General features: G+C 35.3%; 1 long non-coding RNA gene across 1 annotated transcript; it reads right to left on the minus strand.

Moving 5' to 3' along the window:
• Positions 1-4,017: 4,017 nt before the first annotated feature.
• LOC128316227 (uncharacterized) lies at positions 4,018-15,336 on the minus strand. The gene is made up of 3 exons (XR_008299823.1): positions 15,057-15,336; positions 12,983-13,454; positions 4,018-4,783 (listed from the first exon to the last, which is right to left on the minus strand). It is a non-coding gene; the product is annotated as an uncharacterized LOC128316227 (long non-coding RNA).
• Between the last annotated feature and the right edge of the window lie 56,753 nt (positions 15,337-72,089).

The raw sequence follows: 72,089 nt of genomic DNA on the forward strand, positions 1-72,089 counted from the left end.
AGCCAGTATTCTCTGATACCAAAACCAGATAAAGACATTATAAGAAAAGAAAACCACAGACCAATATCTTTGTGAATGTGGAGTCAAAATTTCCTCAACATGTTAACAAACTGAATTTAGCAAACATATAAAAAGGATTGTACACTTTAATAAATGGGGTTTATTCCAGGAATGCAAAGCTGATTCAGCATATAAAAACCAATCAGTATAATAGACCATATTAATAAGATATACATAAGGACCTGTGATCACTTCAGAAGGTACAGAAAAAGCATTTGAAGAAAATCCAGTACCTCATCATATTAGAAATACAGGAAACTTCTTCAACCTTATAAAGGGTATCTATGAAAAATACAAGGCTAACATCTCAATTAGTGGTGAAAGACTGGTAATTTTACTCCTAAGGTTAGGAACAAGATAGAGATGTCCACTTTAATCACTTCTGTTCGCCATTGTACTGAAGGAACAAGCTAGGACAATTAGGTAAGAAAAAGAAATATAATTAATCTAGATTGGAAAGAAAGAAATAAAATCTGTATTCACAGATGACATAATGTTGTATATAGAAAATCCTAAGGAATGCACACACATACAAATTATCAGAATTTATTAATGAGTTCAGCAAGGCTGCAGTATAAATGATCAATATGAAAAACCATATCCTATATCTATCTGTTCATTTAGCAGTAAATAATTCAAAAATGAAATTAAGACAGGTTTATTTATTGTAACATAAACAAAATAAATATTTAGGGATAAATTTAACAAAATAAATGTGAGATTTTTACACTGAAAACTACAAAACATTGAAAAAATGAAAAAAGGCCTAAATAAATACAAATACAGCGATGGGAAGACTTAATATTGGTAAGATGGAAATCCTTTCTAAATTGATCAAGAGAGTCAGTACAATTCCTTTTAAAATCCAAAATGACTGTTCTTTTTTTTTTTGTGTTTTTTTTTGCTAGAATTGACAGGATGATTTTCAAATTCATATGGAAAGAAAAGGAACCCAGAATAGTCAAACAATGTTGAAAAAGAAATGGTTGGAGCAGAGATACTTCTTAATTTCAAAACTTACCTCAAGGTAATAGTTGTCAAAACAGTATGAGTGATGATGAAGTTTTGGAGTGGTGGTGGGGTTTGGAGCCAAAGGCCAAGAAAGAATTCTTGAAGAAGTCTTTGGCACAAAAAGATGATTTTATGAAAGCACAGGGACAGGACCTGTGCAGGGCAGAAAGAGCTGCACTGGGGCTGTGAAGAATGGTTATATACTATGGATTTGGGGGAGGTAAAGTCAAAAGGGAGGCCTCCAGGAGGACTTTGATATGCTAAAGAGGACTCCTAAAATACCTGAGGCCTTCCTATTGTCAAGCTAGGGTGGTTATTCCTCTAGTAAGGCATAAACATTAGGACAGTAGGAGGTTCCTGTAGAAATGTTATACCCTGTATTTGCCTCTGTATTTGCCTCAAGTCAATGGGCTGTAGGTTATAAGGAAATTTAATTTTACCTGCCATTTCCTTCTTGCCTCTGTTCCCCACATCACTATGTTAAGGCTCCAGGAAACTGAGTCTATAGGTTTCTGGAGATTAGGTTATTGATAAGATTGCCTTTTTCTTGTAATTTACTATGATATTTGTAAACTGATGGAGACTCATGTTCTGTATGACTGTGATTATCTATCCATTAACCATTTGTTTTCATTCCTTTCGTTTGTTCTTGGGCAGCCAGGAGTGCCTGAGGAATATCACACATATCCCATCTGGGGGGAGGGAGGTGGGTGTGCTACCTTGTGCTTTGCCCTCACTTTGTCTTATGCTCCCTCATCATGAGACTGTGTGAAGATTGATGTCGTAGAATTGAGAATCCAGAAGTGTGCTGGGACAAGTGGATATTTACATGTAAAAAATGAAGTTGGACCCCTACCTCACATTACATACAAAAATGTAACTCAAAATGTATCAAAGACCTAGATATAAGAGCTCAAACTCTGAAATTGTTAGAAGAAAACAGACATAAACCTTTGAAACCTCGGATTACATAATTGTTTCCTAGGTATGACACTAAAAGCACAGTGTAAAGGAAAAACATAAATTGGATTTCATCAAAATTTTACACTAATATTAATAGTAGCATTTCTTATAATAGTCAAAAGATAGACACAATCCAAATATTCATCACCTGACTCTTGGATAAATAAAATGTGTTAATATCCATACTATTGATGAGGGAGCATAGGCAAGCTGAGGGCAAAGTACAAGCTAGCGCACCTCCCTCCCCCCAGATGGGATAGGTGTGATACTCCTCAGGCACTCCTGGCTGCCCAAGAACAAACGAAAGGAATGAAAACAAATGGTTAATGGATAGATAATCACAGTCATACAGAACATGAGTCTCCATCAGTTTACAAATATAGTAAATTACAAGAAAAAGGCAATCTTATCAATAACCTAATCTCCAGAAACCTATAGACTCAGTTTCCTGGAGCCCTAACATAGTGATGTGGGGAACAGAGGCAAGAAGGAAATGGCAGGTAAAATTAAATTTCCTTATAACCTACAGCCCATTGACTTGAGGCAAATACAGAGGCAAATACAGGGTATAACATTTCTACAGGAACCTCCTACTGTCCCAATGTTTATGCCTTACTGGAGGAATAACCACCCTAGCTTGACAATAGGAAGGCGTCAGATATTTTAGGAGACCTCTTTAGCATATCAAAGTCCTGGAGGCCTCCCTTTTGACTTTACCTCCCCCAAATCCATAGTATATAACCATTCTTCACAGCCCCAGTGCAGCTCTTTCTGCCCAGCACAGGTCCTGTCCCTGTACTTTCATAAAATCACCTTTTTGCACCAAAGACGTCTTCAAGAATTCTTTCTTGGTCTTTGGCTCCGGACCCCCATTACTCCAAAATCTCATCACTATGGAAAAATATTTTGATAAAAAAAGGAATGAAGTACTGATCGTTCTATAACATGGATGAACCTTGAAAACATTACACTAAAGGAAAGAAACAGGTATAGCAGACCACATATTGTATGATTCCTTTTGTCAGAAATGTCCAAAACCTGCAAATCCATAGGAACAAAATGTAGGTTAGTGATTGCCAGAGGTTGGAGGAAGGGGAATGTGGAATGACTTCTAATTGGCACAGATTTTTGTGGTATAATAAAAAAATAAACATTTGGCGTTTTTCCTGAGTTCTTAGCATAGAGCTCCTAAAAGTCTTGGAATTTACTGTTGTCAAAAGAAAATTCACAGAACTTTACTTGATACAAATATTATATTGAGTGAGAAACAAACTCTTTGTGAACAGGGAGACTTCAAACCCAAATGTGATATCAAGCTTAGAGTCATAACATTACAGGATGGCTTGTAAAGTGAAAATAAGGAAGTTGTTTAACCTTTACAATAATTGTTTACTACAGTGGAGATTTCCAGATGGCAGAGGTTTGGTTAAAAGTGATTATCATGTACTGTTTTAGGAAGATGACTTTATTTATGATTATCGGAGGCATTTACGAGAAATAATATGTTAAATTTTGCTTGCATTCATGAAATAAACTAGATTAAATTTTGCTCCTGTGGTCTAACTGGTTTTGTCTGCTGCTTGAGGGAATCTTCACTCCTGGTCTACATTTTATTTTATTTTATTTTATTTGACACTGTCTTTTATATGGTAATGAAATGATTCATGAGGGAAGCCTAGATGGCTTTACAATGGGAGCTGGTTGCCAGAGGGTTAGAACTTTCAACCCCACCCACTGACTTTTCCAGGAGGGAGAGAGGGAGGGGAGAGGGGCTGGAGATGGAATTCAATCAACAACTGGCCAGTGATTTAGTTAGCAATGCCTACAATATGAAATCTCCATTAAAAACCCCTAAATGGATAGAGTTCGGAGAGTTTCCAGGTTCCTAAGCACATTAATGTTCTGAGTGTGGCATCCCTGAGAGTACTTTGAAGCTTTGTGCCAGCCCTCCTCCTCCATACCTTGTTCTATGCATTTCTTCCATTTGGCAGTTTCTGAATTGTATCCTTTATAATAAACCAGAAAATGTAATTTTTTTTTTATTTCTGTTAACCATTTTAGTGAATTATTGAATGTGATAGGTTGTGGGAACCTCTGAATTTGTAGTTGGCTAGAAAGAACTGTAGATAGGCTGAGCACCCAGTTTGCAGCCAGCATCTGACATAGAGATGGTCTTGTGCGACTGGGCTCATAACCTGTGGGGTCTGCACTAACTCCGAGGGTTTGTGTCAGAATTGAATTGATTGTTGGACACCCAGTTGGTGTTGGAGAATTTATTGTTGGTATGGAGAAAACTCCGCATAGTTGGTGTCAAAAATGTCAGGAGAAAACCACGCATTTCTTTTGGGGATGGTGAAAATGCTCTGGAATCACATAGAGGTGATAATTGTGTAACTTTTAGAATATACTAAAAGCCAATGAACTGTACACTTAAAAAAAAAATTACTCTGCCTTGTCATTCACAACACAGTCCATTGTGTACAGAGCAGTCACCAACCTGCTTATTCCCCTCATGTCCTCTTGTTTTAAGGACCTGTAAGGACCAGTTGACACCTAGCCCGGCTGTTCTCAGGCCCTGGGTTCTATGGCCAAGCCAGACAAATACTTCTAGCTCCTTGTGTGAGATGAGGTAGTGGTATAATTTCCCCCAGGTCCCAGGCTCTCCAGACACAGCTCTGTGGGAATAACCATCCTTTCCCCTTTCTTGACATCCAAAAAATTTTACTGCTTTGAGGATGCAGAAGACAACCTGAAAGAACCAATAGTCAAAGCTGGAATAATTTCAGCAATGAAATAAATAGCAATAGTATTGAATTATAACCCCCAAAATAAAATAGGTATCTGTGAGTCCATACTAACACAAATAAATAATTGAATAGATAAGTAAAATGGAGGACAAGAGATAAATCTCTTACAAATGAATTCCAAATAATAAATATAAAAATAATGAGGGAAATAGAAAATCATAGCACAGCACAACACAGTAATGATTCCTATAAGCAAATCTGATGAATGCTAAAGTTAAGGGGTAACACTTTAAGGAGAAGTAGGATATTTGCATTGCTGGAAAGTATCTGTTCCCAAAATTTATTAATTATTTTGATGACTTAACATCCCAGAGGTCTTGAGGTTCAGTTCCTGAGTTTGAGCCCTACATCTGGCTCTCTGCTGTTGGTGCAGATGGGCTTCTTCAGATACTCTGATCCCCTCTCTTTCTGCCCCTTACCTGCTTGAGTGAGGGTCTGTGTGGGTTCTCTCTCTCTCTCTCTCAAAAATAAATTAACATTAAAAAAAAAATCAAGCAAGCCTAAATAGAGGAATATTCTGAAAGTACCATACAAGTACTTTTCAAAAGTATCAACGTCATGAAAAACAAAGAAAGACTAAGGAATTCACAGATATTGGAGGAGACTAAGTAGACAACCATATTTGTTTGGTATCCTAGTTTGGATCCTGGAACAAAAAAAGAGCATTACTGGAAAACTGGTGAAATGGGAATTTTAGTTAATAGTGTTGCACCAATTTTTACTTCCTAGTTTTGATAGATTTATCATGCTTATATGTTAAGATTGGGAGGTTAAAGGAAGCTGTACCTTCTTTATAATATTTCTGTAATACAAAATTATTTCAAACTAAAGTTTTAAATATTACTATAATTTGCATGCTCTGAATTTCCTTATTCTTTATTGGGTAAATCTCTCATAAATAATCCTCTTAAGGGGCACTTGGGTGGCTCAGTTAGTTAAACAGCTATGTCTTAATCTCAACCCAGGTCTTGATCTCAGGGTTGTGAGGTCAAGCCCTGTGTTGGGCTCCATGCTGGGTGTGGAGCCTACTTTGGAGAAAAAAAAAAAAAAAAGAAAAAAAGAAGCCTTTTAAAAATAATATGTGAGTGATCCTGAATTCTATGGGCTATTTATTATTGTTATTTAAAAGAATAGTCTTTACAATCCTGATCAAACTAATTATTGTATTTTAAAACTTGTGACAAAATATTTTTGTTTCCATGATTCCCAAATATCATATTGGTTGAACAATTTGAATGTTAGAGTTCTTGATCCATGAGATAATTTGAACATATATTTAAATTCATGTGTGATATTTCAATTTATTTTAATTTAAAATATAATGTAGATTATTTTGCCTTTCAATAATGATAAAAATCAGATTAAACTAATGTTATACTATGCGAGTTAATGTTTATTTACATTTTGTATTCTACCAATTTCCAAAAGGTTCTTGAATTAGGTTACAGTAAAAACACACATATAGTTATTTAAAAGCCATGTTTTAAAAAAATATTTAAGGATGTAGAAAGGTAATTGTTACATTAAAAATAGTCACACAGTTTCTACAATATTTTCATAGTTTTGTTAGAATAAATATATAACCTGGAAGAACATATACCAAAATTTTAAGAGGAGTGATCCTCTTTGAGTTGTGGTATTTAAAATTTGTCTTTTCTCTTTTTTGCATTTTCAAAGTATGTACAATGTATGTAATTACTTTTGCAGTCAGTAAAACATAGTAAATATTAAAAACATGCATGCATACATATAATAGGATAGTTAAAGACCGATTTGAGCACAGAGGAAAGAAAGTAAATACATTATGTTTTCCTGAATAAATGAACCTAAAATTTACAATGTTTGTTTACTTCCTGGGTTTTGTAAAAACAGCTACAAATTGTTCATGCTTAGTGTTTTAATTTATATACATACATGTTCAAACACAGATACAAATCTCACAAATGTCTCCCTTAGCACAATAGAGTCATGCCATATATTTGAGGCAGTGAATTCTCAGTCCTCTAAGAAATTTTATTTTGAATATTTTAATATATGACTGGCTGTTATATTGTACAATCACACCCCATTTAGGCAGTATTTTAGAGATAATGTAGACTTTAAAAAATAACTGAAGCTTCAATATATAAGTATCAAAGCTTTTGTTTTAGTTTTTTAGAATGAGAATATTTGTACTATGCTTGATGGACTTCCCTGACTTAAATCCTATTTAAATCTCAAATATCAAACTAATCTGTGATGCATTGACACATTGTTGAGTATGTTGTGTTATCATTCATTAAAATTGAAAGGCTTCGGATTGTTTAGAAAAACCAAAAAGAAAATAAAATCTGGTCTACTCTTCTACTTCTCACTGGCTATTGTGTCCACATATAATACCATGATGTGGTTTACTTAATTGTTGGAGTCTATGTGTAATTCTTTTTATCTTGTCATATAAAGTTCATGAATTTCATGACAGGCTTTCAGACATTTTTTCTTAAGCCAACTTTTAGTACAAGATTAGAGATTATCAAAGGTCTGACCTAAGTAGAGGCATTATTGTGTTTTTATAGCTACTTTGTTCTTCTTTAAAAAAAAAAAAAAAACAATAACTTGAGACTAGTGCTTGTTTGTGATCTGGAAAAAATTATTTATATTTTACAAGTCTTTATTGCAGACACTTTAGTTGAAGTACATGTAGTGAAGCCTTTTATTTATTAGACATCATACTTGGCTTTTCCATGATAAGGTACTTACTTCTATTGTGGACATGGTAACTGCACCTATTCTATAAGGTTTAGAGAGGATTAAATTAATTGTAAATGTAAAGTGTTAAACACACCACCTTGGGCATAACAAGTGCACAAGGATTATTATGAGAGAGAGAAAGAGAATCTGAAAGGAAGTCAGTGTGGATGGAGAGTGAGACAGAATGCTATGCCATTGGAGGAGGAAAAGTAGACAAGGGCCAGCTCAGACTGTGTTAGAATTTTGGACTTTATTCTGGGCTAGGGTAGGAAACACTGAAGTGTTTTAAGCAGGTGTGACATAGTCACAGTTGCTTTTGAGAAGAATATACAGGCTGCTGTTTGGAGACTGGGAAACAGAGGAGCCAAGGTACATGGTCTTTCCCTTGGGCTGTATGTTTATGATTTAAACATCTTTGATTTAAACCAATGTTTTAAAATCCTTCCCGTGAATACACAGTTAGAATCTTAGGTTCTTAAGTTTTATTTTCACATATTCATAGCACACTTGCAAGCCATGCAACAACTTTGTTTTTCTTTTTCTTTTTTTTCTTTCTTTTTAAAATTTTAAGTAATTTTTACACCCAAGTGGAGCTCAAACCCACAACCCTGATATCAAGAGTTGCATGCTCCTGGGACACCTGGGTGGCTCAGTTGGTTAAGTGGTTAAGCATCTGACTCTTGATTCTGTTGAGGTCATGATCTCAAAGTTTGTGGGATTGAGCCCTGTGTAGGGTTCTGTGCTGACATCCTCTCTCTCCCCCTCTTTCTGCCCCTCGCGCCCCCCCCCAAAAGAAAGAAAGAAAGAAAGAAAGAAAGAAAGAAAGAAAGAAAGAAAGAAAGAAAGAAAAAGGAAGAAACTTGGAAAAAAAAAAAGAGTTGTGTGCTCCACCAATTGAGCCAGCCAGGAGCCCCTGTTGTTGGCATTTTTTGAACAAACTTGTCAGTGTAGGGCCACACACATTTGGTAAAGATACGCAGGATGCCAACAAGCAGACCGGTCTTTCATGTGGCTCTGCAGTATGATGCATGCTACTTTTGATTTCCTTTTTCTGGACCTCTTAGAGTCTCAGGTAATGCCTGCCTTTCACATGGAAGCTTTGTTTCCTCTCCATGTTTTATTACCGTAGCTCCCAGAAATGACAACACTGTAACATAGGTGCTGCCATTTGTCTATTCCCCACCCATATTGGATTTTTTTTTTCCTTCCTCGGATTGTCAGAGTCTTTATAAAAGCACTCTAGATAGCTATCAGATTGTTAGAATTAGCAACAGCATTGGGACCTACTAAGATTCTTGATTCAAACACTTGGTTCATTGCTGGCATCTATGTGATAGCATCTCACTACTGCCTTACTCTACATGCAAGTCCTAACTAACTGATCTGCATCTGACTGCAGCTGCTATAAACACCATCTTTGCTTTTACCATCTTTTGGTGTGCAGCCCTTGGCTTCTTGTAGCCTTGGTTTCTTGTCCTACTTCATGCCTGATCTGGTCCCTCCCATTCCCTCTTCACTTTATCTAATTTACCTCATTTTATTGTTGCCCACTTTCAGGGTGATCATATCCAGGTCATCCTGAATATCTTTCTTCAGGGGTAAAAATATAGGGAGAAATACTCATTGGTAAAATAATGTGGTGTCTGAGATTTGCCTTTATTTTTTTTAAGTTATTTATTTATACTGAAAGAAAGAGAGAGAGAGAGAGAGAGAGAATGAGTGGGGGAAGGGCAGAGAGGGGGGAGCTAGAACCCGAAGCAGGCTCCGTGCCGCCAATGCAGAGCCCAATTCAGGGCTCAAGCCCACGGACCATGAGATCATGACCTGAGCAGAAATCAAGAGTGTGAAGCCCAACCAACTGAGCCACCTATGTGCCCCTGAGATTTGCTTTTAAATACTCCATCAAAACCATTCAATAAGAGTGGTAGAATCAAGATGAAAGATGACAGAGTAAAAAATGACAGAATGTTGATACTTGTTAAAGTTGGGTGATGGCTATATTAAACTATTCTCTTTTGGGTATGTATGAGTTTTGCATATTAAAAAATGAAAAAGACACATGGAGGATTTGAACATATTGACTTTCAAAGAAGTAGAGATTCTGGACAGGTGTGACAGAAATATTGGAAGCAATTGCATGAAGGTGGAAAAGAAGGTGTTCTGTGTTTTGTCAACATAGGAGATAGACCAATCATATTGCCTTCTCATATATTGCTCTTTTCTGAGGTATTCTTTATGGAGATCACTGTCCTTTGTTCTACTTGGACCCACTATCCTGCTTATAGTTGACTGACCCAGGGATGAGGTCTTAAAAAAAAGCGTCTATGTAAATAGCAGCATGTGTCAACTTGGGCACTATTGACATTGTGAACAATATAATTTTTTATGTGGGTACTGTGCTCTACGGTAAGGATGTGTAGCAGCATTGAGTACCCACCGGATGCCAGTAGTATTGCCTCCCCTACCCCCAGTTGTGATATCCAAAAATGTCTCCAGATATTGCCAGATGTCCTGGAAGGGGAGGAGGAGGGCACAGAATCACCCCTTGTATATCAGTGAAATGTAGGGATATGAATTTTAGTTAGGTTCCATTCTTATAGGTTCGGGCTGACTTGATTTGGGTATTTAGATGTCATAATTTTTCCATGCTATATTAAAAGGCTGATTGTAAGTATTATAAATAAATAATAATTTAAAAATAGAAAACTTCAGGTCTTCCTACATTTGTTACAATTACAATAATATAACTTGTTTTAAGCTCAGGCCCCCTGATTTTTCATCTTTATCAAATGCAATCTTAATTTTTTTTGCATTTAATGTTCTTAAGATCATCATTTCCCCAACTTCTGCATATTTTACAAAATCGTTAATATATTATACTTTTCGTATTTTACAGAATACTGTATTTTCTTTTTTTGTTTTCAGATATAATTATGTAGTACTAATTTTTATTTTTAAAATTAATGTGAATTTTACAGTGTCTTTGGAAATGTAGCCTTCACATGGATGGGAGAGTGTGGAAATTTATTCGATAAATTTTGTGGTTCTGGGCACAGTGTAAATGAAACATTTTCAGGTGCTACAGTATATAAATAAATGAATGTTTTTCCTGGCACAATTTTATACCATAACTAGCCAACAATTCTTGTATTAACTTCTTCAACTGAATGGAAGTGTACTAGTATATACTTCTGATTTAATAAAATACTCAAAATAGGTTTTTGTGCTAATATATTTATAACATGCAGGTGTTTGACATAGAAACATAAATTACATGTACATAAAATTGGTTCAGGGAAATACTGAAATGTGCTAGGGAGGATATTAAAATATATATTTGAATGTTTATTTTATAATTCAGCTTGAACATTTTTCAGAACTGTTAGGGTTCATAGCTCTATTATATGATTCGTTTTTTTTTCTATTAAACATTTCTAATCGTGTATGGTTTTTATAATTTCTCTATTTTTCTTTAAGTGATTTTTATTTAGTCTGGTTGTTTAATTTGTTCTTTTCTTGGAGCACACACAGAGATCTGATTAGTGAAAAATTAGTAATTTATTCCCTAGAATCTTATTTATCAGCTTTTTTATTACGCTTTCCTGTAGAAACTTGTATAGTTTGTGGTTATCTTGCTCCACAAGAACTGCACACCTGCTGGTCTACTTAGAATGACAATAATACTTGTCTGTTATGCTAAAAAGTACTGGTCACATTTTTAAGTGATTTTAGGGAGACAATGCTATTAAATGCATTATTTTTAAGATACTATTGGGTGAAGGGTCATTTCTGAAATTTAAGCATGCTACTTTAATTTGCCTCTTAAAAGATACTTATTAAAAATGTGGTTTTTAACAAAAGTTTATTTATTTTGAGAGAGAGAGGGAGAAAGAGCGAGAGCAGGGGAGGGGCAGAGAGAGAGGGAAAGAATCCCAAGCAGGCTCCACCCTGTCAATGCAGAGCCCAATGCAGGGTTTGAACCCAGGAACTATGAGTTCATGACTTGAGCGGAAGTCAAGAGTTGGCCGCTTAACCAACTGAGCCACCCAGGCGCCCCTATTAAAAATGTGTTTATTGGGGCACCTGGGAGGCTCATTTGGTTAAGTAGCCAACTTCAGCTCTGTCATGATCTTGCAGTTTCTGGTTTGAAACCCTACATGGGGCTCTGTTCTGACAGTTGGGAGCCTGGAGCCTGCTTGGGATTCTGTGTCTCCCTCTCTCTCTGCCTCTCCCCTGCTCTCTCTCTCTCTCTCTCAAAATTAATAAGCATTAAAAAAATGTGCTTATTGAGTGCTTATTCAATAACGGTTTTCTTTTTGATCATTGTTTCACACCCATGACCTGAAATGGAGTTTTCAAGTAAAAAAGAGTAAGAAAATATTGATATGATTAAAAAGAGGATTAACAATTAGAGAATTAAGTAGAATAAATAAAAAATCAATAGCATATAAACTAAGAAAATTATTGAATATGCATTTATTTTTAGAATACTACCCACATAGCCAAGTTCCTTGCCTCTTTCAGGTTTTTATTAAACATTCTTTTCCGAGACAACTACTCCAACTGCCAAATTTGAAATTATAATTCTCATCCCCACCTGCCCTGTACTCCCAATCTTCTCCTAGTCCACTCTCTATTTTAATAGCACTAATCACTTGCTGAAATACCATATTTATAATGTTTATTATTAACTGTCTGTCTCCTGGCCCATCCCCCCAAATCCCACAAAATATAAGTTCTTGGGGAGTTTTGTCTGTTCAGTATGCTTTTCGTACAGATGCCTGCTACATTGTAGTAGTTTAGTACATTAGCAGGATGTTTAATTATCTGGAATTCTAGCAGTTAAGTCTGTGTTAAGTGCCATTTCTGCTATTTTTGTTTTATTATCCATTCAAACAGAACTCTGAAAGATCTTGAAGTATGACCTAAATGAGCAAAAAACACCCCAAACTCTGGAATAGATTTTAGGGTTTAGTATTTTAATAAAATTATTATTTCTTAAAAATGATAATAGTTACCAGTTTTGACCAAATGCCCATGCCATGTACTTTACATGTTCTTTGTGTTTGCCCTCTTACCATCTTTAACGAAGTGAACAGTATTACTCCTGGTGTTGCTCATAGATGAAGAAACAAACTCAGAGAGGTTAAGTTAATTCTAAATGGCAGATGTAGAAATTGAATTCAAGTCAGGTTGAATTCAAAATCAGTGTGTGTGTGTGTGTGTGTGTGTGTGTGTGTGTGTGTGTGTTTTAAGCTGCTTCTAATTGCAAGAAGACTTCTCTATTAATAGTATTCTTTAACCAAAAAAGTATTATTTTATTAATCAGAAATTCCACTCCGTAACCGTATTGAATAAAATATTTAGCAAAGTTTACAGTATAATTATTAGATAACACACTGTATACTTACTTATTTTACTCATTTATTAAAATGCTTGTGTACTACCATGTGCTAGGTGCTGGGTATGCCACAATGAGAAAAAAAGACACAGTTTCTGCCTTCAAGGACCTTGCAGTCTCCTGGAGAATACAGATGTATCACTCAAGAGTCAGAACTCTGTCCCCACTCTCCCTATACCCAATTTTATCATAAAAAGTAGAAAGTATTCTGATAACATCTAGATTTTATTCTGTGTTTGTTTAACATATGGCTAATTTTTGTTTTATCAAGAGGTATCATCAGGGTTGTATGGTCTGATAACCCTCCAAATCCTTTCTTCTCTCCTTCTTGAGTCTTCACACACCCTGGATCCATAAAAAAAAGTCCAAGCAATAGCAGTACTTTGTTTTCAATATTTTCTTCTATTCTATTTTGATGAGAGCAAAGTTGGTTGTATAATCTGTTTCTGAAAATATCCTGAATTCTGAAACACCATATTGAGCTAAAAACAGACATGTTGATCATTTTTAGGTCTTTCACACATTGATTTGTTCAACCTATTTGTGATAATTTATTAATAATTTGATTTTGAATGTGTTTAGTTTTATTTATTTTTAAAATTACCTTCATAAAACTTTTTCAAGGCCAATATTGTCATTTTTAGTAGATTTTGACTAAGTCTTATATATAGATGAATTCTGAGTAATAGGGAAAATTAATCATGAAATGCAGATATTAATAAAGAATTCTTGATTTTTCATTCCAATGTAGTATCTGAAGTTGCAGTGTACTAAATGGTATACTTATTCTTTTTTTAACGTTTATTTATTTTTGAGACAGAGAGAGACAGAGCATGAACGGGGGAGGGGCAGAGGGAGGGAGACACAGAATCCAAAACAGGCTCCAGGCTCTGAGCCATCAGCCCAGAGCCCGACGCGGGGCTCGAACTCACGGACCGCGAGATCGTGACCTGAGCTGAAGTCGGAGGCCCAACCGACTGAGCCACCCAGGCGCCCCTGGTATACTTATTCTTAAGATAACTTGGTGTTTCTTTATTTCACAAATATCCCACATGTTTACTTTTTCTATGAAACAAAGATAAATTGCAGGAAGAAAAACCAAGGCATTCATCGTCAGCTTTTGAATAACTGGTATCTTTGACCACTTCTCTCTTTCTCCTTGTGCTTGATGATCATAATCCTTTCAGAGTTTAATTTGCTTTAGAGATTATGGTTTTTAAAAGGACTTTTAAATAGTCTCTTCTTAATAGAATGTAGATCTTAAAACTAGAATATCCTGATCATTTGGACTTTGACATCCAATACACAATTCATACCAGATATTCTAACAGAGTATTTTATCTTTGTTCTATTAGTATGATTTAAGATTGGAAGCATGCCTACTTTAATGTTCCTTAAGAACCACATGAAATAGTAAGAGGAAACTGAAAGATTTCTTTGTACATGCATCACCAGGGTTTTCCAACCTGGGAAAGTCAAGGGTTAAGAGAAAATACAATTAAACATCTCAGTGGTTTTGAGAACTTGTATTAATTTGAATGCTTGGATACTGAATTCCTAAATGTCTAGTGCAGGGGTTAGAGAGAACTATAGGTGTGGATAATTTAAATAACAAATTGGTGTGTTGAATCTGGCCTACAGATATATTTTGTTTGGCCTTCATGGTGTTTTTTAGAAGTGTGAATTAATAGCAAGTGTTTAACATCTCAGAATTTTCACACAAAAATTCAGATTTCTAACCTCTGGGAAATTAGAATATCTGACAGTGATCTTGCTTTCCACATAGCAACAATTAGCTGTGTTGATTGAGGGCACCTTTTGGATCATTTTCCAGTTTGCCATATTTCCCATCACCCTCTGTTCTTGCACAGTGAACATGTAGTGTCAGTTACTAGTTACCATTGTGTATGCACTGTCACTTTTTCTTATATTTGATCTATAGTGATGAATTTGTATCTCCTACCATAGAAGGTATGTTCTTTCTAGAAAGTCTTTCCCAGAACCCTCTTCCTAATCTTCACTGTTAGGCCCTCTCTTCCCAGTGCCCCTATAGCACCTAGTTTATTCCTCCCGTTAGTACTTACCAATTTTGTGGTAAGTGTTCATTTGATAATTTTCCTTGCTCAGCATGACCATTTTAAAAGTAAGGATCTTATGTTGTTTCTTCATGGGATTCAGTAATATCTGACACTTAAGTAGAAGGTATGCTGAATTTATGTTTGTTGATAAATGAGGTGAACTTTGTTTCCTGAAAAAGATAGATTATAGGATGTACGTGCATCTCCAGGAATAGTTTCTTATGAGGCTGTAATATTCATTATTAAAACTAACAGAGGTCTTCTGATGGTTGTTGCAGAGCAAGGCCAGGACTATGGGAAAGCATGAGAGGCTCCTAGGATGAAAGTTTAAGAGATACTTCCTTTTAGGGTCAGGCGAGTGCCTCCTTAAATTTTAGGCCATAGGAGCCTCTTTTGCCTCCATACTCCCAGCGCTGTTTCTGAATTTTAGCTTCTAGCTTAAAAATAAAATATTTGTCCTGATTGCAAGGACTATAAAATTTTTTTTAATGTTTATTTATTTTTGAGAGAGAAAGAGTAGGAGCAGGAGAGGGGTGGGGGGGGGGGTGGGGGGAGACACAGAATCTGAAGCAGGATCCTGGCTCAGAGCTGTCAGCAGAGAACCAGACGTGGGGTCAAACCCACGAACCTGAGATCATGACCTGAGCTGAAGTCAGACGCTTATCCAACTGAGCCAGGCACTCCTGGAAGGACTAGAGAAATAGGAATCTAGATTGGTTTTAAATGAAGAGAAGACCACAAGAGAATATATTATATTATTATTTTTATTATTATTATATTTATTATTATTATTATTATTATTATTTTGAAAATTTATACTCTGCTTTAAAGATTATCTCTTTGTCATTGGTTTTAAGCAACTTGATTATGATGCTCTTGGGTGTAGTTTCTTCATGTTTCTTTTGCTTGGGTTTGTTGAACTTCTTAGATCTGTGAGTTTATAGTTTCCATCACATTTGTAAAAAATTCAGACTTTATTTCTTCAAATATGTTTTCTCTCCTTTCTCTTTTCTCTTTAGACATTCTAATTAGGCTTATATTGGGTTACTAGAAGTTAACTTACAGTTTACTGATGCTCTATTCATTTTTTTTTTCAGTCTTTTTTCTTTTTGTGTTTCCTTTTGGATGGTTTCTATTGATATGTATGTCTTCAGGTTCACTAATATTTTCATCTGAAGTATCTAGTCTGCCATTAGTCTAATCTGAAATATATTTCAGATATTTTTAGTTTTTACATCTAGAGTTTGATTTGGGTTTGGCATATCTTTTACATCTAAACATAACATGTGCAGTTTTCCTGTAGTTTATTTATATATGGGATATAGTAATGACAGCTGATTTAATGTCCTTATGTCTTAAATTTATCATCTGTGTCAGTTCTGGGCTATTTTTGATGATTAATTTTTCTCTGCTTTATGGTTTATACTCTCCTGCTTCTTTGTCTGTCTGGTAATTTTTGATTAGATGCCAGACATTGTAATTTTAGTTTATTGGGTATTGTATATTTTTGTACCTAAAATAGTCTTGAGCTTTGTCTATGACTCAGTTAAGTTTCTTATGGATAGTTTCATTTTTTCTGGGTGACATGGACATTTAAGATGGTGAACAGAAAGGAAGGAAATATCAGGGAATAAAGCTGTAAGGACAGAATTATCTTGGAAGCCAAAGGGATAATTTTAAGAGATAGAGGAAGCATACAGGTCACACGCTGTTTTTATTTGATGGAGAGAATATTCTGCAATCTTGTGAGTAAAAATAGGATTATAAAGGGTTGAGGAGTTAGTGAAGGGATGTAGTGGAGCAGAGAGTAGATGATGATGGTGATTCTTCTTCATCTTTTTCTCCTTCTCCTCTTCCTTCTTATCTCTTAGATTATTTTTCTTCTTATATTTTTCTCCATTCCTTTAACAAATAGATCAACAGCCTTAAGATGAAATATACTCTATTTTTAAAACATATACTTTAAAAATTCAGACATTATGCAGAGATTTAAATATTTTTACTTTAGGAAGTTGTTGGTAAGTACCAGCCTTTATTTAATTGAGTATATTTTTAGAGATTGGAAGTGTAGCTTTAGGTTTCAAAGTATAGAGGAAAATCCTAAGTAAGTTTCACATTGTTACTGTGTGCAGAATTTCTGGTCCAAAATAGCAGCTTCAGTTCCTTTCTATATAACATATTATTATAATTTCATATATAGCATCAGCCTTTACTGTTAGCAGTAAAATAGGAATTGGTGACAGCCATAGAAGACCAAAGAATTCCTTTATATATTTCTTCACTAAAAAAATTAAAAAAAATTTTTTTAAATAGATACACTAGAACAATAAGAGTGGAATTTAAAAAAAAATTAGGGGAATTTATCAGAGGGCATTTTCTTTTGATAAGGAAATAGTGAAGATTTGTGCATGGTCTTGAGCATGGCATAACCACATAATGGGTAGTTTATTGCAAATGTGTCTAGTAATAAATAGGTTGTGAAATTAGATCTAAGGAGATGGATTCACTAGTGTTAAAAATAGTTCTAAAAGTCTTATTAACAATTTTTGCTTCTGGCTTTTTCTATTACTAATATTATTAGCCTGTGATCTTAAGCAAGTTACTTAAATTCTCTAATCTTCACTTTTTTTACTTGTAAATTATAATAAACTTTGACCATGAAGTTACATAGGCTGGTTTCATGCAAAGCAAATGATAAACAAAAGTGTGACATATCTTGAACTAGTCATGCTATTTCATTGCTATTAAATATCCTCTGTTATGACTGAAACTAATTGGGTTATAATTGTTTTATTAACTTATTTTATCCTGAATAACATCCTGTTACTGATTTTCTCCCCTAAATGTACAGAACAGGGTTATTTTAAGATAACAATTCTACTTGAAGAGAATATAGGCAATGCAGAGCTGTTCCTGGAATGCGATACTATTGGGGAATAAATGGGTACATATTAGGGGCTTTGGCCACATTCTTGAGATCTTTGTGATAAGCCACTTTATAAAATAGAGTTATAATCTCATACCCTATTGAGAGTGAGTAAAGATAATTATTAGTGAAATAGAAATGTTGACTCTCTTTGTTTTACTGCCTGTGTACATTTTGTGAAGAAAGGAGAAATAGGACGTGGTGATATTAGAGTGCTTTACTGGCGAATAATTTGTTCTTGTGATTTATTTGGTAACAGAAGGATTTACTTTAATAATTTTCTATTTTATTTTGATGCTTCCTAAAGCCAATTCATTCCTAGTACTTTAAAGAATTACAAAAAATATTTACTAAAATTATAAATGATAAATTCATGCATTATAAGGAATTGAGAACTTAATGTTACAGAAAAGTAGGATCACAGAATTTTATGAGGAAATGTTTGATTAGAAATAACACTGGTATTACATAGAACAGACATTGTATATGTTAATTTATAGTAAATAAAAAAAGGTAGATGCTCTTATGGATCACATGAATAGTCTATTTTGTGTTTAAACCTTTTCTGGGAAAAATATTAGTAATCTTTCCCAAGAAACTGAAGTAATTTTGTTACTCTGCCCACAGAGTGTAATTCTCATTTTATTTTTTACATGATAAAGGCAAAATTGTCAGGAAAAATTTTACAAAGCTATCATGATACCTTGGAAGTCAGAAATATCAGAATTTCACAAGTCTAATAAGATAGACACTGTAATGTCAATATTTGCGTACTGATGAATGTGAGTTGTGAAACTTGGTTCCAGTTGCCAGATGCGTTAGAGCATTACAATTTAAAATTACATTAGTAATGAAAATTAATGAACTTAAAATTTCCACTTTTGAAAAACAGCCCTACCCAACTTGCACTTTTTTTGAGAAAAATAATTTTAGATAATTTTGGCAAGTGCTGATTAAATATTTGAATCTGATTTGGTTCACATAGGGCACAATTTATTCATTACATTAACTGCAATGTAAATAAATGAATACTACAGTCATTTACTTTGTTTAGTATAACTAAAAAATTAAGTATAAAGTGAAATACATTTGTAGAAATGGAAAGGTAATGAGGAATCCTATGCACAAAACACAACAGTCTTGTGTCTGACCTTCACATTTTTCTGAAATTTAATTACATTATCTGAATTTTATTTCTTGTGTAACTATATAAAATGTAATGTTTTAAATATAATTTTTGCTCATGGTTTCATTTCCTTAAAGTATTCATGTATTCCTTTAATTTCTAAGTCAAAACTTGTACTTTAATCACCTTTGTTGATAAGGATATTTTTAAAATAATATTGAGAGAAGCTGTAATTCTCTGTCAGTGACCACAATATCATTTTCCTTCTGACATAAAACTATTATAGATATTATTACAAATTTGACAGTAAATAGACTAAATCACAGTTTTAACTGTTACATGAAAATAATGTATTACCTGAGCTTTAATCAAGTGGCACTTATTTCACTGTTGTTTTCTCACTTTTCAATGTTTTTTATATCTTGTTGATGGGTATATATCAAAAAGAATGAGAAGTGTGTCTTTGATAGACATCTGGGCATAGATAGGTTCTTTTAGTCTTTCATTAAAACTTAAAAATTAGGATTTCAAATGACATTTTCAATGATAATTAAATTTCATATTTACTACCTTAAATACATTTATGTATATTTTTCACATACAATTGAAAATGTGTGGATGACACCAAAAGCACAAAATGTAAACTTTGATATATTGGACCCCACCAAAATTTAAAACTTCTACCCTATGAAAGACCCCGTTAAAAGGATTAAATTACAAATTACAAACTGGGAGAAAATATTACAAATTGCAAATTTAACAAATGACTTCTATTTAAACAAATAGCTCTCAAAACTCACATTAGAAAAAATCTAATTAGGGGAACCTGGGTGGCTCAGTCGGTTAAGTGTCCTAGTCTTGATTTTGATCTCATGGTCATGGGATCAAGACCTGCATCAGGCTCCATGCTGAGTGTGGGGCCTGCTTAGGATTCTCTCTCTCCCTCTCTCTGCCCTCCCCCACTCATGCGCTCATGCGCTCTTTCTTCTCTCTCAAAATAAATAAATGAACATTTAAAAAAACAGAAAAAGAAAAAATCCAATTAGAACATGGGCATAACATATAGAGACATCTTACTAGAAAAGACTTACAAATATCAAATAAGCACATAAGATGATCAACATTGACTTCATGTCTACTAGAGAAATGCATTTTAAAATCACAAGATACCACTACACAGATTTTAAAGGCTAAAATAAAAAAAAAATTCAAAATGGGAGGTGAGTTATTTGGAGGGAAGATTGATAGCTATAGTTACTGAATGCAAATAAAATAGATGATATAAAATTAAATAAATGACATACATCTAAAATTAAATTGATAACATACTAAAGAACTCTAAATAAGCATGCATATAATACTTTATATCTGTGTAGTAACCACAGATGATAAACTTTTCTTTAGGCCCATCTTGTAATGGAAAGACTTATCAGGATCTCGATGCTTAGAGAAAATGTTAAAATTAGACACATTTCCTTATATATTTTCACTGGTAGCCATTATTGGAATATAGCACAGTGCATGATATGTACCTTTCTTTTCTGCAGTAATTATGAAGAGCTATAGTTCAGTAGTCCTTTTTGTTTCAAATGTCTATAATACTTTTACTGAAGGGTGAAGTAAAAAACATCATCTTTGCTTTTCCTTTCAAGAGGAGAATTAGAAAATTTGGCCTGATATGAAATCAATGATCAGAATATTACTATGCTTTAAAATTTTCCCATAGAATGGAAATGGAAATTATTTAGTATGGAAAAGTTAAATTTGGAGTTGAGTTCTTAAGGCAAGAAAAAATTATTTGAAAAAGAGTTGAGGGGAATATCAGATCAAAATCATGGCAAGAAGCTATGTGCAGTTACATACATAGTTTCTATGTACAAATGTATGTCAAAAAGAGGTGTATTTACAGGTAAAATAATGAAGCTTAAACTTTAGGGCCTCACATTAAGGGCTTACATTAAGGCTGACGTCTTGGGAAAAAAGACTAAATTAGCCTTTTGTCTATAGAAAATGATATTTCAAATAATTAATATTTTAAGAAGTGGTCAGAGAGTATGCAGCCAAAAATGTAAGAAGAAAATGTATTACAGCAATTGTTAGATAATAAAATTATCTTGATATTTGTGAAGTCTTTGTTCTACCTTTCAGCCTTTTTTTTTTTCTTTTCTGAGAGGGAGAGAGAGAATCTCAGGAATCTCAAGCAGGCTCCAAACCCAGCATGAAGCCCCACACGAAGCCCCACATGGGACCTATATCTAATGACTGTGAGGTTATGACCTGAGCCGAAATCAAGAGTTAAGCACTTAACTGGCAGACCCACCCAGGCACCCTTATTTTTCAGCTTTTTAACATGTCTGACTTGTTTTTGCTTTCTTTTCTTTTCTTTTTTTTAATATTATTTTCTTTAATGTTTATTGATTTACTTTTGACAGAGAGAGAGAGAGAGAGAGAGAGAGAGAGAGAGCACGAGTGGGGGAGGGGCAGAGAGAGAGGAAGCACACAATCTGAAGCAAGCTCCAGGCTCTGAGCTGTCAGCACAGAGCCCGACGTGGGGCTCGAACTCACCGACTGCGAGATCATGACCCGAGAGGAAGTTGGACGCTCAACCAACTGAGCCACCCAGGCACCCTGGCTTTCTTTTCTTAAAGCTTATTTATTTATGTTGAGAGAGAGAGGAGGAGGGAGAGAGAATCCCAAGCTGTCTCAGTCTCAACTCAGGGCTCAAATTCAAGAACCTTGAGATCATGACCTGAGCCAAAACCAAGAGTCGGGTGCTTAACTGACTGCACCACCCAGGCGCCCCTCTTCTCATTTCTTTAAACAAAGTATTTATTGCCATTCTAAAGAACACTAGCATGGCACTGTAAAATCTTAGGACAGCTTGCTATGAGGGGGAAATCTCTGCAGTGTCCTGCAGAGATACCACTTTTCCTCCTTAGACTTTGGAGGCATTTCAGTGTAGTTGGGGCCTGCAGCCAGATTGCTGGGATTTAAATCCTGGCTTTGTCTCTCATTAGCTGGTGAATTTAGGCAGATCATTAACATGTCTGTGCTTCTCTTTTTTGTCTGTAAAATGCCAATAATAATCATACACTTAAGATTGGTGAATACATTAAAAAGTGCTTTTACAGAATGTGACATATAGTAAATACACAGTAGATGTGTTATTACTATAATGGTAGAAGAATAATAGATAATTTGGGGACCTTGGTTTCTCAACAGGGGATGTAGCAGGTCTTGTTTCTCTCCAGGAAGCTTCAGGTATTTTTGGAACATCATTTCACCTGTCTGCAGTCAGACAGACATAAGAGGATTTGATCATATTTATGGGGACCTTTAAAAGTATGATTTCCTCATGAAAATGATTTATTGAAGGTAGTTAACCTTATGGCAGTATTAAGTCTTCCAAGTTTGTGTGAAAGAAAATCATGGATAGGATTTGGATTGTGAACTTGATTGTGAGCACTAATTATTGACTAATTTTAAACAATTTCTACTCTGAAATGTTTTTTATAGAAATTTCTGTGTAGCATCTTATTGTTGTATAATTCTATATCTCTTCTAAATGTATTTCTGCTTAGTTATATCAGACATTTTAAGTGGAAAGTTGTTTTTAAACCCTATTATATGATTACACGTTGTTTGGCAGTAGGCAAAGATGAAGTGACTGAGTTGAGGGGAAGAAAGTATTTAGAGTCTACCAGGTAGGTTTGGAGGAGAGGATAGATGAGTTTGGAGGTAGAGCAATGATGGAATTTGGCTCAAGTGAATGGGTAAGTGCTTCTGAAGTGCTTGCTGATTTCAAGTTCAGGGTAGTAAGCAACCTTGGTGAGTGTCCAAAGAAAGTGGAAGAGCTGTTCTGAGACTTATTCAAGAAGAATTTCATTTCTTCTGTGGTGGTGCCACCGCATGTGGTAACTGCCTTTTGCAAAGGGGATGACAACGAGCCAGGATTGTGTGGTAAACCTGGTCAATTTGGATTCTATGACTAAATGAACAAAGGTAGTTTGTGTCATAAAGTTTCTCATGCACAGGTCAAAGAATCTTTGCATTCAAAACAAGTGACTGAGAATTTTGTAATATGGCTGAATCTCAAGATGCAAAGAAGATTGTAGTTTCCAGATCCTATCCTAAAGAATAGTTTAATACTCTGCTTGTGGAAAAACAAGAGGCCAACTAGAAACTTCTATTGGCAATTTTCCTTAATAGTTCATTAAAACCTCTCATTTTTCTATTTTGTGAAACATTTATATATATACTATGGTGATTTGGAGTAAAATAGGAAGCAAGAGTTATATCTCTAGTTATGACAGTCAGTGTGAGATGGCTGTCAGGTATGTGCTGATGATGAAAAATGATACATCATGCAAAGAAATTTTCTGTGTCATAGTATGTTTAGACCCCCGTTGCAAAATGCTCTACTAGTATGTATGTTTTGCAAGAGTCTTCTAAAGTGTAGAATCTATGCTAAGAACGTATAATATCCTATTCTGTTTTCATCCCTTTGCTTCAGGTTTGAGTTTGCATTCCTTATGATCTCTCATTTTAGGAACTAGCCTTAAGCAACCAGACCCTTGCTGCTGCCACTCTTGGAGAGAGGAAAAACAAAGGAAATAGAGTTATACAATTTAAAAAGGGAATTTAACAATACAACAGATTTCAAGCTATTTTAATTCCTCCCTCCCTTTCTTCCTTCCTTCCTTTCTTCCTTCCTTCCTTTCCTTCCTTCCTTTCCTTTTCCTTTCTTCTTCCCTTCCTTTCCTTCCTTCCTTTCTTCTTTCCTTTCCTTCCTTCCTTCCTTCCTTCCTTCCTTCCTTCCTTCCTTCCTTCCTTCCTTCCTTTCCTTCCTTCCTTCCTTCCTTCCTTCCTTCCTTCCTTCCTTCCTTTTTAAAGTCTGGAACCACTTAGGTTTATATGGAACCCTAACAGGAAGATGAGAAATGCTGCTTTGGTGGAAGCGTGAATGACGCAGTGCTTTATCTTCTTCCTAGTTGTGATTCTGGGGAAAATAATTTGAAAACAAATAATTTGATTAATTATATTTAAGAGTGAGATCTAGATGTTTAAACAGCTTGCTTCTGTTTCTGATTTTCACCCCTAGGATAATGTGAGTATGCTTAAAACTCTTTTGATAATGGGGAAGTTCTTGACATGGATTGCCAAATCTAGCCTTTGAAGTTTTAAATTTTCTTCTATTTCTCACTTGCTTTTGAACTATCTAAATATTATATTTGAAAATGGTAGCAAAATTATATGAGTCAGTTTTGTTACCCACTTTTATTTTTTTTAATTTTTTAAAAATATTCACTTTTGACAGAGAGAGACAGAGAGAGAGAGAGAGAGAGAGCGCGTGCGAGCATGAGTGGGGGAGGGGCGGAGAGAGAGGGAGACACAGAATCCAAAGCAGGCTCCAGGCTCTGAGCTGTCATCACAGAGCCTGACGCGGGGCTTGAACTCACAGATGGGGAGATCATGACCTGAGCCAAAGTCGGACGCTCAACAGACTGAACCACCCTGGTGCCTCTACCCACTTTTCTTTTAATTTAATTTAAGATCATATGTATTGTATATTCTCTTGCTGTAGTATGTGAGGGAAAAGTTGGTGGATTTAAATTGACAAATTTTAGAAAAACCAAAACCTTTTTATTTTCTAAGACAAACCTTTATTGCATAATTGGAGTACAAATACATTAGTTGAACGTTTATAAATTAACGTACCAGAAATGAAACAGTTTACCAAATTCTTAAGAAATCATAAATTTGTGAAAAAAAATTTAGTGCTTCTTATGCTAAAGCTATTTTCTGTTTCTTTTCTATGTTCTAAAGAACATAAACCTGAAATTAGCTTGGCAGTATGTCTATAGTAACATTACATTATCATGAAATAGTTGCCTACTCTAGAAAGCTCTTGTTCCTCTAGAGGGCAATACTTCACTTTTATATTACTAATCTAGGCAGAAATTTAAGAATAGCTTTCTTTCTTAAGAGACTGGAGATGGTTTATTCTGCTCATTCTCTCTCTTTAAAAATATATTGTATAGCTGAGAGATTTAACAAGACATGTTTTTAGCCAGAAAATATCCAAAATAATTAGAACTTCCATAAACTAATATTTAATTTGGAATTTTAGGGAAGATTTCTTTGGCTTTCCTTCTTTATTTTCTAAGAAAACATAGAGAGAACTTGACCTATGCTCTAAATTTAGTTATAATTCTCTTTTTCTGAAAGATAAACTTTCTTTCCCTCTTAAAAAACATTTGGATTTAGGCTCCCAGATTGGCCACTTGACTTGCTAAAAACCAGAATAAAACAAAAACAAAAACCCAAAATAAGAACCAAAACAACCCAAAGGCCAAAAGACCTTTCCTCTTTGTTCTACTTTTCTATTTGTGTTTTTCATGCTACTTTAAGTTTTAGACTATTTCTCTTTTGCAATAGGTTTCTTTTTTTGTGGTATTTCCACAAAACAAATGACTTTATTAAGAAAGCAAAAGCCATCTCCATTCAGTACAGCCTTTTTTCCTAATGATAATTTGAACATTAAATAATATTTGGGAGAGGGAGAGAGAGAGAGAGAGAGGGAGAGAGAGAGAGAGAATCCGAAGCAGGCTGTGCACTGTCAGTGCAGATCCCTGCATGGGGCTCTATTCCATGAATTGCAAGATAATGACCTGAGCCAAAATCAAGAGTCAGACACTTAACTGAGCCACCCAGGCACCCCACCTACAGCCTACTTTTATCCCATCTCTTTTAAAAGCAAAACCAAATATATTAGTGTGGTAGGCAGAACTCTAAGATGGTCCCTAAGATTTCTGGCCCCTGGTGTACATACATACCTCCACCCAATTGTTCAAACACTGCTATGAAGGCATTCTGCAGATGTAATTAAGATGCCAAGTAGTTAATACATCTTAAAATAGGGAAATTGTCTGGGTGAGTGAGATCTAATCACGTGAGTCCTTTAAACATGTATTTAGAGATCAGAGACAAGTGAGACAGATTTGAAATGTCTGAGGGATTCAGTGTGAGAGAGGTTCTCCTTTGGTGATTTTGAGAAGGAAAGGGCTGTGGTGCAAGGACCTGAGACTGGCCTCTAGTTACTGAGACTGATCTCCAGTTGATAGTCAGCAAGAAAACCAGGACTTCAGTCCTACAACCACAAGAAACTGAATTCTGAAAGTAGACCTGAGCTCAGTTGAGAATGAAGCCCAGGCAACATCTTGATTTTAACTTTGTAAGATCCTGAATAGAGGCCCAGTCAAGCTGTGCACAGACTTCTGACCGACAAAGGTGTAGGATAATAAATGAAAGTTGTTTAAAGCCTGTAAGTTTCAGTTTATTTGTTTTACAGCAGTAGAAAACTAACAAATTGAGACACCTAAGTGGCTCAGTCGGTTAAGCGTCTGACTCTTGATTTCGGCTCAGGTCAAGATCTCATGGTTGGTGAGTTTGAGCCCTGTGTCGGGCTCAATTCTGGAAGTACACCTGAGCTCATATGAGAATGAAGCCCAGGCAACACCTTGATTTCAACTTTGTAAGTGGGAGGAAATACAGTTCAGCCCATAACAGACATATTTACTTCAAGTTGTCTATGAACTTAGCCTCATACGGTGGCTTTAGGGATAGAAGGGGACAGATTAGCCAATAAAAATAAGAATCATTAAGATGAGTTATTTATATTGCAGGATAACATCTTTCAAAACTTTAAAAAAAGGAAAAAAAACTTTGTTCTGAACAGGAGGGTATATTTGAACCTGTTACTTTTGAAACGATGAAAGAATTCAAGTTGTTCCGTAGGTAAATGGTATTGGAGGCCTGCAGAAATGGATCTAGGACAGATTTAAACCGAGGGCCTCCTGTGGAATGTTATATCTTCATTTCTTCTAGTTTCACAGTGAACAGTCAGGAATGGGCTAGAGCTTTTAACATCAGTCACTAGCTTATATAGCAAATAAGCACAGTGAAGACTCATGTGAGGTAGTAATGAGGATGGCAAGACTGAACTACTCACCCTCTGTGGAACTCCTACTTGCACTATTTGTTTTTAGGGGGACTTGAGGGTGTGGGAAGCCTATTCCTTTATCTGGGGTTATGCTGTGTTATTTCTTGCTTTGTGTCACTCTTTCTGTAAGTTTCCATATTCTTTGGTGGTTTGCATTTTATATTTCTTATCTTTTTCTATTGGCATATTTTTAATCAATATCTCATAATCTCATGTGATAAATATGATAGGCTTGATGACAGGCCAGAATAGGAATCATTCATTCTAGCAAACAGTCACCCAGTGTCATATGGTACCTGTTCCAAGAATACTCTCTAGTAGGTAATAGTGCAAGAATGTGTGAGCTGTCAATGGAAATAAAAGAAAAAAAAAAAAAAGAAAATTTGGTTCCATGGGATGACTTCACTGAGAAGGGGTGTGAAATATCTCAGAAGATCTGTTTATAACAGCAGGGAAATATCTGGGGTTGTGGAGTGCCACCTAAACTTAGAGAGTAAAAATCATGAAATTCTGGCCAAAGAATAATTACAAAGAGGATCTGTCAAGAAGGATGTCATTGATGTCTTTAAGACAATACTTTCTTGTGTGGTGAAAATGGGGGTGATGGAGAGGATTGAAGTCAGTATGTGTTGAGATGGAGAGGTATTGTAATTAGTGAGAAGAGATTCAATTTTACCCCTCAAAAAATTTATCATAATCTTTTATAAGATGTTTAATGTCCTCATTTTTTATTTATAGCTTACCAAACATTTTGAATTATCCTTATATTTCAATAGGCTATAGATCATATTTCAAATGATATTTAATGACCAAATTATGATTAAACCAAAAATTGCAGTTGTGCTTTACATTGGTTACTTCAAAATCCAATGCTTGGGTAAGCGGAGAGAATATAGGAATTCTTCTTTAAAAATTCTGTTTTATTAAAAAGAATTCTTTTAACGTTTATTCAGAGAGAGACAGAGCATGAGTGGGGGATGGGCAGAGAGAGAGGGAGACACAGCATCCAAAGCAGGCTCCAGGCTCTGAGCTGTCAGCACACAGACCAATGTGGGGCTCAAATCCACAAACCGCAAGATCATGACCTGAGCTGAAGTTGGCACTTAACTGACTGAGCCACCCAGGTGCCCCAAGAACATAGAAATTCTTACAGTCTCAAACTGTGTCTAATTTTTTGGCTCTAAGCCTTATTCAAATCTGTTTCCAGGACTTTAAGGAGCTAAACATTTAATCCATGTTTATTTCCTTAAATAAGTAGCAGTATACATTTTATAGTAGAATCAGTTCAGATGCAAAGTACCAGAGCCCTGTATGGGATTTACTACCTCAAGAGTGGTGAACTAGGGCCAAGGTCTACAGGGTGGTGAGACCCAGGCAGTAAGACTTGGTCACCATGGAAAGCGCTTTCTCCAGCTGAGGGTGATGCCAGAGGGTCTGGTTGTATGGCACCCTTTCTTTAAAGAGAACAAAAGAACTCTTGGAGATTATTTTAAAAAGTAATATCTAATTCTGTTGTACTGTAAAGTGTTTTCAGTGGAATTATTTTCCTTTTAATTTTTACTTTTATATTTTAGTTATACATTTCACAATTTTTGTGGAATGTGCCAGGCACTGTTCTACATGTTTGTGAACAACTATGAAAATCTCTGCCATACTAGAGCCTACATTTCAGCAGGAGAGAAAAATGATAATAATATAATGATATTAATTTAATTATTTAAATTTTTATAGAGAGAGTTAGTAAGTAAATAGTGTAGTCTACTGGAAGGTGATAAGTGCTATTACCTTCTTTGGATACAAAAAGGTGCATTTTATTTTTCCAGATATAAGCTTTGGTTTTGAACACTATGTTGGCAAATAAAAAATCAGGTATAAACTTAAAACAGCCAAATTTATAAGCCTGAGCAATTGAAACCTGTGATTCTCTTCAGTGTTTATATTTAGTCCCTATATGCAATTGGTTTTCAAATTCAATAGCCTTCTTCCAAATAATGTAGCTTGCATCTATTAGTTTGTCTTTTAAAATACCAAGTCATTTGCCCAGCATTCTAGTTAACCTAAACCTCTGTTTCATGAGATCTTTGAACACTGAGGCCTGCTGGAAAGGTGCTTTTTATTTATTTATTTTTTTTAATTTTTTTTCCAACGTTTTTATTTATTTTTGGGACAGAGAGAGACAGAGCATGAACGGGGAAGGGGCAGAGAGAGAGGGAGACACAGAATTGGAAACAGGCTCTAGGCTCTGAGCCATCAGCCCAGAGCCTGACGCGGGGCTCGAACTCACGGACCGCGAGATCGTGACCTGGCTGAAGTCGGAGGCCCAACCGACTGCGCCACCCAGGCGCCCCAGGAAAGGTGCTTTTTAAATATTCACCAGGATATAATTCTCCCTTCACCTGATAAGAGATGAGGCAGATAAAGTGCCTTCTCCCCCCCCTCCCCCCCCCCCCCCGGAGTCATGGTACAGCAGAGCCTTTACTATTCTGCCCTAAGAGAAAATTGTTGCTTGTGCAAAAAAGAGAAGGAAAAAGAAACAAACATAGATAACTCTATGCAAGTCTTAAATTTTTCTCCTTCTCTCTCTGGAGTCTATGTATGTATGCTATTTGAAATATTTCTACTAAAAACAACAAAAACCCCACTTCCTAGTGTCCTAATTTCCTAATTGGGAAAATGAATGTATAATTCTCAATGCCTCAATTCGATAAAGCTGAAATCATTGGGTTCAGATGTATTTTAGAATACAGAATTTTTCATCATTTAGAAACTAATACAATGCCTATACTAGATACTTATTTTTTTCAGTGCTCTTTATTTAAAATTTCTAACTCCATTTCTTGATTTTAATACTATTTTGGGTGGTTTATAAATTTTATTTACTTAGGATTTACAATTCTTTAAATGCATCTTTTAGCAAATGCATTTAATATTTTATTACTCAGTCAAGAGTTTTTATACCTTCTAAACAAATAGTGGAACACAACTCTGCATTACTAGAATGTGTAAAACATTCGTATTTTTATATATAGAATATGTATATATAATGTATATATGTATGTATATATCTCAGTTTGTAAATATCCTGGAAGGCTTGGGTATTTTAGGTGTAACAAGTTCAGTAGGTAAAGTAGGGGAAACCAATGATTAAGTTTATTAAAGAATGCATGTTGTTTTGATGAAAAATCAAAAATGAGTATTTTTTTCCCCAGATTAAATTTTATTAAATAAAAGTCAGGGTACATTTATTCTTTTACTCCTTAGAGTTTGTGCAGTTAAGAGTAAAAAGTCATGTATTCAAGCAACTTTTGAGAACAGTAGTAATTTTTTAGATTAGAAGAGAAGAGGGATATGTTCTCATTTACTTAGGGTTTGGATCCTTGGCTTGGGCATCATACCTTGGCTTGGTAATTCTAACCACTGAATGTTTATGTTTGCTAATGAACTTTTAGCCTTTAAACTGAGACTAGTCTCTGATCTTCAGAGAAGTTTCCAGATGTTGCCTTATCATAAAAGTTGGTATCTAGGAATAGTTTTCAGAGAATTTATCTTCTCCACAAAGTCTTCTATTTTCTTTAAAGTAATTCAACCAAATAATATGCCCTATCAAATTGTTTTTTCTCTTAATTCAGGGACAAAAGAGAAATGCTGCTCTAGAGGACGCTAGCGTATATCAAGTATTTTCTCCTTTTTTGCCAAGTGTACAGTTCATTGTTCGGTCATCTGTGTCTGTCCATTTAGGGCATTTAAGGCAGTTCTCAGCAACCCCCATTTTTCTCTAAAACTTGCATGGAGGCTTCAAACATTGTCCGGCTCATTATTTCCTGAGGAAGGTTAAGCCCTTTACTGTCAGACCGGAACCCTTCACTAATTAGAGCCCTTGCTTTGGCACTGAATGTGTCATGTCTGTGAGCCTTCCCACTGTGATCAGGGGCACTTTGCTTGTTCACTAAGTGTCCAGCACTGGGAAGGACTGCCTGCTATTTTTTTTATGTGACAAATTTTCAACTTGCTAAAATTCTAACTTCTCTTTAACAAGCTCTAAATAGAATTGGATGAGATATTTACTAGTTCGCCAAGAGGATTTTGCTTAATACTGTCCTGTTTATCTTCTTCAGTTTTAGTAAAGTTGAGTCCACACTAGAATAATGAAAGAAATACTTTTAAATGTGGAAAAAAAATGGTAACATTTCCCACTCTTTTAAAAAGGAATATGTCAAAATATCATGTTAAGTTAATGCCCTACCCCCAAAACAAACCTTTGGCTCTTTTTGATTTAATTGGTAGGAATAACCCAAGATTCATTTAAACTATTAAAATGATCTCATAAAACTATATTACTTCCTTGATTTTATCTTTGCTTCAGGTAATATATAATTTATGGTTTCTTTTTCAGTTGATAGGGTTTTATCAGCTGCATGGATAGAAAGACTGATTCCACTGGCAGATCTCATGTCTTTGTCAGAGAATGCTTTTTGGTGTAAGTCAGGCTTCTCCATTTGTATTCATAGGAGTGCTTCCGTGTCTTCTGTTTGATCATTGCTTCTTTCTTCCATTTCCAGCTTTCTTTGTTCAGGGCAGGGAGCTAGTCTGAATGATACAAGTGTCTTGGTGTTTGATTTTGTTATGGGTTAGCTTCTTGAAGAAAATTCTTTACCATGGATACATGGATACAGACCATACTCATTTTGTTAATTGAGTCTCAGGTCAATTTTACACACGATTAGCTCTACAAGCTTAGTGCATTTTTCTTTTTGAAATAAAGTGCATTATAAAAGTTCTTAAAAAATTATAGTTCACTTATTCTTAGGGAAATATACTATGTAAGGTTATTCATGTTTAATGACTGCAATGAATGTATTGAGATTTCATTATACTTATTCTATAAATAGATTGACATTTTAATTTTGTAATATATGATATCTTTGGTTTTAGTAGTCCATTCCCTCATATAAAAATTAAGTGAAGGCAGAAAAAGCAGATATAGTTTTTAAATAATAAAAAAAAAGAAACAGTTATATCAAATGTCACAATTATTGAAGGAGAGAAATTTTTCTTCTCACCAAAATGGAGTTTTAGTATGCTAATTTTTGGGGGGATGGGAAGGTAGGGCTCGGCAGTTGTTTTCCTCCTGATTTTTAAAAGATAGGTGTTTGGGGCGCCTGGGTGGCTCAGTTGGTTGAGCGTCCGACTTTGGCTCAAGTCATGATCTCGAGGTCTGTGGGTTCGAGCCCTGCGTTGGGCTCTGTGCTGACAGCTCAGAGCCTGGAGCCTGCTTCAGATTCTGTGTCTCTCTCTCTGCCCCTCCCCTGCTCAGGCTCTGTCTCTCTCTCTGTCAAAAATAAATAAACATTAAAATTAAATAAAAGATAGATGTTCATTGTGGAAATTTTATAAAAAAAAAAAGGAGGGGAGAAATCTCACCAATAATCCAATATCCTGAGACAACCAGTAGATACTGATTAATTCTCAAATTTAGTTAGACATTTGTCTTTCATCTTTTATGGATAGTTGAATCATGTTTCTAACTCATTTTCCCATTAGGGTTTTAATGTTTAAAAAAATGTATTTATATGATATATATGTGTGTGTGTGTGTGTGTGTGTGTGTGTGTGTGTGTGTATAATTTACTTATATGGGCAGGTCTGTTCATATTTTAATTTTCTTTATTGATTTTTATGGTGACAAAGCCTATTCTATGATTTATATTCACTATTATGTTCTTTTTGACAATGATTACTTTTTAAATTTTTCATTGCTTTTGATTTATTTCAAATTACACTAGTAATACATGAATATAGTCTTGGAAAAGATTTAGATAGTACCTATGTACGTTCTCTTTTTTCATGCCAGTCCCCTACTGAATTTTAACCATGGTCACCAGATTTGCGTGTATATTTCCTGACATTTTTCTTTACATTAATGTATGTGTTAGGCTCTTGAATGTGGGACTTTTCCTGTTGCTCTGGACTAGGGCGCAAAACCAACAACATACCTGACATTCAGTATCTCATATTCTAAAGGGAGCAGAAGTGTGACAGTCCCTCCAGGGCTCAAACCAGACCTGCAATTTGCAACCATATAAAACACCCTCCTTTTGACTCTATGCCACCCTTCCCTCCAGGGTTTGTAAAAGAACTCTAGGGAGGGAGTACATATATATACATATATCTGAGGGGGGAAAGAATGAGAGAGAGAGAGAGAGGGAATGAGATATTTGGCTTCCAAGTGAATTGCTTATAGAGCATGGGAATTACTGCAAGAACAATTGATTTGCAGCTGAGGCTGATTTACTATGTCTATTTGAGCAAGAGAACTAGGGAGAGACAATGAACACAGACAAGAGGCTGTAGAAGTCAGCCTGTATTCCTGTGGTTTGGTGTGGCAGGGGTATGTGTGCATTCTGTGGGGCACCTGGACACCATAGTGGGTGGATGGGCTTAAGCCATCCTGCCATTACCTCCTCAGATGATGGTCTGCTCATTGAGGAGAGTGCTGTAACACTTAGCACTCAGGCAAAGGCTTGATACATGGCTTGATATACGTGCCCAGTACTACAGGGTGTGGGGCCAGAGAGGAGGGGGAGCTGGAAGAAGGTAAAGCCACCCTAGATCTCCTCAGGTCAGGACCTACCACCTTTAGTGAATTATCATCCCTCCCCACTATTTTTGAATCTTTATATCAAAGCTTTAAATATACGAAAACTGGGGCATCTGGGTGGTTCCAGTTGGCTAAGCTTCCAACTTAGGCTCAGGTCATGATCTTATGGTTCATGGGTTCGGACTCCATGTAGGGGTCTGTGCTGACAGTTGGAGCCTGGAGCCTGTTTCAATTCTGTCTCCCTCTCTCTCTGCCCCTTCCCCACTTGCGCTTTGTCTCTCTTTCAAAAATAAATAAACATAAAAAAATAAAAATAAATAAATATACTAAGATTAATATGCCATGTAATATTTAAATTTTATATTATTTAAAATATAGTATAATTAATATTTAAAGTATGCTAATAATCAGTTCCTCAGATTATTTTAAAATTTAGAACAATTTTAAGCTATACTTGCCCATTTAGTCTCCCAGATACATTTTGATTCCAAAACAAAATTCCTCAGGTTTCATTTAAGTTTTGGCATCTTCTGTATTTGTTACTTTTCATCGACAATGAGAAACTTGGCTCCCATTATAATTATTATAACTTTGTTCACTTTATTTGTTTGTTCAATTCTTCTGGACATAACCAACATCACTGCTTCCTATGTGGATGCCTTGCTCACCACATCCATGTTCCAACGCTGCAGGCCAGGTCTTAGCATCCAGTACTGAAGGGACCTGGCCAGCACCTCTCAACCTCCATGCTTAAGCAGCACCTCACATCCAGCTCCTTACTTGGTAGCCTCACCTCTCCCTGCTCAGGCTCAGAACTCCTGTGCCTTATTGCCACCCCTCTTGCCCTGCTCACTGGCTTAGCTGCTTTGATCTCTGATCTCTGCATTGTGCTACATATTGTGCTGCATAGATTCCCTCATCATAGGACTTGGGCTCAGCCTCTCTACAGGAATGCCCTCCTCACTTTGCCAGAGCTCTGATACTCCATGCCAGGACACCCTCCTTACCCTACCAGGACCCTGATAATCTGAGTTTGGTGGATGCTTCCTTTATTCTCTTTGGGTTCTGACTTTTCATACTGGGCTTCCACAACCCATGGACTCCTTCCTAACCCTGCTTTGACTCTGATATCCTACCTTGAATTGAACCTTCTGCAGGGACTCCTGTGTCACCACAGTTGGCTTCTGACCTCCTGTCCCTGGTTATCCACTTACCCCACTCAGGTAATGAGTAGTCCTCAGGAACCTTCTGAGCAGCCCTTCTACCTGGACACTTTCCTCACCCCACTTGATTTTGTACATAGATGCCTGTCTTGTTCTGCCCCATATAATAATTGTCTGAAATGTTCAGAAAAGAAAGAAGATGAAAGGAAAAAAGGAAAGAGCTATATTTGATTTTAATAACTTCTTTTCTTCCAAATACATTTATTAAATGCAGTTAAAAGGCAAATAAGATAAAGTTCCTTCCTTTCAGAGGTTTACATTCTGGAAGTGGGGATAAACATGTAAAGGTATTAGTACAGTATAGTATGATAACACAGAGCTTTTCCTAGGACGTTGTGGTGGCAGGTTGGAAGTACACCTATCCCGTCTAGCAGAGGCCTTTGGGAAGTTTTGATGAAAGGGCTTGGTTTTGAAGAAATAGAAGAATCTAAACAGGTAAAAAGGAGGCCAGAGTAGGTCGATTAACACTAACATTTACATCAAATTCTTTAGAAATTTAACTAAGTATTGTATTAAAAGACTTAAGATTACTAGGAAAACACAAGTAGATTTTATTGATTCAAAAAGCCTTTATTAATTATAAAAATCTCATTACATGAGCAGTTTGAACCTTCTCTGATTTTTTGCAAAATAAGAAAATTGGTTTCAAAATGAGTTTATGCTGCTTTTAGGGACTCAAAACTGCCTGAATATGAATTACTAGAATCACAAAAAAGAATTTTAAATGAAGCCTTAAATATTTTATAATGGGAATGCTTAATTTATGCTTGAAGTAAGCATAACAAATTGAATAAAAAGGAAAAGAAAATTATTTTTTGTGTATACAATGCCTTTCTTTTTCTTTTTAATTAAAAAAAAAATCAGTGAAGAATATTACTAAAGGGGGTTAGTTACTGTGGTGTCCTTTGGCTTGCCTCTATGACCATCGTATATGGCCAAAAGGTTTGACTTGAGAAGGACATCATTCAGTAGGTATGAGAATCATGGCTAGGTATGAAAATCAAGGTTAGATATGAGAGGTTTATGTGTTTGAGGGGAGACCTAAAAATGGAACTAGAGATTGTATCCCTAGAAGATTTTTGGAGGATACATGGTTAGTTCTTCTAACTTGCCTTTGCTATGCACCTGAATTAGGATGTTTTCCTGAAAGAAAACTTGGGCATAAAATAGTTTATTAAAATCAAAATTAAATGACTTATATAATGTTTTTCTAGCCTGAGAATACATAAATATTTCCTGTAGTGATTTTGCAAGGCTGAGCATAGCTGGTTTATAGAATGCATTCTGTGTTTTTATTTATTTTCAGAATACCATTGAAAGTGAAGTTTCACTGTGGGGTGAACAGGAAATTTAGGTGGTCCCAATCTGTTGGAAAAAGCTAAGTGGTGATCTTAGCTATCTATGGTGGTTGAAGCCCAGTGCTGCCATTCAAAAGCTTCATGATTTTGGGCTACTTAACATCTCTCAGTTGCAATTTCATCATGTGTATGATGTATAATGTGAATAATAATGTTGAGAAAAATATGTCCTTTCCCCATAGTATGTTATATTGTTTACAGATTATTAAACTGAATGAACTGCATGTCTGATCCCCTTTCTCCAGATACTTCTATGCCCAAATAACTTTATTTTTAAGTTTTAATTTTTTTAACATTTTTATTTATTTTTGAGAAACAGAGAGCAAGCAGGGAGGGGCAGAGAGAGAGGGAGACACAGGTTCTGAAGCCGGCTCCAGGCTCTGAGCTGTCAGCACAGAGCCTGACATGGGACTTGAACCCATTAACTGTGAGATCATGACGTGAGCCAAAGCTGGACGCTTAACTGGCTGAGCCACCCAGGTGCCCCCCTCCCCCAAATAATTTTATTTTTAAAGAAGTTTCTATTAATACACCTAGTTCTTTGTAGTGAGTAATTTCAAAAGTAAGAGGGTTTTACTTAAGCAAAATATAAAAAATGAAACCTCCTCCAAACTGACATACTAAAAAAACTGCAGACAAAACTTGCTAGTTTTACCTCCTCAGTATTTAGGATTCACAGGAGTAGAGATAATATTTTCACATATAATATAATGTCTGTTACATAGTAAAGAATAACCTTGTTGGTTGGTAATAGATTTGCCTGAAAATGATGCTTAAATTACATAATATTATTTTTAACTGCTCTTATAAACAATGACATTGCTCCTTCTTTGGGTCCTGCAATTACTTACATAATATAAGACATTACATTAAAGAGATAACTGGTTGTAAAAAACATGATTCTATTAAATCAACGGTTATGATATGTTCAAAGAAATATTGAGTCTAACCATCATTTTAGGGTCAAGGCCACAACACTTTTGGAAAAGTAATTTGCAAATGTAATAAATTAGGTCTCATTCCTATTACTTCAGGGAACAATTTTATTTTTACAAATATAGCTGCTTGTCTAGCTACTGGAAAATCTTTTGTTTAGGCAATTTTCTTTTAAAGTATTTCAGGTTGCAGTATATCATTTCAGTTTTCACGGCTGCTTTTATGGTAAGTGTTTCTGCTAAAATACTTTATCAAGTGAAAATGCTATCAGACTTTAACACTAAGTGAAAATAGGCACAAAACCTCTGCAGATTTAGTTTGATTTTTAAAAAACAAATGCCTACCTTTTAAAAATAGAGCATCTTACTAAGAAAGCATGCATTAAAACGTTTTTTTCTCTTTGAAATTATTTATTTTCTTTAGTCACAAAATAAATGACCAAATTCTGTGCTATCTATAAACCTGAGGAAAAAGGTAAACTAATTTAATATTTTAAAAAACATGCCATCCAAAACTGTATAAAAATATAGTAAACCTCCCAGAATACACAGTTTCAAAGATTGTCCCACTAAAAGATTTAGAAGAATTATCTTCCCTATATGGATTTCCATAAAGAGCTAAGGATACATAACTATAAAATATTTATTTATTTTTTTGGTCACAAGTAATTTTATGTTTGTGAGGAGAGGAATTAAATGCATGAAATTATAAGACAGACACATAGATTAGTACTCACCATTGTTAGCTCAATGTTTAGAGAAAGCATTAAGTATCTGTTGGATGAATGAATGAGTTTTAATGATTGATTATTGTGATAATATTTAAAGTTTGCTTTGTGAAAATATAAGTAATGTAAGCTTGATATACATCATTTGGTTTCAAAATTAATCACATCATTGATGCACAAAAGAAAAATAAGCTCACGTAAGACAATAAAGTCACACCTGGTGGCCATTTGATGTGAAGTTTTTTTCCAAAAGACTCTATACTGTGTACTACTGATTTGGGTTTTGTATTCTGGTGTGTGTAGTTGTAGGTGTTTACAGGCTTTCCAAGTTAAAAAAAACAACTGTGTTTATAATTATGTTCTTCTTGGAATATAAAATTTTGATAAGTCATTATTCTTTTAAAAATATTTTGGAATAAGAAAGTTTAATTGATAACATTTTAAGGAAAGAGGTTTAATGGTTGATTCTTTTGAAAGTTCTTTTTTTTCTTCTTTTTTTGGTTCTTAAGGAAAAACAAGAGGATCACAAACAAGGAAATTATTTTGGGCCTACAGTCTATGGATTTCCCAGCTTGATGAATCATTGTTTGTCAAATATATGTGGCTATTTTCTATGATTTTCAAAAATAGTGACAGTTATTTCTCAAGATATCATTTATTTTGCCTGATATATTTTTATTTTCTCCTAAAGCTTAACTTTTAGTACTTGGAGTGTTGCTGAGGTACTAATTTTGCATCATGTTATTTTAGCTTCTGTGCTGTGTATGAGTTGGCAGGTTAGGGTGAATTTGGGTGACCTGTCTTTCTATTATCTCTGTTGATTTCATGCCAGATGTTGGCCTCCTTGATTTTGATCCTATCTTGGCCTCATGACCATAATTTTCGATTTAATTGCATGCCTGACAATTGGGCATTCTTAGTCTATCCTAATTCCAACTAACCTGGCTGCAGGTGTTTAGTAGTAAAGGCCCCAAACTCCTCCCTGTTATCTAGAAACAAGCTTCTTTAATTTACCATGTTATTTGGCCAAAATGAGATCTCAGATTGCCCATGTAGAATTTTTTTTTTGTGGATTCTTCTTTCCCCACCCCCCGGCCTTAATAATCTTTCAAGGTGTTGACCAATTTGTAGGAAATTTCATATTTAACTAGCAAGTTGTTTTCCAAATGTTTTGTAGATGCTACAGAGAAGAAAGTTCCTGGGTCATAAATAATGTGTGAAAACATGGTATAGTTTTCCTTTTCTCTTAAGGATTCATGGTAGTCATTAGTTTTTCAGTGGGTAAACCTGTTAAAATTTTTAATGTAGCATTTTTGTGAGAGGGCAAGTTTGACTCTTGTTGACAATCTTTGAAGTTATTTTTCTGTGTCTGAGGAACTTTGAGTGTGTTGAAATCTTGTTATTTAGGAGTAGGCTGAAGCTTATGCAATGTCTGTGTTTGAGGTTTGTGATCCACTAATATTCTTTTTTTTTTAACCTTTATTTATTTTTGAGAGAGAGAGAGAGAGAGAGTGCAAGCATGTGAGAAACAGAGAGAAGGAGACACAGAATCTGAAGCAGGCTCCAGGCTGAGTTGTTAGCACAGAGCCCGACATGTGGCTCAAATTCACCGATACGTGAGTTCATGACTTGAGCCGAAGTCAGGCTCAACTGACTGAGCCACCCAGGAGCCACTGTGGTCCACTAATATTCTTGACAAATTTCTTTCCCTTTTTTGCTGGAGAGAACTGGATGAGGGAGGTTGGAGTATGTTGGGTGAGTGAGTTGTAAGGTGGTGGGTTACATAAGTGAGATAAATGACTTACTTTTTTCACTTTGTTTGGTAGGCAGTCCTGGTGTCATTTCTCCCATCTCTATCAACTGATGAATTGATTAAGAAGATGTGATATATATATATATATATATATATATATATATTCATTCATTCCCACACATGCAACGGAATACTACTCAGCAATAAAAAAGAATGAAATCTTGCCATTTGCAACAATGTGGATGGAACTGGGGGGTATTACACTAAGCAAAATAAGTCATTCAGAGAAAGACAGATATAATTCCTGAAATAAAAGTCTAAGCTTGCTCCCATGATCAAAGTCAGTGGCATGTTATCCAAGAGTCTATTTACCGAATAGACCTTGTGCCTGCCAAGAAAGGATGACAGAGGGGGCTACTGGGCATGAGCTGAGGAGTGTGAAATTGTGATGAGGGTTGATAAGCAAGACTTTTAAGCCTGGAATGACACTTTCATCTTACAATTAGTATATTTAAAAAAATGTTTTTTTAATTTTTTTTTTTTTTTTATTTTCGACAGAGAGAGAGACAGAGCATGAGCGGGGGGAGGGGCAGAGAGAGAGGGAGACACAGAATCCGAAGCAGGCTCCAGGCTCTGAGCTGTCAGCACAGAGCCCGATGCGGGGCTCAAACCCACGAACTGCGAGATCATGACCTGAACTGAAGTCGGACGCTCAACCTACTGAGCCACCCAGGCACCCCTTATAATTAATATATTTATACTACTGTGCCTTTGTCTTCCACCAACTCTTTATAGCAGAGTTGGTTTTATGTGGATCCTTTGAATAATCCAGAAATTTTCTCAGTAAATTTAGACTCCTGGGGTAATTTTTACAAAATTACTTTATTCTATTATGAAATAATACAGTTTTGCCAATTTTTTTGACCTTAGAATTCTTTTTGTGCTTAATACAAAAATTAATATACCACAGAACTAGTGTGCTGTGAAGCACTGTTTAAAAATTGTTAAAGTATCTAAATAAACCTGTGGCTCATTTTGTCGTTTAGCTAAAATATAGGAGATGTATTTTCAAGTGAGCATTATTTCTAAAAGTTATATACATTTTCCTTACTTTTGACACATAGAAATTCATGAAATTGATAAGTAATATACTTATCAAGAAAGCTACGTTAGTTCAAAATTATTGAATTAGTTTTCTAATGTTGCTCTAACAAATTGCCATAGATTTGGTGGCTTAAAACAACATAAAATTAATATCTTACAGTTCTGAAGATCAGAAGTCTAAAATCAAGATATCAGCAGGGCTACATTCCTTTTGAAATTCTGTGGATGAATCAATTTTCTTGCTTTTTGCAGCTTCTAGAGGTCACCTGCATTCCTTGGCTAGTGGTTCTTCCTCTGCATCACTACAGCCTCTGCATCTGTCATCACCCTGCCTGATGACTCTGATCCTATTTCCCTCTTATGAGGACCCTTGTGGTTATATTGAGCTAATCCAGATACTCCGGAATATTTTCACCATCTCAAGGTCCTTAACTTAATCACACGTGCAAAGTCACTTTTGCATGTAAGGTAACATTTATAGGTTTCCAGGATTAGGATGTAGACATCTTTGGAGAGCCATTATTCTGTCTACCACAGACATATAGTTCCATGAAGTATAGAACCACTAGTCTCTGCTTTAAAGCATTTTATGGTAAATCAATTTCATCATTGAAAATGAAGCAATCTTTCTTACAGATTTTTATAAAGGAGTATCAGTTGCTAAACATTATACAAGGGAATATTATAGGATATGTTTACTAGGTGATCTCTCTCTCTTAGGTAGATACATTTATTTATTTTTGCTGATATCATTACATCTTCTCCCTAAACATAATAGAAATCTCTGAAATATAAGAACATTCTGCTCTAGAGCCCAAATAAAAAAAAAATTTCCTTTTCACAAACAAGTGTAAGAAATTTGTTGTGAACTCCAGCAGGAGGAATATGTTAGATAAAGGTAACTTTTCTTGAGCAAATGATTGTTGTTGTTGTTAATTTTATAGATATCCAATAATATGACTGACCTCTTTGTACTTGACTACTAGGATGCTTAGACCAAGTTTATGCCCCACATTTAGTATCCATATCTTTATTATTTATTTGTTTTTGCAATTGCTTTATTTTTTTCCTGGTTTCCTCATTCATGTTTTTTTTTTCCCCCATCTCAATATACTATATGTGTATTTACGCCTTGCCTTAAATCCTTTTTGGTATTTAAGTATGCATAAATAAGAAAATATTCCGTTTGTACTTAGGAGTAGTGTTTTCTGCAGAAACATATAGAACCTTTATCCTTACAAGTTTTTTAATTTGGTTAGGATACTATGAGAATACTTTGAGCTGGAATTGTACTTAGAGAAGATTTAAACATCCATTGGCCTTTACCTTATATCTTCTTTCTCTTAGTCTTAAGGATAATGTCAATACGAATGGACTTATTTTCCTGTTGGGTTCTATTTTATCTTTTAAAAGAAGAGAATAACTTATGCAGGATCATTGAAGTAAAAGTGTCTCTTATGTGACTCAATATATCCAGATTCATTCTACTTGACTGAGAGCAGTCAAATGAAGAAATTCTGCTGTCTTTTGAAAAAGGGTTTGTAGAATATGAAAAAATGGTAGAAAGGAGGTTCTGATGGTAGCTAGCAATTAATTGCATCTCAATTTACTTTTGATACATTAAAAATATTATAATACTCATGAAATTTTTTACAATTTTTCTCTGTGTTGCCAAAGAGTCCAAAACTACCCCAAGGAAGGAAGCATATTACTTCCTTTGTCCCCCCCCCCCCACCAAGTTTTCCGTTTAAATCCTGCTGCTGCCAAGTTTGAGTGGAAAATCATTTCATTGCCAGTTGGCGACTTACATGACTCTTGGCCAAGAAAGCTATTTAAGCAACTTTGAAATCTGCTTAGATTTTTAGATCTGTGTGTGTGGTGCAACACCACTGCTCCTGGAGAACTCTGGGAGGCATGCCATCCTCCCTGACATGCTTTCAAATATGACATAAATTTCATGTCATGGATGCGAGCATAACAAAAGAGCTCAGGGGAGAACCTTAACTCCATCTTGTGAGCTTCCTGACATAAATCTAAGGCGGTACTATTACTACTATTATTAGCACACACTGAGTAAGCACTAACTCTAGTGCTAGGAATTGTGCTAAGCCTTTAAGTGATTTTTAAATTTAGGGGTGCCTGGGTAGCTCAGTCGGTTAGGCATCTGACTTTACCTCAGGTCATGATCTCACAGTCCATGAATTTGAGCCCCACACTGGGCTCTGTGCTGACAGCTCAGCGCCTGGAGTCTGCTTTGGATTCTGTGTCTCCCTCTGTGACCCTCCCCTGCTCGCTCTCTCTCTCTCTCTCTCTCTCTCTCTCCTCTCTCTCTCTCTCAGAAATGAATAAACATAAAAAAAAATTAAATTGAATCCTCCCAGCTGCTGTCTTGAGAGAGTTATGTTATCATACCCACTTTATGGATGAAGAAGCTATGACTTTAGAATTTAAGTCATTTGCCCAAGATCACATAGCTTGTTAGAATTGTGACTAAAACATTAGTGTTTGACTTTAATGTCCAGTGTTAACCCATATGCTGTGACCACTCTATATGAGTTTGCATGTATACAAGGAGCCATACTATATTGCTGCTAAGACTTAGCTTGTAGTTTAAAAATATGTATATTTTTCTGATATAAGAGTGATATATAGGACTTATATCTTTAAGTTAAAAAAAAACCCACTTCATTTAATATTATTTTTCTATCTGCTATCAACTAGAGATTGCCTTTAAACTGTAAAAAGAAATATAGTTCTAATATTACCTTGAGATTTATGTGGCATCATTGGAACCTAGCATTAGGGGTAAAAAGAATATCTTTAAATCATTTTGATGGGAAATAGCATAATGGGTAGATGTGATGATGCTAGGAGTGAGGAAATGGATCTTATAATGTGATTCAACTTTGACTCAGATTATGATTTTAGAGAAAGACTCAGTGTTTTAATAGTTTTGATATCTTTTCTTTTAAATAAAGATGTATATAAATATAACATAATTAAGTGTATAAGATTTGAATTATCTATCTGAAGTAGGTGGACCAGCAACTAGATTGTAGCCTCATACTAAGTAACTTATGTGTGCTGCCCAAACTGGACTTGTCTGTAAACAGGGGAAAACACCATTTATTCTCATAAAAGGAGGAGGGAAAGCCAGGCTTGCCCATGTTGTATGCAAGTTTTGAAGTTATACCGTCTTCATGCCTGACTTGGTTCTCATTCTGACTTGAGAGATCAGCTTTGGAGTTGGTTTCCAGTTTGGCTCTTTTTCCAAACCATTCAGCCAACTTGGCTCTATGTTTAAACTGTGTTTGCTACACTCCTCACCTTTGCCCATCACTCTAATTTTGGATATTGCCTTTCACCCCGTTTTTATGGACTTACTGCACACAACATTAAAAGTACATGCCTGGCGTTCCCACTCTTGTGGTGAGCTACTCTTAATTCAAAACTTAGTGCTTGTCTGAAAGAGAGAAGTGCTAGATGACTAAGAAGTCACTATAAAGGAGGGGTGCCTGGGTGGCTTAGCCGGTTAAGCGTCCGACTTCAGCTCAGGTCATGATCTCATGGGTTGTGGGTTTGAGCCCTGCTTCAGGCTCTGTGCTGACAGCTTGGAGTCTGGAGCCTGCTTCTGATTCTGTGTCTCCCTCTCTCTCTGCCCCTCCCCTGCCCATGCTGTCTCTCTACATTTCTCAAAAAAATAAATAAATGTAAAAAAAAAAATTAAAAAAAAAGAAGTCACTATAGAGGAAAAATTTTTTTTTAGAGGAAAATGTTTTAAAATACTAGTTAGCATTCAAAAATTTCAGTATTTTATTATAGAATGATACTTATTTACATTATCATTTTTAAAGAATTTAAAATTCTTTATTTATTGCTTATTTCCTAGAAATTTCAGGAGAGTTTGGACTAGAAGAGTATTGAAACATACATATCATAGTGGTTAGAACAGTGTTTATATTAATTTTTTTTAAAGGCTAACTATGATTGTGAGAAGAACTCTCATAATGGCTACTTCAAAACTGCTTTTATAATTGAGATCTGACAAAAACTATAAAGATTTGAGAGAAAAATCCTAGTTTAGTTAATTTTATTATTTTTATATTTAGAAACATTTTTAACTATCTAGGAATTCATAATGTATGATATTATCTCTTTTGTCATTACTTGCCTACATTAAAAATATTGAAACTGCATTTCAAAGCATTAATTTAAAATAAGGTTTAGAGAAAAATGGAAAACACCATAAACTTGACAACTATTTTATATTGTTTCAGATTATATTCTTTTTTACAACTTTGACATATATTATGTATATTTTGATCATGCATTCTTTTAAAGTTACCATATTAATGGGTATACTAGTCCATTACATTGGTCTAACCTTGGTTATTTAACTATTCTTTAGTTTTGGAATATCTTTTACTTATTAAGTCATTTATTTAAAAATATGTTATCTATTAAGTGCTATGGTTGCCGGGCAGCAACTCTGTAAAGAAGGTAAACATAGTTTCTTGCCTGCTTTGAGTTTATGAGTAATTTTATTTTATTTTAAAGATTTTTTTTAACGTTTATTTATTTTTGAGACAGAGAAAGACAGGGCATGAATGGGGGAGGGTCAGAGAAAGAGGGAGACACAGAATCTGAAACAGGCTCCAGGCTCTGAGCAGTCAGCACAGAGCCCGATGCGGGGCTCTAACTCACATATGCGGGGCTCTAACTCACATGACCTGAGCCAAAGTCGGACGCTTAGCCGACTGAGCCACCCAGGCGCCCCTATGAGTAATTTTAGTACACAGTGAAAAATGTCATGACAGAGAAAATGCAGGATTTTGTAGTTTCCACGGATAGGGGCAGAATCTAAACGGTGTGGACATGGAATGAGAAGAGAGGGTTATAAGACATCACAGAGCAAATGTTCTTTTAGAGACTCCAAATATGAATAGGACTTAGCTACAGTGGATGAGAGAGTGTTCTGGTGGAGTCATGAACATTGAAGACAAGAGAGAACAGGGCATGTTCAGATACTGAAGAAAAATCCCATATGGCTAGAGGACAAAGTATCAGAGAGAAATCTGAGCACTGGGGAAAACTAAGAAATGGGAATATAGAGGATCCAAAACTCAAAAAATAATGGAATTCCCAAGACTGTAGCAGGTTAAGGGAGAAACTCACCCATATTGAAGCAGGGAAGCAGAAAGTTCTGGAATGGGTGTGTCCAGCAGAAAACTGAACTCCATGTAACAAAATAAAATCGAAAGGAAGACAAGATAAATGTAAGGATATAACGCAGGCTTGTAATCCTCCCATCTCCTTTTTAAAGAAAAATGAAAGGCATTCAGAAACTCCAGGAAAAAACAAACAGCTTATAACTTAAGCCATAGTCCATATATGGAGCTAATTAAAATATGGCTTGATTTTAAGCACTTCATATAATGGAAGAAAAGAATTGCATTTTACAGTGATGCTAGGGACACTATTGTGAGAAGCCATGAAGTAGTTACATTGGACCTATTGAAAAGTTACCAAGATAACTGGTTCAAGAGCTAAGAATAACAGTGTTGTTATCAATGTTTGGGACACAGGAGGAGAGAGATTTTGTGTAAGTGAGCCAAAGTCTTATCTTTCATACTGAGGTCAGTTAATAGAGGTCACCTCAAAGTGGTAAATCAAGGAGAGAAATGCACATATTATTTAGGATTGGAATTAAATACCAGAAGAACCCAAACAGAAACAGTTAGCAAAATTTACCTATGGACTCTTGGAAGGAAGAGAGGCAGAATGGGAGATTCTCAATTTTCATCATAAGCATAAGGATTTGATTTTTTTTCTATTTTCTTGTTTTACATTATTGTAACTAAACTTGTTTTTAGATGTGATGTTACTTCTTATTCTTTGTTTCTGGCACTTCTATTTCTCACTTGTCTTTGTCCAGAACTTCAGAGTCATCTGACCATTTTTCTTCCCTTGCCTCAATTTCACATCAATTACCAAATTCCATTGTATATGCTACTAGACTAAGTGCTGCTTTGATCCCAGCTAACATCATAAAAGCAAGACCTGAAAGAATCACGTTGTTTCCAAGAAACTTAACTATATCCCAGAACGAAGCTCAAGAAGATTTATAGGCATACACAAATATCAAGTGGTCAACAAGGCAAAATTCTGAGTGGTATCCATTTGGAGATGACCAGGCATGTAAAGAAGCAGGAAGAGAGGGCCCATAAAGAGAAGTAAAATCAATCAACTGAAACCAATTCAGAACTAATATAGATGTTATAACTAGTAGGACATTAAAACCATTATAACTGCGTTTCATGTGTTCAAAAAGTTAAGTACATAGAAGGTATAGGAAAGATCCAAATGGAGCCTTTAGAGATTAAAACAACAACCTCTGATGAAAAATACAAAGGATGGTATATTAGGGTTATTTAGAGAAACAGAATGAATAGGATGTGTGTGTGTGTGTGTGTGTGTGTGTGTGTGTGTGCGTGTGTGTGTGTGTGTGTATGTAAATACATATATATTATATATAAACACATTTATTTTTTTACAATTTATTTTAAGGAATTGACTTGTGATAATAGGGGCTAGCAATGATCTGAAATGATCAGGACAGGCCAGCAGGCTGGGAAATTCCTGCAGTAATTGATGCTGCATTGTTGAGTTTGGAGGCTTTCTGGAGACAGAATTCCTTTCTCCTTGTGGGGGGGGGTTTCACTTTTTTTTCTCTTAAGGTCTTCAACTAATTGAATGAGATCCATATACACTATGGATGGTAATCTGCTTTATTCAAAGTCTAAAAATTTAAATGTTAATCACATCTAAAAAATATCTTCACAATACCTAGGCTGGTGGATCACCAAAAAACTGGGCACCATAGCCTAGCAAAGTTAGCACATAAATTAACCATCACAGATGGGATTAATAACAGGTTAGACATTCAATAGAAAAAAAAATTAGTAAACTTGAAAACATGGCAATTGAATGATTAAAACAAAAACACAGAGAAATGAGAGAATAAAAAGAAACAGAATGTCAGCGAGCTGTGGGACAAGTTCAGTCAGCCTAAATACCTGTAATTAGAGTTCAGTAGACACTTTTCAGTCCTTATTTACTTGGCCTTTCAGCAGCTTTTGACACTGCTGACCATTTCCACCTTTTCAAAATATTTCATTTTCTTGGTACCAAGTTCTGTTGGTATTCCTCCTCTTTGGTTGCTTATTCTTTGTCTCCTTTTCAGTTCCTCTGCCTTCTCCTTTCTTTAATCTTTGTTAGGTTCCTTTCTTTCTAATTCTCTATACTCTTTCTGTGTGACCTCATTTACTGTCATGCCACCAGTTACCATCTCCATGCTTACTCCAAAGTCATCTTTAATTCAGAACGCTTCTGAGCAGGTGACCCAAATATCACATTGCCTGCTGGATTTTTACCTATTGATATTTCACAGGCATTACAATTTCAATGTAATCATAACTGAATTCACACTCTTTCCCTAACTCCCAACCTGCTACACTCCTGCATTTCCCGTTTTACTGAATATGTCCACTCCTGTGGCTAAGCTTGAAATCTTGGCATCTCCTAGACTCCTTTGACTCCTTCATTTCCCCTCAGTCACGAAGGCCTGCTAATTCTACCTTCTGAATGTTTTCTAGAATATGCATATTCCTTTTGTTTTCATTGCTCTCAGTTTAGGCTAGAGAGCTGATATCTCTCTTGGTTTAGGCTGAAGTCCAAATGCATTATAAACATTTGTGCAATCTCTCATTCACTTTTTACCACCCTGTCCCACCCTATGTAGCCATACAGAACCTTGTATATAGTTATTGAATTGAACTGAAATGCATGGATAGGCCTCTGGGTCTACCTAAAGCAGTTTTCAAAATGACTTGTGTTTGTGCATTCTCTGCCTGTTTCAGCACATTCTTTAAGGAATCTGGCTCAAAGGGCTAGTTTGGTATGGCTGGGGTCACTCCATGCTCCAGTTTCTTTATATATCCAAATCCCTCCTGCATTTTTTTGACTTCTGGAGAGTAAGGGGGTGACCATAATTGGCTAGAGCAAGCTGATGAAGTTCAGACTGGAAAGAAACTCCTCCCTAGGCAAATTAAGGCCTTCATTATCCTGTATGAGGATGACTGTGATAGTTTCCTAACTGGTATTTCTGCTTTCTGTCTTCTCTAGTCCATCCTACAATCTGTTGGCAAAGCCATTAAAAAAGTACAGGCCTGATCATGTCATTCCTTATTTAAAACTCTTTAATGGCTCACCCTGATCCTGAGAATGATGTACATTTTCACTGTGGCTGAATTACTCCCTGTTCTGGTCTCTGCCTGCTTCTCCATCCAGAGCTCTTACTCTCACATAGGATAGCTGAAGCCCCTGAATGTCTGGGTTATTTTTGTGCCTTTGTTTATTCCACTTATTCGACCCTCTTTTTCCATTATCGTTTCTTTCTTTATCTGTGTTCCAACTTTCTTCATAGAGCTTGAAGGACTTGGGTGCCTGACACATAGGAACTATTCTATCATGTGGTTTATGAAAGACTGAGTGACTGACAGACCAAATGAAAAGATAAGCGTGTGAATTCCATTCCCTCTTAGAAACCAAAACCAAAATCCTTTCCTTTACAATGCTTACTCTTTGCCCTTGTCCTAATCTTCTTATTTTCAATTTGGTGATAACCTTTAAAAAGAGTGATAAATACTCCATTGCTTTTGTTTATTTTATTTATTTCTCAACCCTTTGTAATGGCTCTTGTGTTCATAATTTTACTGAAATCATTTACTTAACACATCCATGCATCCTTTTTGCCATATTCAGTGCCTTTCTCTTTGCTATTCTTACTTTCTTTCGTTTTGCATATCATACCACCATCTCAAACTCAAGCATGTCTAATAACTAAATACTCTAATATTCTTTTCACATCAATTTTCCACCTAGGAACTTCTTTCTACCAGTTGCAGAACTAGTCACCCAATCTCAGATCCTTCAGTTTATCATCCCTCTCCCTATCCACTGAACTTTTTGGTGTTTTCATTTGTAATATTTCCTTTCATTCTGGACAATATGCACAGTTACTGCACTAGTCCACAGTTCTGTCATTTCACTGATGCATGTTTGCAATAAACTTCTAGATGTCTAATGAAATATAATATGAGACACATATATAATTTTAAATTGTCTAGTAGCATCATTTAAAAACATGAAAAAGTAAAATTTATTATTATACTTTATCCAAAGTAGTATTTCAAATGTGATTAACATAAGCATTATTAATGAGTTTTTTAATATATTTTTCCTAGTCTTTGGAATCTAGTTTGTATTTTATACTTAGACCACATCTCAAGTCAGACTAGGACATTTCCAGTGCTCAATAACTACATATAACTAGTGGCTGCTACATTGGATAGCACAGAGGGTAGCCGGTCTCCTTTACTCTAAATTTTTGCTTGTTCCAATGGAATCTGCATCTTACCATCACACCCATTATCCTTCAGTACTATTTTCATCACAAACATGAAGAAAAGACTCTATGGTTACTTTCATTTGGGTTCCCTGGAAAGACCTATCTTTTTGTGTAGTTTAATGCAACAATGGCCATCAATTATTTTCATGTATCCAACATTATTTTCAGCTTACCTAACATTATTTCAACTTATTCAACATTATACCACCAGACACAGTTACATTGGTCCTTTTCAATAAATCGATCTTTTTGCTCTCTACTCCATGAACATATCTACCTCATTTCTACTCTTTGGTCTTAACTCACACAGTTCTTGTTACTTTGCTGATTTCTTCTCTTCTTAGCTCCCAATTCCCAAGCAAATTTTCTTTCTTTTTTTTTTTTTTTAATTTTTTTTTTAACGTTTATTTTATTTTTGAGACAGAGAGAGACAGAGCATGAACGGGGGAGGGTCAGAGAGAGAGGGAGACACAGAATCTGAAGCAGGCTCCAGGCTCTGAGCTGTCAGCACAGAGCCCGACGTGGGGCTCGAACTCACGGACCGCGAGATTATGACCTGAGCCGAAGTTGGCAGCTCAACTGACTGAGCCACCCAGGCGCCCCTCAAATTCTTCTTTCTTTATGAAGGTTTTCCTGACTAGTACATAGAGGGAAAAGTGCTGTTGTTCAGATGTGAACATATCAATAAATAGTGTAATTAACAGTATAATTATAGTTTGTTGCACTTTCTTTACTAAAATAAAATAAGAAAAATTGATAGCATGGAAAAAAGTTATCTTAATTATGTACTTATTAATAATTATGATAATTATTATAATTATCTCTGTCAGCACAGAGCCCAATGCAGGGTTCCATTCCATGAACCGTGAGATCGATGACCTAAGTGAGCAGAGATCCAGAGTTAGATGGTTAAATGACTGAGCCACGCAGGTGTCCCTGAAAAGTAGAATTCTAGTCAGTACTGGACAGATTGGAATAATGACCTTATTTTAATTGGAGTACTCCTTCTAATTGCTAAGAGCTTCATGTTATTTTTACATACTTTATTTATTACCACAATAGCCAAATTCTTTCTTTGATACTGACCAAGATTCTTCATTTATCTTGTCTCCAAATTTCATTGTTAATAATTTTTCAGTTGAAAATTCATTTGCTTATTTTACAGCATATAATGTTTCTTTATTAAGAGGGTATTTACATGCTTGAAAATCCTTTGTTTCAAAATATTTACGTTTTCTACCACCTTAAATTATCTCTTGCTTTTACTAAGACTGTATTAAAATGGTAAATTTAGGAGAGGTTTGAGAACTTTTTTTCTTACAGTGTTTTAGTTTCCTTCAATTTCTATATACTTTATGAGAATCTGGCCTTTACTACCTCAATGGAAATGAAATATATTTGTCAAATCAGTGGAGAATCTGGCATTAAATATGTGTATGGGGTGGATTAGTTGCAATAATATTTAGTTGGTTTTCTAACTTATTTTCTTTCTATTTTAAATTGAACTGGAAAAATCCCATACAAAAGTTTTTAAGAATATAGGTGCCTGAACTATGAATTGCTTGAGCCTTCCTTGTTAAAAAATAGACATTTTGGAAAAGAGGATATCATTTTGTTAATTCAAAAATGCCTCTCTACCTTTTTATTTTGCATTGATCCTAAAACTCTTAAAAGGAATGTAGCCATGAAACTGAATGGGTTTATTATTAATACTGTAAAAAGAAGCCTGCATCTATACCGCATGACCCTTTATGGGAAATCTTTCTTGACAAAAGAATTTTAAGAAATAGATAAGAAGAGATATGGGAATCTGGGCAGTCTTTTCTACTAATCATAGGATCCCAGTCTCTTCAACAGTATCTTTATTTTTTTTTTAAGTTTATTTATTCCGAGAGAGAGAGAGAGAGAGAGAGAGAGAGAGAGTGAGCATATGTGAGCAATTGGGGGAGTGACTTTTAAAGTAACTATCTCTATTATTCTGCTTTTCAATGCAGAATTATAACAGTAATTGTACCTAAGTGGGGATAGAATTCCACTTCATTTGCCTAACCCCAGATGGACCCCACTTTTCTGAGAAACATGTGGCTTCCAGTAGTGTTTTGCTTGGAAAATCTTTTACAGCAGAGCTATGTATACATTCTTGTTAACTATGTAAATTTTATGTAACTAATCTTAATGGAGAAAATTGTTTAGTAGCTTTAAAGCTTCTATTTCTAAAACATAGTAAATTGTTCTTATTTTAACTCAAGTGACTTCACCTAAGTTAAGCCACCTCAAATATACAGTTTTACTTAACAGGTTTCTCATCAATGTTTTGTTGTTTTTGGAAACATTCAGAAAGAAACTTAAAAGCCGAGTTTTATCTAAAGCAAAACACAGGCTTTATCATCTTAAAATTTATTCTCTTTCTAATTGAATCGCTTGGAAAACATTGTTTTGTAGTATTAGCTTAACCTCTGAAGTACACATTATGCTCTTAATAGAATCTCTCCACCTGTTTTACAAAAAGAAATTCTTACCTGAATGGAAAACCCAACTTGTGAAATTCTTGTTGCCTGATCTGAAGTAATAGAGCGTTGAAATATACCACAGCCTGCAAAGTGAACTGCAAAGAAATGGTCAGGTACTTGTTCTGTGTAGGGAGATTGTGAAGCTAGGATTTTCTTTTTGAAATAGCCTTTTCTTGTAAAAGGAATAGGGAAATATATAGATGCTTGTAGCTACTATATTTGATTAAGTCTAATATGCTATGGATTGTAAATTTCATTATTAATTTATGTACCTCCAAGTAAGAAAAAGCATTACCAAATAAACCATGACATACCTTAGGTTGAAATTCTCATCCTAATTTTGAATTGTTAAAATGTGAAAAAAGTCATTGTAAAGTTGATGAAATACAACATTTTTATACAATCTCCTAATCTAAACTTTGAGACTTGTCTCATTAAGATAGTTTGACTTTTTGGTTAAAGCTTAACTGAAGTGAGTGCATGGTCAAATAAGAAATATTTCTAATTTTTTTAAACCAAAATTTTGGTTTGCTTGATGTTTTAAAGTGAGAGAAAATTTAAATGTCTAGTGACCTTGAAAGAATTAGATGGTAAATGCTTATTGACCATTCTGAGTGAGAATCCCACACTAAAAGTTGTTAAGAACAACATTGGGACAGACTTAGGAACATTCTTTTTCTTTCTTTCTCTTTCTTTCTTTCTTTCTTTCTTTCTTTCTTTCTTTCTTTCCTTCTTTCTTCATTCCTTCATTCATTCATTTATTGAGAGAGGATGCACACAAGGGACAGAAGTAGAGGGAAAGAGAGAATCTTAAGCAAGCTCCACACCCAGCATGGAACCTGAGGTGGGACTGGATCTTGAGACCTTGGGACCTTGGGACCTTGAGATCATGACCTGAGCCAAAATCAAGAGTAGGACACTTAATTGACTGAGTCACCCAGGTGCCCCAGGAGTATTCATTTTAAAAGTTAATTTCAAGGAGAGGGAAAAAAAAGGCACTCTAGATGGTGGGAAGATAGGAGAAAATGGTATCTTAAATGGTTTATCAGTGCTCTTTGGAAGGAACTGAGAGATGTTAAGGAGGTATCAGCAGCTATATTCCATGTGCCACAGGCATACTAACCTCACTAATCTAAAATTGAGAGACCCCTGAACTAGTTTGTAGATTAAGAAAGTGAAATAGACAATATTTCAAATAGTGGAAGCAAATGGCATGTTACTTAATTATGATATGAGTTTTTGTTTCTTTTAAATCTTCTTTTAGCTGAAGTATTTTTGAGGTATTAGTAGGAAAAGTAGCTGATCAGTTAATTTACTGTTGTCTAAATATGTGTATTGAAATTTACTAAGCTGGTTTGATAAACGATTTTGTTTTTTACATGAAAACATGCAGAGAAGAAAAGCTTCATTTTATCTAAAGCATGATAGTGGCTTATCAAATATATCCTTGTTTTTCTCAAATAACATTTTTATTACCACTTTTGCTCTAAAATATTCAGTTGTTTCCTTGTTTTCCTACTCTTCAAATGGTAAAATCTGCTCTTGTTATTATGGCTTTCAACATCCATTAAAATCTGACCTCAGTTTACTAATTTAACTTTTTCCATTCTTCAGTTACATAATTTTTTATTCTTTGAAAAAGAAAAGGAAATAAAGTAAGTAAGTATTTTGGAAAAACAAAGCACACTAAAGGTGATATGTCTCAGGCTCTGTTTTTTGGGAAGTTATCATCTATCAGGAGATTTGTAATCTACTAGTTCAAGGACTCTGACTTTCATTCACCTCTAGTTTGTTAGTATTTTCTGTAGTTAGAGTCTTGTTCACTTTACTCTCTTGCTGTCATTGAATCTGATCAGAATATTCACATTTTTTATTAAAGTTAGGAACCAACTCTCGGGCTTAGCAGGTTTTGAGTGTTCCCTAATAACATACATGTTCTCTAATAACCTAACTAGAACTCTAGATTCCCAATTCAATTTTCATATTCCCTCCTCCCTTTGGGTTTTCACTACCTCCAATAGATCCCAAACTACATCTTAAATTCCTGAAGAGAGTTTTTCCAACACAGTTCATTAATTCAGGGCCTATTGGCCAGATCCTACTCACACATATATTTTGTTTTGTGTACATAGTGTCTTAACATTTTGGAATTAGTTGTGTGGCCAGCAAATGGATGAAGCTGTGGCTATTGCTCTCTTGAGATGGAGTGTATGCTCTTTTTTTGCACACAATCCTCACCATCACCAATCTACTTTGCTCACTTACAGTGAGAGTGATTCCATTGTCTTATATTTTGCTAATGCCACTTTTTTGTGAAGCTATCCTGGACTCTGTTAGCAACTGAGTTTGTGACCCCATATATGTCTCTGATGCAACCATTAGAGTTTTTAAAAAAATTTTTCAATGTTTATTTATTTATTTTGAGAGAACGAGAGAGCAAGGGAGAAAGCCCACATGAGTGGGGAATGGGCAGAGAGAGAGGAAGAGAGAATCCCAAGCAGGCTCTGTGTTGTCAGTGCAGAGCCTGATGCGGTGGCTCTGTCTCACAACAGTGAGATCATGATCTGAGCCGAAATCAAGAGTCAGACACTTAATTAACTGAGCCAATCAGGTGGCACTGGAGATTTTGTTTTGTAAATTAAATGACTTCCCCATTTCAAGTATAATATATGTTCTTTATAAAGATAGTTAACTAAAGTGAAAAATATAAAAATTACTTGTAAATTATTTGTGATCCCCTCTAATTTTGGTAACCAAGGCTCACATATGTAATATAATCAAAGATTATAAAATAGTATGTCACGCTGAAGGAACTGGGGAAGATTTCTTAGAGGAAATAAAAATTGAAATGGATTTGAAGAAGGTGTAGGAATTTTCCAGAAAACACTCCTCTATACAGAGAAAAAAGCATGTATAATGACTCAAATGCACTAAAGAATTTGTAGCTGGATCAGTGAGAAATTCAATAGATTTGCTAAGTATAAGGATTTGGGGAAGAAGGAATTGATGCTGTAGTGTGTGGCTGAATTTTGGAAAACAGTATATGACATGCTAAAGATTTTTAAACCTTTTCTTAAAGACTATAGTATCTGAAAGAAGGTTTTCTTTTCTCTTTCCTTTTCCTTTTCCTTTTCTTTTTCTTTTCTTTTTCTTTTCTTTTCTTTTCTTTTCTTATCTTAGAGAGAGAGAGAGTGATCTGGGGAGAGGGGCAGATGGAGAAAAAGAGAGAATCTTAATCAGGCTCCATGCTCAGTGTAGGGCCTGATGATGGGCTCCATCCACAATCCTGGGATCATGACCTGAGCCAAAATCAAGAGTCAGACGCTCAACAGACTGAGCCACCTAGGCGTCCTGGAAAGAAGTTTTTTAGAGAAGAGATGTGATTACATAATAAATTCTTTCTAATAAAGGTAATTCTGGGAGCATTTGGGAGCACAGTGGAAGGAGGTGGGGGGGGGGAAGGGACAGCAGTTAGGAGGCTATAGAATTAGTCTAGTTGAGAGATGATGAAGCGGTTTAAAATAAATATGGAGTCCAAAAAGTCAGTCAGTTTGAGAGGCATTTTAGAGGTAGAATTCAAAAGAAATGCCAGTTCATGAAAGGCTTGGGAAGAAAGGTGTCTTTGAGGAAAACTGCTGTTAACTCTGATAAAGATTATGTGAGAAGGAAAAGACTATGGATAAGAAAGGACAAAAATAGTTGAATATGCATATTTTAAGACCATGACAAGACATTGAGATGAAAATACCTGGCACCCAAATGAAATATGAAAAGATTATTATTATCATTATTGTGTTGTGACTATAAAGGATTATGAGATTATTCTGGTTGAGTAAGGTTATCAGCATCACTTAGAGAATATTTTCAAACTAAACCCCCCCTTTTCAAGGAATTTTATTCTTATGATTTAGTTTCTCTCTTTTTAATAATAGATAATAATCTTGGATGTGTATTGTTTTATAATGATATTCAGGATTATTATCTGATCTTTATATATTTGTCTTTATCTTGCAATAGACATAGAAGCAGTGGTTCCAGAAAAGGGATATGCTCTTCAAATTCAAATTTCTATTTTTTTCAGGTCAAAATTATCACTCTATAACTTGGATGGTAGATTATCTATATGAAATGGATTAAACTTGACTAAAGCCATTAAAGATATTTTTGAAGAAAAAATAAGCTTGATTCTTTTCATCAATCTAAACCTAAAACCTCCATTTAGGTTTAAATTGCTCTTAATTACTTGCTAATTGAGTAGTCTCGAAGTTAAATTATATACTTATATTGTCATATTTTGAGGATTGCTAAACTTTAATCTGACATACATAAATGTTAACCTGATTTTATTTGTAGAAAATGGCAACCTAGATTTCAAATGAATTTTATCTGTATTTTCCTTGGATTGACACACAGACAGTGAAATGAATGAAATCAATCTTTCTCACTAGTTTTTTTTTTTTTTTTTAGGGTGGTTTCTTATTTGAGTAGTTTTCAGGATTAACCATTTAACCCTGTCGCCTTTCCTGAAGGCATTAATGTAAAAGTTTCCACAGTACCAAAAAAATGATCTTGGGGCACCTGGGTGGTTCAGTTGGTTAAGCATCCAACTTCGGTTCAGATCATGATCTTACAGTTGTGGTTTTGAGCCCCATGTCGGGCTCTGTGCTGATAGCCCAGAGCCTGGAGCCTGCTTCAAATTCTGTCTCCCTGTCTCTCTACCCCTCTCCCACTTGCACTCTGTCTCTCTGTCTCTCAAAAATAAGTAAACATTAAAAAAAATTAACAAAAAGTGATATTAGTGACAGCATGTGTTATGACTTGATTTGGTGAGTAGGAAAAGAGCCAAGGATGTCTCATAAGTTTTGTAAAGTTGTTTTGATTCTTCTGCTTATATCACAAAACAAACCAGAGTTAAATACAATCTGATTTCTCAGGATTAGGGTCTTCTAGAAACTATATTAGGAACTTCTCATTGACTGTCTTTACAGCTTTTATATTTAAGCAGAATTATTCCTTTCAAAAAGAATTTATTTGCTGATCAGTGGCAAAATGCAATTAATGTAATTTCCATGGTTTATTCATTATTTTAACAAATATTTACTAAGCAGTTACTCTGTACCAGGTAAATCATTGTTTTGTTAGAGTATATGAAAGTACCTGTTGCTTCGGTAACTTAGGATGATCAAACTACTGCTTTTAAGATGTCTGTAAGACGTTATTTTTTTGAGATTAAGGCTATGATGGAATTGCTGACTATATAATAATTATTTTTAGTTTTAGTTTCTTGGTTGAATGATATGGAAATCTGGAGCATGTGAAGCATATGCATATGTAATATACATATGTGAAATTTATAAATAATATATATTATATACAAATGTATAAAATATATATACATTTTATATGTATATTAAAACATACATATAAGAATGTGTTTATATTACTTAATATCTGGTACTGGCTTTGGTGAAAGCCTATAATTATTAAATAATAAAAATTGCCAGATTATTTCTAGCTTAATCCCAGTTTGTCCTATACAGATAATGTATTATTTTAATCATACTATTTGTACCCATCTTCCACTTCCCCTTTAATAAAATAACACTATAAAAACAGTGTTTCAATGAGGAAAAGTTAGTTATTTCTTCTCTGAGCATTCCTGCTTGTAATGCCTTTATCAAGAGTATTTGCTTGGGGTGCCTGGGTGACTCAGTTGGTTAAACATCTGACTTTGGCTCAGGTCATGATCTTGCTGTTCATGGGTTAGAGCCCTGCATCAGACTCTGTGCTGACAGCTCAGAGCCTGGAACCTGCCTCGGATTCTGTATCTCCCTCTCTCTACCCCTCCCCTGCTCATGCGCTCTGTCTTTCTCTCAAAAATAAATAAACATTAAAAAAAAGTATTTGCTTTGCAAATATTCCTTTGCTAGAAATAAGTTACAACAATATAATTGATAATAATAATATTTTTCTTTTATTAAATACTTAATCTGTGCTGGGCACCATGTAAAAGCTTTGCACATGTATCTTAAATAAGCAAATAAAAGCCCAGTGTGACTCCATTCTTTTCAGGTACACTCATCTTTGGACCCTTATTTTCTCTTGACAATCCAGTTGTTGGTTATTGTTTGAGATTACATTTCAAGGTTTTCTTAGACTTTTTTTTTCCTTTTGCTCTATGTTAAGTGGGAGATTAAAAACAAACAAACCAACAAAAGTCCTTAATAGTGTCCTATATTATTCTTTAGATGAGAATCCCATGCAAGTCCAGGGAGCATCTTTATAAATGCAAATCAATTTAGTGTTTTCCTCCTAAATCTTGTTAACAGTGGGTCAGACAGTGATGGTTCCTATTCTCACCTGGCAGCATAGTGACTGCACTACTGATGTGCCTTCTTCTTCTCACCTTTGCTCTCAACTAGTCTGGCTAGTTTCAAGGGCATTGTTATTGATTCAGCATTACATCTAGACTTGGGAGTCCCTTATTTCATTCCTGTTTTGAAAAGGAGTGTTTGAATGGCTCTGTCTCTCCTAATTATGTGAAAAAAGAAACAGGGCTAATAGTTTTATGGAAACCTCAATCTGCGTTTGGATGAATGTCATAATAAATGCATGTAACCAAGACCAGTATTGACATTACTTTCTAGTTTGGGGGCCTAATAAAATTTCTAATCTTTCTCAGAAAATATGGAATTGCCATGTCAATAAATCTTGTCAGATTCCTAAACAAGAAGTCAATATTTATTAAATAGACACAAGAATGGAACTTAGTCTTCTGCATGTTCACTATAAAACCTAATATACTGATGGATGGTACTCAGCCAGTATAAATGTTATTCATTATATGTTCTTAAATAGGCAAAATAGATTATACAGGAACATTAATAATTACTAAATAGGACTGGAATTCATTTCTGTTTATCACGGAATGCTATATCCTACAAATAACTTTCTATCAGTATCTAAATTATAAAAAAATTAATATTCTCCAATAGTTTTCCTTCAGTTAAATGAATTGCAGTCTTCTCTGGATGATGTAAACTATGACCACATTCACACTTAATCCTGTGTGTGTGTGTGTGTGTGTGTGTGTGTGTGTGACAAGATATTTAAATTGAAGGAAATTAAAATGAAAGTTTCAATTAGGTATCAAGATATGATACAATAGATGTGAAATTAGGAAGTGAGATAAAACAATTTGCAATATTGAAAGGACATATCTCATGACACTTGAACTACTTCACTCAAAGTCACCTGTGAGTGAGAAGAGGAGAAGGAATGTGATTTTTTAAAACAGATAACTGATGCCTTGCTTTGTGTTCCCATCCCTGGTGAATGACATGAGTTCTAACTCCTAAATTTTAGAAAAGTGTCTTTCCAAAGGCTAAATAGAGAGCTATAGTCACTCCTATAGCTGTGTGCTAGGGTTTGACTCTGCCTAGAAGCCTGAAAGATGAGATTGGGATGACAAATTGCTCTGCAAGTCAAACCTGGAGAGTGCTGCTTTGTTGGGATCAGCCCCTACTTTGAGAGTTTGTCCAGTCAAAGTGTCCAGGAATATTCCTATAGATCTGATGTGGGTCATGCAGGAGAGCAAGTATACAGCCATATGGGTTATTATCCAGGTCCTTCTGGAGTGGTGGAAGTACTACAGTAGCCAGAAAAGTCTGGGAGTTGACTGCCTAAAAGACTGAAGAAGGAGTAGTACATGACCACCTGGCATAGAGGTGTATGTGCCTGGTTGCAGGTTACATAAAAGAGGGGTCCTGCAAGACACTTCAGAAGCTTATGAAAACACCACATGACACAAAAAAGTTAATATCCACCAGTTTCAGGGGGTGCAAAACCAGCGTAAGGTGATATTAGTTTCTCCTTTCACTTGCTACCAGAGAGGGACTGACAGCAAAAGTGGTTGTCTAGCTGGGAGAGTACACTAGGGACAAAAAGAAAAAGACCATCTCCATCTGTATTTTTGGCTTTGAAACAGAACAGAGCTAGGGGAGGGGAGTCTTAGGTACAATTGATTAAAACCTTGAACTGAACTTCTATTTTCTGTATTGAGACTCACTGAAATTGTTTGCAACTGCAGAACTGTCCATTGCTTAAAATGACCTGAATACTCAAGGGGTTGCTATAGTTTCATTCAGGACAGGAAATATTACTTCCACTGAATACATTTTGAAAGGGAAGAAAAAGGAATAGCTGAAGGAAGCATGGCAAAATCTTGATAAATATTGAATATAGGTGGTGAGTATAGTAAGAGTTCATTATAATTCTGTCTCTATTATTATGTGTATTTGAAAATTTTAATAAAATATTTTTGAAAGTAAAAGACTGGGGGCTTCTGGGTGGCTCAGTCGGTTAAGTGTAGGACTTCAGCTCAGGTCATGATCTCACGGTTTGTGAGTTTGAGCCCAGTGTTAGGCTCTGTGCAGACAGCATGGAGCCTGGAGCCTGCTTTGGGTTCTGTGTCTCCCTCTCTCTCTGCCCCTCCCCTGCTCATGCTCTGTCTCTCTCTCTCTATCTGTCAAAAATAAGTAAACGTTAAAAAAAAAGTAAAAGACTGATAGGAAACAAAAAGAGATTGAATTTTTATTACCATTTATTGTGTTTGTTAAATACATGGATATAATTACATGTGTATATATTTTTATGCATATTTAAATCTAATTTTTAAGTTAAACTTGAAATAGAATCTAATTAACTTTCTACTAGCCTTTGGTATGGAATGTCAAAAAATGAAAAGTGAAGGTTTTACTTTTGTTATAATCATCAGGCTTTGCTTTACCAAAATTTTGGTTAGGCATTTTTTTTAGACTCTGTAAAACATTGGCAGTATGCATAATTAATTTTCAAATATGTTGAGATTCTATTTTTTAAAAATAGTTGTTTTTATTGCAAAGCAAACTTTGAAAATGGTATGGATTTTGAGAAACAGAATGTGAAAAACAAAATGGTTTGGTAACAGAAGGAAAACTAATCCAGATTGGGTTATCCTTCTTAGGAAAGGTGGCATGTTAGTTTGGCCGTGAAAGATGGATAGGTTCTCCAAAGGCTTAAATGGGCTAAAGTGTATGGCATTACAGATAAACAGCCAGACACATTATACAAATGAAAGCTCTGTGCAAAAATGCTGAAATAGAAAGAGGCAAAGGTGTGTTTGGGAAATGATAAATCTGGTGTGATTGGAGTCAGAGATTTAGTGAGAGGAATATGGCTGGAAACTAAGTTGGAGTAGATTTCCATAGGATTTATATGCCTTGATAAGAAATTTAGACTTTTGTTTTAAAGATACTGAGGTACTGAGAAGTTTATTTGAACCTAGGGATAATATTGTCCAGAATACCTTAAACTGGGTGGCTTTTAAACAAGAGAAATTTATTTCTCACAGTTCTAGAGGCTGGAAGTCCAAGATCAGGGTGCTGGCAGAGTTGGTGTCTGGTGAGAACCCACTTTCTGGTTCATAGATGGCAATCTTCCCACTCTATCCTCACGTGGTGGCAGGGGCAAGGGAATTGTCTGAGCCTACATTATAGGGGCACCAATCCCATTTATGAGGTCTCCACCCTACTGACCTAATCACTGCAAAGGCCCTACCTCCAAATACCATCATATTGGGGATTAGGTTTTAACATATGAATTTTGGGAGGGGGACATAATCAGTCTGTAGAATATTCAATGCTAGATATTTTTGATATTTAATTAAACCTCAGGGGTAAAGTGTATTAGAGACAGATTTCATGAAGAAAATTAGGGCTTATTACATATCTCAAGTGAGAAGTACTGAATGTGTCGGTAAATGGAGTAAATGGATAAGATAGAAGAAACATGAATCACACTACCTTTGTAGATTTTGGAGTGAAGGATTGGAATCAGACTATTAATTAATTAATTAATTTGTTTGTTTGTTTGTTCATTCACTCATTCATTCATGAGAGAGAGAGAGAGAGAGAGAGCATGCACACAAGGGAAGGTCAGAGGGAGAGGGAGAGAATCCTAACCAGGCTCCATGCCCAGCATGGGGCCACAGTGGGATTGGATCCCATGACTCTGGGATCAAGACGTGAGCCAAAATCAAGAGTTTAAGAGTCGGACCCTCAACTGACTGAGCCACTCAGGTGCCATAGAATCAGACATTATTTAGAAAGAAGAGGCTCATTTAAAAATAATCCTCTGCTTTTTGGGTGGAACATTTTCTACTTAGCTTCATGGTGAAAAGATGTATAAAAACACTCCAGTATCACTATAAGGAAATGATTTTAACAATACTAACAAATTGAAGTTTCTGTTAAAACACAGACTATTTTCTTTATCTTCTACATTATCTTTGAAATGACTTTGTGATCTAGAAAGGAGGAAGGATTCACATTAAGTTATTTCATTTCATTTAGTAGCATAGCTAAGATTGCATTTTTTATTTAGTCCTCCTTCCTGAATGAAAATAAAAATTGAGGTAATTACTGGGTGAAGTGTGGGTATACACTGGCTGATATACATCATATTACACTTGGAAAGCAAATGATCAAATAGAAAATAGACTGCTTATGGATGAATTATAAAAATAGGTAGAATTCTATATTTTTGCAGCAATAATTTTATTAAGCTACTTGATCTTTTTTTTTAAATTTTTTTAACATTTATTTATTTTTGAGACAGAGAGAGACAGAGCATGAACGGGGGAGGGTCAGAGAGAGAGGGAGACACAGAATCTGAAACAGGCTCCAGGCTCTGAGCAGTCAGCACAGAGCCTGACACAGGGCTTGAATCCATGGACCGTGAGATGATGACCTGAGCCGAAGTTGGATGCTTAACCGACTGAGCCACCCAGGCGCCCCTAAGCTACTTGATATTAATGGAGATGACTAAGCTTTTCTAAGATAAAACATTTCTTTAGGGAAAAAAGACAAACATACCAACATAGCTTTTGGATAATACAACCTTTCTCTAACAGTTTCCTTTTAATCGGAGGCAAACCTAGTAAAGATTGATTAGCTCTGGGAATGTTTGATATTGATGCTTTACTTCAGGGTTACACATCATGTATTTTGTGGAATATGTATGAATAATAATTGATGACCTAGAAAGAAAAATGTATTTTAATTTATATTTTTCTTTTACATATACTTTTGCTAATAATCCTATAGGGCTTATCATATTCTTTTCATGTATTAATTTGCTGCCAATCTCATGGCTGTGATGATGTACTCATTTTCTCTCAGCATTTTCAAGCTAATCAAATTTCAAGGTCATTCAAAATAAGGCTCAGTGAATTTGGGATCATTGGGGCATAGTTTTAATACTTTTTGATTAGTATGAGTGAACTGCTATTAAAAGGATACTATGAGATATGAATTGGAAGGATAGAAGATCAAAGTCAAGGGGGATCAATAATGTGGCTTTATAATGGTCCAGGCAAGAGACAGCAAGGACCTAATTTTCTTCCAGGGTGGACCATAGTTAGTCATAATCCTAGGTGTGGAAATGTGCTTCCTAATATTGTCTGTCTTTTGAAAGTACGTCTTACCTTTGCCAGAAAAATTATTGCATAATGAATCTGTAAACAAAAATAGAAAAACAAAGCCACAAAAATAAGCAAACTACAGAGTTCTTTGTTGTAGATTTTAGGTTAACCCCCTTCTAACCTCTGTTAAGTTTAAACTGTATAAAGAAATTCTATATGCATGGGTTTAAAAGTAGGAAAACATAGCTTGGTTGCATTTTTATCCATTTTAAACTAGCTTAATTTAAAAAATGACACTAGCACCCACATGTATGTAAACTATGTCAGAAAATGACTTGTATATACTTTCAGTATTTTTCTAGTATGTATGATTTATGTAATGACTATTTTATTTTAATGAAAGAATGATCTTAATCACATAACAGTATTCAGATTTCACCTTAAAGTTTGTTTATCCCCCTTGGATCTCCTCTGTGGAATACTTCCTTTACAGCAGGCTCCTATCAACCTTTCCTTCCATGTGTTCGGCCTACTTTGCTCAGGTGAATTAGGCGTATGTGTATCTGCCAGCTAAATAATATAATTTCACAGAGATAGTGTTTTATTATTCTCCTTATGTTTGCAAATTGGAAGTTTCTTGCATATCTAAAGACCACGGTGTGGGAGAGTTATTTTAAGACTGCCTATGTCCTTGTTCCCTCTTGCCATTGGATTTGAGTATAGGTCAATGAAGTAAATGAATGAGGAAAAAATACACAATATCATGTGAAACTCTCTTCTCCTTCCTACACTCTGTGGAAATATTTTGATACTGAAATAGAATAATTCAAATTCCCTTGATACATATTATTCATTACCATTATTTTATGATTAGCAATTATAAAAGAAATGATATTGATCATTTTATGTTAGAATAATTAAAAATGTTAAAATACCTGTTCAAGTCTGCAATCTGAATTTGAAAGTTAAAATAAGGAAGAAATTTTCCACCCATGTTGTTGCAATTGGCAGGATTTCATTCTTTTTATGACTGAATAATATACCATTGTATATTTTTTGTATATATACACAAATATCATGTCTTCTTTATCCATCTATCAATGGACATTTGAGCTGCTTCCATAATTTGGCTACTGTAAATAATGCTGCAATAAAAATAAGGGTGTATATATCCTTTTGAATTAGGATTTGTGTATTCTTTGGAGTAGATACTCAGTAGTGGGATTACTGGATCATAGTGTAGTTTTATTTTTAAGTTTTTGAAGAACCTCCATACTGCACCAGTTTTCATTCTCACCAACAAAGCATGAAGGTTCATTATTCTCCACATCTTTGCCAATATTTGTTGTTTCTTTTTTTAATTTTTTATTTATTTTTATTTTAGCCATTCTGACAGATGTGAGGTGATATCTGACTGTAGTTTTGATTTGCAATTCTCTGATGATCAGTGATGTTGAGCATGTTTACATGTGTCTGCTAGCCATCTGAATGTCTTCTTTGGAAAAATATCTAGGCATGTCTTCTGCCCATTTTTTAATTGGATTATTAGTTTTTTCAGGTGTTGAGTTGTATAAATTCTTTGTATATTTTGGATACTAACCCTTTATCAGATATTTTATTTGTAAATATCTTTTCCCATTCTGTAGATTTTTTTTTTTTTTAGTTTTGTTGGTTGTTTCCTTCACTTTTCAGAAGCTTTTTATTTTGATGTAATCTGATGGTTTATTTTTGCTTTTGTTTCCCTTACCTCAAGAGACCTATGAAATTGAATCAGTAATCAAAAAACTCTGAACAAACAAAATTCTAAGGTTAGATGGCTTCACAGGTGAATTCTACCAAACATTATTTTTTTTGAGTTTATTTATTTATTCATTTTAATAGTGAGAGAGAGAGAGAGGAAGAGAGCACAGCAGGGGCAGAGAGACAGGGAGAGAGAGAATCCCAAGCAGGCTCTATACTATCAGCTCAGAGCCAGATGCAGGGCTTGAATCCACGAACCATAAGATCATGACCCCAGCTGAAACCAAGAGTCAGACACTTAACCAACTTAGCCACCCAGGTGCCTGTCTACCAAACATTCAAAGAAGATTTAAGATCTATTCTTCTCGAATTATTCCAAAAAAATAGAAGAGGAAGGAAAACTTCCAAATTCATTTTATGAGGCCTATATTACCCTGATACCAAAACCAGATAAAGACAATATGAAAAGAGAGAACACAGGCCAATGTCTCTGGTAAACATAGATGCCAAAATCTGCAACAAAATATTAGCAAACTGAATCCAACAATACATTAAAAAATCATTCACCACAAAGATGTGGGATTTATTAACAGTGATGTAGGCGTGGTTCAGTATTCACAAATCAATCAACATAATACATAACATCAATAAGAGAAAGGACATAAATCATATGATCATTTCAGTAGATGCAGAAAAAGCATTCGACAAAGACATCCATTTATGATAAAAACCCTCAACAAAGTAAGTTTAGAAGAAATATACCTCAACATAATAAAGGCCATATATGAAAAACCCACAGATAACATCATACTCAATGGTGAAATATTCAGAGCTTCTGCCTAACATCAGGAACAAGACAAGAATGTCCACTCTTACCACTTTTATTCAACATAGTGCTTAAACTCCTAGTCAGAGCAATCACACAAGGTAAAGGAATTAAAAGGCACATAAATTGGTAAGGAAGAAACAAAACTTTCACTATTTTCAGATAACATGATACTCTACAAGAAAACCCTAAAGACTCTACCCAAAAACTACTAAAACTGAGAAGTGAATTCAGTAAGTTTACAGTATACAAAATCAATATACAGAAACCTGTTGCATCTCTACACTAATAATGAAGCAACAGAAAGTGAAATTAAGAAAGCAATCCTGTTTACAATTGCACCAGAAAGAATAAGTTATCTAGGAATAGGGACACCTGGGTGGCTCAGTCTGTTGAGCATCTGACTCTTGATCTTGACTCAGGTCACAATCTCACAGTCTGAGGAGTCAAGCCCTTGTCAGGCTCTGCACTGATAACGTGGAGACTGCTGAGATTCTGTCTCTTCTTCTTTCTTCCCCTCCCCAAACTTAAAATAAATAAATAAACTTAAAAGAAAAATCTCTTAAAATATCTAGGAATAAACTTAACCAAGGAGGTAACAGATCTGTACTCTGTAGACTATAAAACATTGACAAAAGAAATTGAAGATGACAGAAATGAAAAGATATTGCATGCTCATGGATTAGTAAAAGAACAAATATTGTTACAATGTCCAAACTACCCCAAACAATTTATGGACTTAATGCAATCCCTATCAAAATAGCACCAGCATTGTCCACAGAATTAGAACAAATAATCCTAAAATTTGTGTGGCACCACAAAAGACCCCAAATAGCTAAAACAATCTTGAAAAAGAAAAACAAATCTGGAGGTGTCAAAATTCCAGATTTCAAGTTATACTACAAAGCTTTAGTAATCAAAGCAGTATGGCACAAAAATAGACACATAGATCAATAGAATAAGATAGAAACCCATGATTATATGGTCAATTAACCTTTGACAAAAGAGGTAAGAATATGCAATGGGAAGAAGATATTCTCTTCAACAAATGGTTTTGGGAAACTGGACAGCTACATGCAAAAGAATGAAACTGGACCACTCTCTTGCACCACACACACACACATACACACACACACACACACACACACACAGACACACACACACACACAACCCCAAATGGGTTAAAGGCTTAAATGTGAGACCTGAAACCATAAAAATCCTAGAAGATAGTATAGGCAGTGATTTCTCTGACATTTGCAATAGCAACATTAAAGACTTTTTTTAAGACAAGCTTTTGTAAAAGGTGGGATAATTTAAGTTTTTAAATAGTTTCCCCATATTGGAATCTTATTTTTAAAATTTCTTTAATGCTTATTTATTTTTGAGACAGAGAGGAAGAGAGAGAGTGAGTACGAGCAGGGGAGGGATGGAGAGAGGGGACATGGAATCTGAAGCAGGCTCCAGGCTCTGAGCTGTCAGTACAGAGCCCAATGCGGGGCTCAAACTCATGAACTGTGAGCTCATGACCTGAGCCAGTTGGACGCTTAACCGACTGAGCCACCCAAGCGCCCCTGGGATTTTATTTTTAAATAAAATAAATATTAGGATTGTCTTGTAAAGCAGCCTTAAGGTAAATGTATATTTACACATTCCTTTTGAGGCAGTAGATTCATGAATTGTTATTATGAAATAAAATGTAATGTACTTTGTCTATTTCCCACATTTTCAGCCTCTTTAAAGCTTGGAAAGCTTGGGAATTTTATGATCATTTCATTAAATCGGGATTTTTTTCCTGCTTAAACAGATTATGGCATATAAGCATGGAATATACCACTAATATAAGTATCAGAAAACATTTTGTAATCAGTAACTAATAAGAATTACATGTGCCACATTTTTAGCTGTATCTATCTGGAATTCATTTGCTTTCTGGTGAGAAACATACAGATGAGTGTAGCTGAGGTCACATGCTCATTTACAATGAGCAATGACCAAATGCAAGTATTAATGTTGTAGGCTCATCATTATTATTAAGCATGGTTAAAGACATGGTATAATATTAAATACCAATAAAGCAACTACTCACATTTGTTATGCCAAAGCTTTTGTCAATATAATTTCTAAATGATGTTTTGGTTTTATGCATGTAATTCTGCTGCTTATTTAGTAATGACTTTCGAACTGCATCTTCCTGCTTCAATTCCAGGCTTCTTAAAATTTTTTTAATGTTATTCATTTTTGTGAGGCAAAGAGAGACAGAGTGTGAGTAGAGGAGGGGCAGAGAGAGAGGGAGACACAGAATCTGAAGCAGGCTCCAGGCTCTGAGCTGTCAGCACAGAGCCCTATGCGGGGCTCCAACCCACAGACCGTAATACCGTGACCTGAGCTGAAATCAGACACCCAACTGACTGAGCCACCCAGGTGCCCCCAATTCCAGGCTTCTTATAATCTTATTTCTATAAAGAAGCAAGTGTAATCTATTAAAAACTTAGATCAGCTCATGGCATGCCCATATTTAAAATACTTCAATGATTTCCCATTATGTTTAGCATAAAAATTCAAAATTCCTTGTTATTTTAGTTTGTAGATAAGATAATGCAGTAAAGAAATTGGTTTAATAGGAGATGAGAAGATAATGTATTACTGAATGCATAATTCAACAAATAAATTTTGAGTGTTTATTATGTGTAAAGCACTTATAGATACTCGAGTTAAAAAAAAAGCATAAAAATACCTGCCTGCATACAGCTTACTTTCTGGTAGTGCAAGACAGGCAATCAACATAATTGCATATAGCAAGATGAAAGTGATAAATGCTATAGAAAAAAGGATAAAAAAGGTAGAGTGAAGGAATAGGGCGTGTATGGCAATTTTAAAAGGTTTATTTAGGATAGACCTCATTAAGAGCTGTCATTTAGCAAATATTTGAGAGATGAGAATTAATCATGCTGTTGTTTGGTGAAGGAGCTTTCCAGGCAGAGGAAATAGAGCACAAACAGTCCAAGGTGAAAGCAGAGCTGCCATATGTGAGGAATAGTGAGGAGCCTAATGTGGGGAGAGGAGGAGGTTTTTGAGCAAAGGAGTGACATTATCTGACTTAAGTTTTAACTGGTCTGTATCTTCTGTAAGACAGAGGGGAGGAACGGTAGTGAAAGAGGGTACCTTGAAATTAGGAGGTAGCAGTGGAGGTGGTAAGAAGTAGTTTAATTCTGGATTTGTCTTAAAGGTAGAAAAAAAATAGGATTTTCTAACAAATTGGATATAGGAGTTTCGGTGGGGAGGTGAGTGCCACAGAGAGAGGGGGTAGCATCAAGGATACCAAAGTTTTTCCAATGGATGGATGGAGTTTCACATTTACAAGTGAAGATCAGATACTTGTATTTGTCAAATCAGGGATGTCTACTAGATAACAAGTGAAAACGTTAAGTACGTAGTTAGGTATATTGATCTGGAATACAAACATAACTCTAGGCTTGAAGTATAAATTTTGGAGTCACAAGACTGAAGAAGTAAACCATGAAGTGAGTATGGATAGAAAAAAAAACAGATCTAAGAACTGCATTGTGTTGTACTGCAATCTTAAGAAGAACAAAATCCATGTATGTGAAAGGAGGTGACAAGATCCCATTCACAACTGTTTATTTACATATTGCTTGATTAACACTCCCACTGAAGTGAGAGAGAGGCCTCTTGTCTATCTAGAATATTTTTGGCACAAAATAATTGCTCAGTAAATATTTGTTAAATAAATAAGAGCCAAATAAATGAGAATGTTATGGATTTATGAAAACAATTTTGATAATGTTTTTCATGCAGAATTGAAAGCTGAGTCCATAAGGTACCTATTTGAGATCTATATTGAGAAGCATAGACCTTCTTTATTGGCATAAGGTTACTTATGGTTGCTTAGGTATTAAGTCCTGGTCTTAGTATTTGACCTATTTCCCTCTCACCAGATAATATAGATTGACTTTTTTTCCTTATAGTTATGCTGAAAGCAAAAATAAAACTCTTAATCACCTGTCATCTAAAAAGGTGACCGACATACATATACTCTACAGACTGGACAAAGATAGAGTCCAAGTTATAACCCTGTGACCTAGCCTACTCATTCTTTCTCTCTTGTCTCTGTAGTATTATCATCATGGAATAGGTATTTAACTCAATAAAAGGAAATGAGAGGGGTGACTGGTGGCTCAGTTGGTTGAGCTATTGACTCTTGATTTTGGCTCAAGTCATGATGCCAGGATTGTGGGTCCAGGGGTCCACATTGAGCTCGGTGCTGAGCATGGAGATTGCTTGAGATTCTCCTCCTCCTCTCTCTCTCTCTCCCCCTCCCTCTGCCCTCTCCCCTGCTCATAGTCTTTCTCCAAAATGAAATTTAAAAAATTAAAAAATAAAAATAAGAGGATGCCCTGGGTGACTCAGTTGGTTGAGTGTCTGACTTCAGCTCCGGTCATGATCTCACAGCTTGTGAGTTTGAGCCCTGCACCATGATCTCTGCTGTCAACGCAGAGCCCTCTTCAGATCCTCTGCCCCTCTCTCTCTGCCTCTCTCCTGTCATGCTATCTCTCTTTTAACAATGAATAAACACTTATTAAAAAAATAAATAAAAGGAGATTAGAGACTGATTCCTGGTTGGTGAGGTCATATACAGATTTAGTTTTTGAACTGTTGATTCCAACCAGTTTCTTTTTGAGGGCCATTTTAATGATTTCCACAGAATTGAGCGATGCCTCCCACCCCCCACCCCCTCCATGGCCCTCATAGTCATTGACAAGGGAGTTACAAGAAGTAAAGTATATAGAATTCTTGACTAAAGTAACGGTGAATGCCTGGATTTGACAGTACCATCACGATTCTGTCAGTTTCATAGTGGACTTGGGAGATAACAAAAATTTTCTGCTGAAGGCCCTTCCTGATTAGTTCCTGTAAGTGTTTGGAACCAGTTTCCCTGTTTATGGAAGCTTATTTATTCAGATGGTAGGCCAACCTGTGTATTTAGACTGGCAATGCCATGCTGGTGTGTGTGTGTGTGTGTGTGTGTGTGTGTGTGTGTGTGTGTGTTGTATGTCTGTGTGCTTTGCAAATATGTATCTGTGTGACATGTAGGACACAGGTCTGTGAGTTCAGGCTTGGATCAAGGAAGATAATTTTATCTTCTCTGTTTGGATTTTTTCTATAATTGGTGTTTTTCTAAATACCATTTACTAGGACTATAACTCATTTCTTAATAATTAGGTGGTTGGTAAAGATTAGAGAGACCTACCCAGTGAAAAAT

Source organism: Acinonyx jubatus, chromosome A1 (genome assembly GCF_027475565.1).
Source record: "Acinonyx jubatus isolate Ajub_Pintada_27869175 chromosome A1, VMU_Ajub_asm_v1.0, whole genome shotgun sequence".
Taxonomy (NCBI): domain Eukaryota; kingdom Metazoa; phylum Chordata; class Mammalia; order Carnivora; family Felidae; genus Acinonyx; species Acinonyx jubatus.